Source organism: Physcomitrium patens, chromosome 18 (assembly GCF_059467195.1).
Source record: "Physcomitrium patens ecotype Gransden chromosome 18, ASM5946719v1, whole genome shotgun sequence".
NCBI lineage: Eukaryota > Viridiplantae > Streptophyta > Bryopsida > Funariales > Funariaceae > Physcomitrium > Physcomitrium patens.
Window position 1 is genome coordinate 4,958,895 of NC_143427.1, and position 72,089 is coordinate 5,030,983.

Consider the following 72,089-nt stretch of genomic DNA (forward strand, 5'->3'; position numbering starts at 1 on the left):
GTAAGTAGAAAATTTAATAATTCTAAAATGACATTAAAAATATTTATTTCTTTTTATGTAGAATCCATATATTTTTTTTCATAACGGTGAGGAAAGTCCAACTCTGTAGCAGTTGACTCTTCTATTAATATCTATCATTAAATACAAATATTCATAGCACACAACTTTATGATTTATAATTAATGTTTTAAAAAATTATTTGATAATATTAAATATATAATATAAAATTAAAAATAATATATATATATGGATTAATTAATTAATATTATTTTTTATATTTTTCAATATTAGAATTCAATTAATATATGTATCAAAAAAATAATTTTTTATTATCTAATGCTAGAATTTGTTTTAATCAAATACATCCATAAAATAGAAAGGTATCAAATATATCCATAAAATAGAAAGGTATCAAAATAACTATAGCCAAGTATAAAGTAATTAAAGAATCTTAAATCAAAATTGAAGTAAAAGAATAGCATTGATGAATCTAAGAATGATTTCAATCTTACTTCTATGTATACTAATTCACAAAAAGATTATATAGAAGGTTCTAAAAGTCTACAAGATGAATGGTCAAATATCAATATTATATAATGCTACTATTGTGGTTCATTAGAAATATCAAATTTTTGAGAAAAGCTTCTAGAACCACATGATACACTTATTTATTGAATCTATATCTAAAAAACTTCATTAATATTTTTTTAAAAGATTTTTTTTTTCTAATCTATATTTAGACTTTAACTTAATTCTACTTATTTAAATAATATAAGTAATAATAACAATAAATTTTCTTTTAAGTTTATTATAAAAGATTCATCAATTTTTATTAAATTTGATTCTATAAAAATTCAAATAAATATTTTGAATGATTTTTAAAATTAAATTTAATTAAATTTAATTAAAATTATTTAAAATATTAATAAATATATAAATATATATATATTTAGTTTTAAAATTCTTAAATTTTTTCAAAAATCAAAAGACATGAGTATTTTTTTCATAAAAATTTAAAGATAAATTCTATAACTATATAAGTCTAAAATTATCTTTTATAATCTATTTTTATTTTTTATTTTTTATTAAAATATATATAATAAATTATTTTTATATGTAATTTTTTATTAATATATATAAGTATAAATTTTAATTATGTATCATCTTTTATCTTATTTTTTAATTTTTATTTAAAATATAAATACTATCATCAAATCCACATTACATTTATGTCATTTCTTTTATCTTTTGGCCTTAATTACAATACTTACAATCAAATTCATTATTTTCTATAATTTATTTGAATGCTTCTATCTTCTATAAATAAAATTTGGTCAATTTGATTGCATGTGTATTTGAGTTGAAAAGACTTGTAATTATGGAAGATATAAAGAAGGGAGTTGTCTTTGATTATGTTGTTGCACATGTTTATACCATAGAGTTTTAAAAGAAAGGTCTAATTCATATGCACATCTTGATTTTTTTGGATATAAAAAGCAAGATTAAATGCAATGCAGATGTTGATTATATGATTTTTGTAGAATTTTTGGATAAAGACAAGGACCACAAGTTGTTTGAAGTTGTTCTACAATGCATGGTAAATGGTCTATGTAGAACAAAGAATCTTCAAGTGCCTTACATAGAAGATGGTTATTATACAAAAAAATATTTAAAGGTGTTTGTGAAAAAAATAATAATGGATGCACATGGATATCTCTAATGTCGACAAAAATAAATAATAAAAGAATATTTGAAGTTTGAAGAATAATTATTCACAATACAAATGTTGCTTCATTTTTTGCAAATTATCTTAGAAGTATAATTGTAATATAAATATTGAGGTATGTATATCTATTTGTATGACCAAGCATATCTACAAGTACATCTAGAAGAGCTATAATTGCACTATAATGCAATTTGGAAATCAATAAGATGAGATCAAACAATACTTAGATGCAAGATACATTAGAGCTTTAAAGGCTACTTAAAGGCTTTTTGGCATGCAGATTCATGAAGAAATATTAAGTGTTATTGTTTGGTTGTTCATCTTCTAAAAATACCTCAAGTGATATATGATCCAAATGACAAGGCATGTGTAATTTTAAAACATGCTAAAAGATAAATGACAACATTAACTTTTTTGAGATATATACAACAATGGAAGTGGCAAGATAATATACATACTAATTGTTTCCATAATACTTTGTTTAACATAGGATAAAGACAACATACACATTAAAAAAAAACATAAATTTGTTATTGAATTGTTATATTTTTAAAAATTCAACAACAAAAAAAATTTATTATTTGAAGCTTTTGTTAATCCATATTAGATGTCCACAATCATTTGACCTCTTAAAGACTATTGATAAAATTTTCTATCCAACATTTAAAAGTGTATGTGTACTTTTAGGATTATTTGAAGATGATAAAGAATACCAACAATGTTTAAAAGAGGCATCATGAATACAAAGTAGATATCAATTGAAGATTATATTTGTTATATTTTTACTTCATAAAAATCTAATAAATCCAATAAATCTATAAAAAAATAATAAAATAATAAAAAATAAATAAAAATATCTTAAATGATTTCAATATATATTTGTAAAAAAAACATAGAATTAGCAATCAAACAAAGGAACAAATCAAGGATTTTGGACTTATTCTATTGATTAAGATTTTGTAGAACCTCAACAAAATGCTTGTTTACTTTCTTCCAATGTCATTACTAAGAAACAACTAGAATACAATAGTCGATAAAAATCAATGTATTGCTAAAAAAAGAATATGAAATATTCAACAATTAAAAGTAAATTTGGAATAAAATTTTGAATCTTGAACAAAAGAATGTATATGATGATATTATAGTATATATAATAGAAGAAAATTGGCACCTATTTTATCTAAATAGATCTCTAAGAATTGGCAAGATACTTGTCTACGATATTTTGGCAACTAAATTTTAATTAATACAAAAGATTATCATATATATTGCATGATTAGGAATTATCACATTTCTACGTGATAGAAAAAAGATCACATATTCTATGTTCAAGATTCTATTAGACTATAATAAAGTTTTTTTTTTCTTGAATTAATAAGAATTTCAATAGTGTTGAATTTATTTGCTAATCTTTGCTTATTATTTAGGATGAATTTCTAATGTAATATTGTTATTAACTTGAGGTAGTTAATCATTCTTTTAAAGATATTTAAGATATTAATTATCCATTTGAAAGAGCTAAAATAGTCTTTGCCAAAAAAAATTACTAAATATTGCTAATAATTATGAAAAAAAAAAACTTGAGAAGAAATTGTAGTAGTATCTTTTTAACATTCAATACTTTGACTTAAGATAAAGATATATACATAAAAATAAAACATGAGGTTGATTTCAAAATTACTTGAAGCAGATAGCAAGTTTTTTAATTGGCTTCTTCAAGTATAAAATGCACATAGAGGTTGTACATAATGTTAGTACATTTGTGTTTTTATGATAGTATTATAATTGACTAATGTTTTTATTTGTCACTTATCAAATTAGAAAGAATAGAAGTTTTTTACCTAATAATATAGTTATATTTTTGAATCACACAATTGTCAATTGACAAATAATATCATTAATTGATGTTATTTATGTAAGACTGACAAAAGACAATGTAGCAAATGTTAGCTTTTTAAAAAATAGAATCATTTTATTGATATAAAATGATGGTGTAGAAGAGATTAATGAAAAGATTTTGTCCATCTTTCTTAAAGAAGAGTAAAAATATTTAAGCACCAATAAAGTTATTATCAAAGATTGCATTGATAACAATAATATTTATTTGGTTGACTTCATTAAGTTACTTAATCTATTTAGAATGGCTAGATCAAGGCTTTGTCTTAAGATTGGATTTTTGGTGATGCAACTAAGACTTATTGTCCTTTGCTAAGGACTTTGCAAAGGAACCCAATTGATATTTAAACAACTAATGGATTTTTTTCTTCAAGCAAGAATTGTTTGAGGCAAATTTTTCTAGAAACTTGGTATTGATTTTATGGATTACATTAACTTCTTCAATAAAAGAGGTTCCATTTATTCTAAAAAAAGTAATTTTTAATACATCTTGTATTTGCAATAATAATAAATAAGTCCCAAAGATGATTGGTGAAGCACGTTGATTTGAATCTACAAAGAGCTTTTTTTTCCGTAATCAACTTTATGTAGCACTTTTTCAATGTACTTCTTCCCATTCTATCAAGATTCTTCTTTTTCCAAATAAGAATTCAAATTCCATATTAAATATTATTTTTCTAAAAAAATTGATTAGTTACTTATTACTATTTTTGTATTTTATTTTATTTACTTATTTAATCATTTATCCATAATTTCAAATTTTGTCTTTAATACATCCTTAAATGCCTTAATACAATTTTATGTTTTTTATGGTTATGCCTTAATAAGTAGTTCTTTAAAAAAAATTAACTAATTTTTTTCATATAAATGTGACAATGGCAAGGGTTCAACTAGCCCACTTTGTAGCTAAAAGTTCCATTATGTATTTTATTCTTTTGTTTTTTTAAAAGAATTGTGAAAAATATTTTTTGGCTCATAAATATATCTTCCACGAAATGCTTCTTTCAAGTCAGAGTTTCCATGACAATAGCAGAGATTCAGCTAGTTCTCTTTGCATGTTGCTACATTTAAACAAAGTTTTCACTATGTTTTGTAAAGTGCTATTACCTGACCTCCACTTCATTGTGTGGTTACTCCACCACATGACTTCACCATTGAACTCTCCACCACATGACTTCACCATTGAACTCTCCACCACATGACTTCACCATTGAACTCTCCACCACTTGAATCAAAGTCAATGCCACCCCGTAATGAACAACTTGGATCGAACAATCAGGGAATCTAAACACAGTAACAATTCAGACGAAAAGGATTTTACAAAAAGTAAAAGTAAATGGCCTTGGAGGAAAAGTCAATGACGTCATTCTCCTGCCAGCGTGGACTAAAAGTCCCGCCATTCGCAGAGATCGGGCAATGACATCCACGTAGGCACTGGTGAGTCAGAATTAGCGGGAGTTAGTAGCCAATAGGTGCGCAGCCCGCCAAGTGGACGCTTCCTATTTCATCTGCAGGAAGCTACACCACAGAACAGCGCTTCCACACGCTGCCTCTCAATTGTAGCTTAATGCGCATCTCACGTTTCAATTTTGCTGTCCATCAACATATGCCTCGGTAGATTCGCACATTCGGTGCGAGGAATAGTTTCTTCGTACTGATTTCTGGCTTGGGCGATCACCTGTCAGCGCGACAAGCCGCGGAAGAATTTTGAGTATCTGGGTGGGCATATCCAGGTTGGAGAGGCTGTGAGTGAGTAATACTTCTGGGCTTTTTGGGATTACGTTTCTCTTTTCTTGGCAGTGTTCTTCGTTCATGGATGTTGGGGTGTCGTTGTGCAGAGTTTTGGGAGCCCTGCCCCGTTTCATGGATGGTTTTGACCACATGGATAGGGACAATTGGTCAAGAATCAGGGTTCTAGGTGATTGTGGGCTGTAGGGGAATTTACGATTATTGTGTGCATTGCATAAGTAACGCCATTCAGCCTCCGAAGGCTTTAAGCGCATGAAATAATCATTTTTTTTTCATAATTACTGATTTTTCTTAGATAACGAGCTAAATTAGAGTCAACGTGTATCTGGGTAGGGTGAGGAATTCGGTTATCATTTTTTAAACTAGTCTTGTGTTGAAGACGATTTGTTTCCTTGTGAAAGATTATAGCTCTCACCCAATAATCTTAACGTGTTGCTGACAGACGGAGATCCTCAATTGATAACCAGGCACGAATGTGATTCACAAGGTGTTCAGTCAACAGATCTCAGGTGACCAAGATACTGGTGGCTTATCAAGTTTCTAATCATTAAAAAGACGGCGGAGTTCGTCCTATTGAACCAGCAACATGTCGTCCTCAGATCATCCGGTAACAGGCCTTGGTAAGCATCGATCAAGTGGTGGCTTGGCATCATGATTTTTCCACCCGTTCAGCTTATAATTTGGAGGTGGCACTCAGGAAGTTGATGTCGAGTACGGTGCTTATGTAGTTACGATTTATGATAATGCAACACGTTAAGTGTAATATGCAATTGTTCTGACAGTTCAAGGTTATGACTCCAGGACCGGCAAATCGACCGCTTCCTCCCATCAAATCTGTGAAGGCTATTTTATTCGACGTGGATGGCACCTTAGCAGACTCCGATCCCCTTCATTACATTGCTTTTCGTGACATGCTGGTTGAGGTGTGCACTCGTTACGCTTGGTTGTTAGTTTTATTGAATGATGTATGTCTGATGTGATTTGCAAGCCTGTAGACTATTGTTTCGTTGTTGCTAAACACTTCTTCCACAGCAACAGGAGTATCGGCAGATTGCTAAAACAATATAGGGACACATGATCTTGAAAATTGCTTGCAAATTACGTAAGATAATATCCGTTCATATTTCTGGTCAAGAAGGATTCCTGCATCGACATGAAGTGTACAATGCTGGAAATATTTGAATGTTCTGTGCGCACATGTATGTTTGTAGAGTGGCAGGCAACGAAAGACGGGTGAAGAATGTAGAGTTAACTAGATACTTATGTTTTCCAGTTGGAGTACAACAATGGGATACCGATATCGGAGGAGTTCTTTAGCGCCTTCATCAGTGGAAAGCACAATTCTGAAATTGGTGTACTTCTTTTCCCTGACTGGGATCAACAGCGACGAGACCGATGGCTAGACGATAAAGAAGCATATTTTCGAAGGTCATCATCTTGTCTCGTCGTCGATGTTTTTTGCCCCATAATGATATTTGTATAGCAAACAACCTATCACATAATTCCGTTGTAGTCATATCATAATCATCGGGAATACTTGATAGCTTGTTGTCGTACTAACATCACTATGGTGCAAAACGCTCCACTTAAATTTTGCATCGCTGCAACATAACATTCATTACAACTCATCTTATTTGCTGAGTTGGGACGTGGATCCAAATGTATCGTTGGATTTTGTGTATCCTCAATTCCAAAATTTGTTGATCTTTTCAAACAGGCTAGCTGCTAAGGAACTTCGTGCTGTTGCCGGCCTTAAGCGATTGGCAGACTGGATTGTGGAGAAGGGTTTCCGTCGTGCTGCTGTTACAAATGCTCCTCGCCCTAATGCTGAACAGATGATTGCTGCAGTTGGTCTCACTGACTTCTTTGAACATTTGGTAATCGGAAGTGAATGCGAAAGGGCAAAACCCTTCCCTGATCCTTATTTGAAGGCACTTGAGCATTTCGGAGTTTCGGCTGAAAATGCCTTCGCTTTTGAGGTAAGTTCTTGCTCCCACAAAGTTATAAACTTTCTTGGGCTTTTACCTCAGTAACGTTTATTAAAAAAGTAATCTGATGTAAGACCCAGATATTTGTGAAAGATGTTGAAATAGCGTTAAGCTTTTATTTTCACATAGAGTAATATTTGCTTATGGCATTGCACTTTGTGTTTATATGGCTCCTCATTGTCCAAGTTTCACCCTTGTAAATCTCACTAACGTCACCAAGTTCATTCATCGGTACTATTTCTGTTATCGCAGGACTCCCCGGCAGGTTTGAGTGCAGCGGTGGCAGCTGGATTGCCAGTTGTAGGCATCACAACGGGAAATCCTGGGCCTGCTCTTCTTGCTGCAGGGGCGGCATTTCTGATTGAGGGTTATAATGACCCTGCATTGTGGAGTAAGCTGGAGAAATAGGCAATTTTTAAGCCTGTAATAAACCCTATTGCTGGGAGATGCGAGATGGTCGGTATTAAATGATTGCTATTTTTATCACATACGCACATTTCTATCATTATTTCAGTTCATTGCAATTTTGAGGAGGGAAGATTAACAAGGCCTACGTGGCATACGTCATTTCTCTATGGATGTTTTCATCTCTTCGTCTGCTGTCATATCTGAGATCCGGGGTTTAGGGTTTAAGCAAAATGTTGCAGGTTGAAGCGTCAGTCTCCGCTCTCCAGCTTGGCGTCTAGTCATTTGCCAGAATTGTATAAGCATGTCACACTTCTAAAACTGAATTGGAATCACATGTACGAAGAGCTTCAAACTGTTCGTAGCAGTACAAGGGGATGCAGTTATTTTACGAACTGTCGCTTTCTTCAGTTCGGCTAGCATTTCAAATGCTGCGAACTCCTCCTTGCCATCAGTTAGACCTACTGCGGTTTAGAGTTCGTTTTTCTTTTCGGATTCTAATCCGCCCTGCACCAACTGGGTACACGGTTTACCTTGTGGCCTTGCAATCGCGTGTGTAACTGTGGCTGACCCAAGATTTACTGTGATGATCTTTGCTTTCTGCTGTTGTGGACAACCTCAGACTGACTCGTGAGTTAAAATAGAAAACATCTGCACTGCTGTAAGGATTCCCTAGCCGTCGCGTATTGTGCATGACGCTATTACTTACAATCAGGAGCATTCGGAGTACACTATTTCGTGTGATTCCTTGAACCTGAGTTGCAAGCTTGAATGAGTATTGATTAGTGTGGATATCTCCTAATTGCAAATTACCTTTAAAAACACGCTCTTCTAACATCTCTGCATTTGCTACGAACGTAGTGCCTTCAGTTTATGCACATGATTTCGTTTTCATTAAAAAAAACTGCGAAAAAAAGAACGGATCTAGATGCCTACACTATCCATGTGTTGAAAACATCGACACATTTTCAGGACTTGTTTTTCAAAGATTTTTTCGCTATGCTGGGATCGAATCTCGGGCGAGATTAGGTCTATGGTGTGCTTTATGTTGTGATTGCTTTTCCTGTTCTAGAAAGCGGTTGTCACAAGAATCTCGATTCAGTGTCGTTTATGAACGCAATTTTCGAGGAAGAGAAGATAACTTCGGGTAGCATCTTAGATACTGATTTTGACAATGGATCTACTAAATCAAAATTGAACACCGACACAGTGGAGATTTACGGCCTTTCGTCACCAACAGGCTCAGTCGAGACATTACCAAGGCCTCAGTCACGAAGGGTTGTGGCGCTTGATAACTGCTCACTAAACTGAATGCCTTACGCTTTCTCATCTGCGAAAAAAGCTTTCATAATTATACGCAACAACCACTTCAGCAGAGCCGGGGTGAACAAGCTCTTCACCTTCACTGTGTGATTGATTGGATGCATGTGAAGACACTCTAGCTGGAGCATCGTCGGTCATACACTAACCTCACCGAATTTACTTTGGGAGAAGCTGTCTCTCTTATAAAGTCCAAATTGTAATTTCCTTGACGGAGGATGGAACCCTGTCGGAACTCCTCGTAATTCCACGTAACTCCTGATATTGATTTTTTGTCGAGAGAGCTTGATGAAGTGATGGACCGACGTCCGTCACTCACGCACGAACGCTCAGAAACCTTAAGATTATCGTTAAAGAACACGGAAGGTGAAGGGGGAGGGTCTCAGATCAATGAATATAAACGTAGGGCATCCACATTCTATCACAATCGGCAGCCCTCCGGAATCCCCATCTTTGATTTTGTCAATTATATTTCTTGAAGGGTTGTGATAGCGTGTTAAATCGTCGTTGAAGAGTGATCTGGCTATCACAATGAGTGAGTCGCCCTGGACAGATGACAATGGACCGGACATCATAGAGATTCTCAACAATCCAAACGCAAGGCGTTTTTTGACCTCAGAAAAGCTTGGACTTCTCTTCACGGTACAGTACTTTTACCTCTCTTCTTACCGTCGAATCTTGTCCAATTTTCTAGCTGAGATCGACACAAACAAATCTAAAAGAAGGAAGATCCGAAAAATGTAGTGCAATGAAGGTGGAGACGTAGCATATACCTGACTAAACGGAAGTTTGCAGAGGTGTCCAATCTATCAATTAGAAGCAGCATGGAAACACATAGCAACAGCCTGCAAGTTTCCACCAACGCCGACAGAGATATCAAAAAACGAGTGGCTCAGACATTGGACTCCAGTGACGTTTAAGGACGCTGCCACGAGGGCGTATCATCGCTACAGTCCCTTCCTTCTGGAAACTAGCACCAAATTATACTACAACATCGGCTTCAACTTGTCAAGCACGCACCCTAAAGATCGAGGGATAAGGAACTGGACGGCCCTCCCTCCTTTGAACTTCCTTCCTCCAGGCGTTGACAGAGTCATCGCTGGATCCGCTGGTAACACTTGAGCATTCATATTTTGTACATCGTTTATCATTCTGTGAAGCTGGTTCTGAGCTGATGCGGTCACTGACTGCATTGACATCAGGTCTATTGGTAATGGAGGGAGGTGAGCAACCAGGTACAAAGCCTATTATGCTTTGGGACCAACCAAAAACCCCTAACGATAAGTTCTGGGGAAACCCACAGGCAAAAGAGCAATGCGGGGGCCAGTCTATCGTGTGCATCACTAACCCTCTTACTCGTGAATACTTAGTCCTGCCACCCATCCCAAAACGAAGAATGTATGGCAAAATAGCCAAGTTTGTGTTTAGCGACACGCGACGCTGCAACTATCATCTGATCATTGCCGGTTGGGAGACGCAGAGGAAGAAAGGTAGACTCAGTGATATACTCAGCGTGGTTGTGTATTCCTCGAAGAAGAAATCCTACATTCATGCGAACTACATAGAAAACGCTAGACCGATCCCCTACTTCGAAAGTGGCCGATCAGGAATGGCTGTTATCAATTACGGCGTGTACTTTGGAGGAGTCCGGGTTCTGAAAAAGAAAAACGCCGAGGAACTTCACATACCTGCAATCTACTACTTCAATATCAGCGATTCCAGAAGACAACGCCTATGCTTCGACTTCACACTGATAAATGTAGCCTCTCGACAGGTTCAAGCTCCGAAGGTGGTGCAAGCGGGGCCGTTTCGGGTGTTCGCCGTCACGAGGTATGCACAGTTGCCCACTTTCATCATGCTCGTCGAGGTTGAATTAACAGCGTGTGGGTCACCGTCCGGGAACTACAACAAAGTGGAGAGTGGAACCATGCCCAAGGAAATGTATCAACAACTGTTTCCCTCGGCAGCAGAAGCATTGCTGCCCTACGAGGTCAGCAGTGTGGATGGTAGAATTGCAATCAAGTCTCTCAGCTCCATCAATTGGGTTGCAACATTCGACATCAATACCCACTCCTGGATGGTTTTTCAGTTTCCGCACCAGCATGAGGAGCGAGAGTTTCATTTGTGTGATGGTTGTTACGAGCCCGTCTTTGCGGCAAGGCCTTGATTCCGGATATGAAAAACGAAACAACCAGGAGTCGAAATTCATGCAAAGTTGAGTATTATAAAACTATCTGTAGTTGCAAATTAAATATAGGAAAGCAACATAATACCAAACCCACTTGGAGATATAACGCAACTGCATCAAACCGTGTATTGCGACTGAATATGGTTCAAATTTACGGTGCAGGGCAGAGGGATGCATCGAATATCGGCAAAATACTACTGTTCAGGTTGCATCAAGCAAGACATGATTAGATTGAGGTTAAATTTTGACAAAGCAATGGAAACAAATCCTTCGATCCTCCACATTTGTCCATCAAACACAAATCTGCAAATTTGTTGCTCTCGGTTGCAAATGTGTTACAAATTTGTTTTTATAAAAACACTTCGAAACAAAACTCAAACGTATAGTCAATGAGTAAATGATTGAATTATGTATATTTTGGAATAGAAAGATATAGTCATAAAACTACTCTTCTAAAACTACTCTTCTAAAACTACTCTTGTTGTACATTTTGTCTCCTTCATCCCACCACTTTGCGCTTTATTATGAATATCATATGCTGTAGCTACAATTAATATTAACTAATACTTTTATTCAAGTTTTTTTTTTTTTTGTATTATTTTCTAATTAATTTGGATCATTAAGTTTATCACCATTCAAATTTTATATAAATAATATTAGTAGTGATTTCTACCCTATTGTACTATAATTGTCTTAATATTCTTATGATTGTCTATATTCTACATTTTTTATATACATACACCACATTGTGTTTCTTACTTTTATATATTCACTTACTTTTTTTTCTTCATTTCAGCTTCTAAAAAATATATGCACATAAGTGCATGTATAATTAAAAACTATGACTATTGCACTAAAACATTATTTATGTATTCAAGTACAAATGTTGAGAATAAGAATTATAAAAATGACCCAAACTAACTAAATACACATAAAAATTTATTGTATCTAGAAATAAGTGAATAGAAAATAGAATATAAATTTTATAAATATTTTTATAGGTTTTTGAATTGCTCATTAAATTTCTTTGTGATTCATGTTTTTATTTAAATATTATTACTTGTACTTAAATATTAAAAATTGAAACCATAATATTTATTAATATATTTAAGTACATTAATTGATCTATTCTTTAGAAGATGTTAAAAGAGAAGAATGGACTAAACAAAAAAGATCAATGAATCTTATATATATTTATATATATAAATGTCACAAATATATGAAAGTTATAAAAAAGCAATTTCATTCTAAGAAAAGTAAGCATTGTGAAAACCATTCATTAGTACTTCTAATCCTTGGTTGTTAAAAAATCTTATTATTGTTAAAAACTCCTAATTAATATATATATATATATATATATAGAAATGGCATTAAATAAAGAAATTAGGATAAAAAATATACTATATATATAATTTTATATAAACTATAATTAGAATATAAAACTTTTTAAAATTATATACACATATGTATGAGTATGATTTGTAATTTCTTTTTTCTTCTTTCTTTCAACTCTCTTTCATTGCATATTGTTCCAAAATAAAAATTATAAAGACAATCCTACAAACTAAGCAAATAGTACTATAAATACCTCCTACGTCTAAAAAAATTGTATAAGTATACATGTAACCTTCATAATTGAATCTTGCCATCTATTCTCATGGTTTAATGGGCACTAATAAAGGACCAATCCATTGGTAGAAAATTGAACCTTGTGTACTTTATTTCTAAATATTTCTTTTGACCAAATTTTCAAATTTTCTCCTAAATCTAAAGAAAAAATTTCTCCTAAATATTTCTTTTTCTTAATATTTTAGCAGTTGGAATCATAATAAAACTAACACTGGATGTTTTCCCCCGTGAACTCTCTTTGATTGTTGTGCTATTTACACCATTGTACACTTTTACTCAGTGTAGAAGCCATTTTTGATTTTCTATTGATATAATTAAGTTGATAACTAATGATTTATTTTTGTTGCTTATAATGAGCAACAATGAAATAACAAATTGATGCTGATGCAGTTTGAATAGGATGATCTTGGACTGCGTCGTTTGACCTGTTGTCATTCCCATCAGATGACCACATATGCTGTTCAAGGTCATCCTGTGATGGCAGTTCAGAAACAATATTGTAGCAGAATGAAATCAAATTTTTATGCCCTGCTTTGATCCAATGGCAAGCAAAGCTTTGGAGGAAGCAAGTTATAATTTACGAGGATAGTGGTATAGGCATTCTCGTTTGACATACATAGGTGTATATATATATATATATATAGAGAGAGAGAGAGAGAGAGAGAGAGAGAGAGAGAGAGAGAGATGTATAAAGTTTGATTACATAACATACTGACACGGCTAATGACAGCAGCCATATGAGGATTATATTTGAAGTTTTGCTTAAATTGGTGTCATGAGAAGCTGCTTACCGATACAGTAATTCGTCGGAATCTGATAGTATGGGGCAGAATGAGCACTTCAACTGAAAGACGTCACCTCGAAAGTGAAAGTCGAATATGAACCCATCGGCCTTTACTGATGAAACATAACCAAGATGCACGAGTGGCACTCTTAAACCACATAGCAACTTGAACATTTTGAGATCATTAAAGAAAACCGACCTACCAGTTAGTTTTTTTTTAGGTACTTGACCATGTATGGACCCTCCAACTCATACCCTAGCTTTCTGTAGTAGTGGCGAGTACCAACGCCAGAAATAACTGCCAACTTTGTAGATCGATGCTCTGTCAATGAGATCCTCTCAGCTTCTTCCATCAGCAACGTACCATACCCCTGCACATGGAAGTTGATCCAAGTCAAGGAATGAGGTTGTTAGAGATCGATTTTACAATTCTCTTTGGATTAACTGACTATCCATGACCAAGTGAATTAAAACGCTTACATTTGATCTGAAATTATTTGAATGTATGTAACGTAATACCTGGTGTTGCAGCTTATCATTTTCTCGGCCATGGACAGGAACGGCAGTACCATAAACATGTAGCTCTCGCACTACAGAGCATCTGCCCATAAGCTCAGGGCAAGTGGTATTGCGTCCACATTTACGAAGTCGTAGCAGTCCTACCAAGATATCCTGCTCAAACGCATAAGGTCATCACCAAGGATTTAAAAACTGGGAATTAAGTCGATAGAATGAAGCAAAGACAAATTAAAGAATTTACATCATCCAAAGGTTCTAACTCTGCTCATGCTTCTGCCGAAATCTAGATAGAAAAAATTGATTTACCTGGTGAGTATCTTCATAGGACAGGAATGTTTCCCAACCCTCATTCGCAACATAATCCCGTCGGACAAGTTCCACTTCCTCAGGTTTGATCTTATGATGTATGTCCTGTCATGTCAAAAAACATTATTAGTTCATATCCTGGCCATTTGTGCGTTGGAAGATAATTCAACATGTCTTCGTCTGATAAAGTACAACTATAAAGCAGCAGTTGGTAAATCATGAGTAATAGAAATTGACCTGGATTCCTGCCTCTCGAGTCCGCACATCTCGACACTTCAAACCTAGATCGTTCATGCGTGCCAATGCCAACTCCCGCAAATTACCTTTCTCCACACCGGAAGTGACAAGCGGCATAGGAATGTCCCTTTGAATTCGATACACTCGAGTCCATGGTGGTACCAGGGCCAAAACTCGTGCTACCAAGTCTACTAGTTGCTCTGGGGGATAGTTACGGTACCTGTGATGAAAACCCATCGAAGACATGATTAGAACATTCATTGTTGAGAACGTAATTTGTATTATTTGCATTAATAATTTGTATCTATTAAGTTAAAGAGCCTTATACAATCAGAAATGCCTTGAAAAATATGTGCATCTCTTAACCAGAAAGAAAACCAAGGACCAAGATTTGCAAATAAAATCGGTTGTCTAAGATTTAAGCTCTACACAAAATAGCCACTCTACAAAAAAAAAAAAAAAAAAAAAAAAAAAAAAAAGTGTCAAACACCTAGATTTTCAATTTTGTGCTTGTCAATGTTGATGCCACCCAAAACGTCATCTCACAAACAATAGTGTGAGCTATTAACAGTCACAGTCACTATTTAACGCTACTGACACTATGTAAGCCATACAACTAGATGCAATATTCTGTGTGAAGCGTGTTCCTACCGTCCAGTCTTCCATAACTCGTAAAGGCCAGTTCCTCGAATAACTAGCGTGGGGTATAGCTTGAGACCATCAGTGCGAAATGCAGGGTTTTCAAAAAACTCTCTGAAGCTTTCCATGTCTCTCTCCATATCAACATTGGGAAGATTTGGCATCATGTGAGCAACTATCTGCATTCAGGACCACAACCCTTGTTAGTAGACCATAGTTGCAAAGCTACAGAGTTCTAATCCTCTAAACTGTTATATAGGTCTGAAATTAAGTATTTAAATGCCCAAGAAATGCAATGAACACCACACCAAGTAATACCAGCTTAAGGATCAAAGTCAGAACCTATATCTCAAGACAAAAAGGAAATAATCAAAAACAGAAAATAGCTGCATTTACTATGGTATATACTACCTTAAAACCTGCATCCTTAGCAAGTCGGAAACAGTCCTCGACGGCAGCAACTGTGTGTCCCCTGTTAGTATCCCGTGCCACGTCTTCGTAGGTGCTTTGAACACCAATTTCTAGGCGGGTGCAACCATACGTCAACATCTGACGTAAATGGGGACCAAGGCAATAATCAGGTCTCCTACACACATGTGTCTACACAATTAGATAATGGTCTTTCCTCTCTCTTCCATCAAGTTCAAAGCTTGGAAAATCCACGGGAAAGCCTAGTTTCAGACATAAAATTCTGACTAATCCAACAAAAAACGTAGTGCTTCTTGAAGAGGGAAAAATAAAAATAAAAATAAGAACCCTGGATGACTTGACTGTTGAATTCGGCAGTCAATGGTTTCAAATCAAACGATAATATAGAATACTCATCCAAAAAGTAGTTACGCACAAACAAAACCACGAGTCCTTCATCCACACCTTAGTACACCACTTAAAGACTCACAAAACGTCTAATTCTATAAGACTCGAACTTCAAGATATCATGTCATGCTCTAAGCAAAGTAAGGACCGAGATAAACACAAAGAAATAATATCAATCTCAACAACGAAAACTAGAGCATTTATGGCTTACGTTTCAATAGTGAGGCCGATGCATTTGACATTTCCATGTTCTGAATACCGTACAGCTTCGTCCACGTCATGAGAGGTGTGCCCAGACAAAGCATCGTGCAAATTGCGAATAAAATAGTCCCGGTAATCAGCAGGCAGAGACATAAACGTTCCTCCCATCAAGATAAATTCTACCTGCACAAATTCACACATGTCAATATAAAAAAATCTATAATATTAGAGGCTTTCATGGCTGCTAAACAATTAGCTTCCCACGATAGTCATGTCTATGAAGGTCATAATTCCTGCTAAAAAAGCTGAATCGATCATTTTAGGTGATGAAATCAGGAACTCAGTTCGCCAAACATTCTAAGAGAAAAAAAGATGTGAAGACAAAAAATTAACCTTATCTACACTGTGACCTAGCCTCTTCAACTGGTCGATTCGGCCTCGAGCTTGAACATAAGGATTGTACCTGTAGAACACAAATGACCAATTCAACAAGTAAAGAACCAAGCCAGAATACTATAACACGAAAGACTAAAATGCACACAATAAATGCTGGTCGTTAGAAGTACGCCCATCACGTCATAGGTAACACATTGAGAACCATCAAGCCAGTACTAATAAATTTGTAGCTGGGGTGACAGCAAGTACTCAAATCTAAGTCCACGATAGCGGTGCCCTCCACAAGCACCCTTCTCAAGTATCATGAGCGACTCTCTGTTTCCTCAGTTAATGAAACTAGATTAGGTGGACGTCATAGGAGAATAAAAATCAAAAAGCTGCAAAAGTGAAAAGGTTATAGGTTCGAATACAAATCCATACCTCGCCCGGATGGCTCGCATGCTGGTAGGTTCGTAACCAGTGTATGATTGAGTACTGTATTCAAAATCAGAGTCCGGCCCTCCAGGGCAGTAAACACAAATGTTTCCCGTCGTTGCGATGTGAGGGCATCGATGCGGCTTCGACATCACAGCTACCACCGCAATTCCTGACGCAGTTCTCACTGGCTTGGCTCGTAACCTAGAAACTACCAACACCACAACCGTAAACCCCATGCCCCCAGCTGAACTGAAACAAACCGAACCCTAAGCTGGTCTACGTTACACTTCATCAGTTGAAAAACGAAGAAAATTCGAAAACGTAACTCAAGTTACAAGAGGCGTAGGTATACAGCACCTAGGTAACACCATCTCCCTCTCTGACTCAGGTAACGCAGCAATCAGCTCGACCAGCTTCGGAGCGCGAGAGAGCCCATAGCGTCTGCACGCCTCCGACTTCAACGCATTCAGGTCCACATTCTCCCCCTTCCGACACCCCTGCACCATCGCACTCACAATCTCCGCAATACAACGAACCCGCGCTTCATCTTCATTGAGCGTCGCCACAACACCACCTCGCCCCGGAGTAGGTTTCTTCTTCTGCTGCTGCTCCGGCGCAAGCACCATGTCCATCACCGCCATGGCTGCCTCGAAATTCTGCAATATACCTCTTCTCTACAAAAAAAAATGAAAGAAAAGGAACCCGACAAACAGCCGATCGACGTAAACACGCAAGGAAGCTCATGAATCCATCGCTGCCTCCCTCGACGTCCAAGGCATTCTTCAGAATTCTACTTGGGAGGTCGAATTTCACTTCGTAAAACAGATAACCACTAAACTGGGCCCCATCGGCACACAACACAAGACTCAATGCACTGACTGTGGTTAATGATGAAACCGCTACGCATATCTCACCCCGAATTTTTTCCTCCAGCGCAACCTGTTCAAGTCCGTGAAGAAATAGAAACAATTGTCCCATTCACGTGAATAGAAGGCGGTGAACTAGTCTTCCCCGCTCAGTATCTATGCTGGTCCCTTTGTATGGATGAATGAATCGTGAATGGATGAAAACTGGCGGATATGTGGTTGATGAATGGATGCGTAAATAAATTACTAAATCAGGGGAAAAGGAAACACTTGGCATGTTATTGTATCTGCTTTTTATTAGTTGCTTTTCAAACCTCTTTGCACAAAGGGGTGATTTCTGAAGAACACAGATTTAAAAGAGCATCACTTGAAATAATATAACCTCTCTGATAGAAAAATAAGGAGTGTAATCTATACAAAATTGTTAATGTTACATCTCTAATTGATATTGCTACACTTTGTGTGGCCTCCACACAACTAAAATTGAGTAATAAGCACATTTCTATGCTTAGGGCATGTTTTGCAACCCAATATTTAACCCCAATATTATTCTATTTTGCAGCCCATTATTTAACCCCAATATTATCCTAAAAGTATGAGTTTTTTGGTTTTTCTGGTTTTTTTGGTTTTATTTTATTTTTTAAGCAAAATAAAATAAAAATATAATGAAAATGTTATGTATTAAAAAAAACAGCTCATGACCTATTTTTTTATAAAATATTCATTGCCTCCCACTCAACTACCACCCTTTCTTGAAGCAAAGAAAGGAAAAAATAAGCAAAAGGAAGAGGCATATTATTGGTTAGTTGTCTCACAGGAGATCATGTTGAGAATAGAGATATTAATTGGGGATATAGCATTAAAATTTCTCTATCTATATTGTGATGTATTTATTTTTTAGATACATATTCATTGTTTTGTTTCTACACATAGTGATTTCATTTTTTTAAAAAAAAGAAAAAAGAAAAAAGAAAAACACATGAAAGCAAATGTTATTTCTTGCATTGATAAATTAATTGTTAAATATAGTAAATATAATTGATTTTTTTTTCTTGTTATAAAAATCATGTATAACAATTTAGAAGCTATATTGGTAGTAGCTTGTTTGTATTGTTTTGAGATAATTTATTTTAAAATATGATGGTCCTTACAAAACTTCATAATATCCTTGTAAAACATAGTACAAGCAATAATTGTCATTCTCATGATAAGCCATATTAATTTTTGAAAATTAAACAATTCCAAAAGTATTATTTTTTACATGCATTTAAGACTTTTTTCTTTTGTTTTCTATTTCTATACATTCTTTTTTAAAAAAGAACCGTATATTTCTAAAATATGTCTATTAATAAGAACTGATTCTATAACTTAAATATAATATAACACTTGCAATTCTTCAAAAACAATTAATACAAATATAATACAAGACTTTGAGTTTAAAATATATACATACATGTGGTTTAAAGATTACAATAAAATACATTAATAAAACTAAATAATTTGGTTCTTTATATTAATGTTATATTATTAAAAATACTTTCAAAGACTACTTGTTATTATCAGTGTTTTTAATTAAAAAACAATTTGACATAAAAAATAAGTTATTCTTGTGCACAATTATATGATTTAAAATTTAGTGTTTTTAATTATGTAAATTAACTATTTTATGTATTAAAAAAATAACTCATTTTTAAAAAATCTATTTATAAATTATATTTTAGTTAGAAATTTATAAAATTAAAATAATTTTTCTAGAATAATAATGATAATTTATACATTTCAGTTATTTAAAGATATTTTAGATGATAATTTAGATAAGAATGTTTTTAACATAGATAGTTTAATCTTGGATGTTGATACTCAAAGTTGAAGTTCAGAAATTATGTAAATATATATGTATGTGTGTATGCATGTCTGTATATATATATATATATTTTTAATTTTTTTTCTACACTAAAATTACAAATATGTAACGTTGATAGTTCTTAAAAAAATTATAGCAATATTTTGGGAGCAAAGACAAGACAACATATCTCATTAGCATTTTTATTAAGATCTTACCCTCCTTTTTAGAATTAAAAATTGGATTTGAGATTAAATTTTAGATGAATATTATATAGATCAATGCTTTTACTAAATTGACCCATCCTTAACAAAGAATATGGTAATCATGATGAATGTGGCAGATTTTCATTGGTTGTAGATCCAATAGTAGATAAATTAATCTATAGGTCAATTTTTTTTCCATGATTGTTAAGATGGGTGGGTTGATTTAGTAAGAACATTAGGTCTATTTAACATTTTCAAAATTTTATTTGAAAAAATTTAATTAATTGTATCATTAGGTTATATTTGCAAATATGATTGTTGGTACAGTTGGATGTAAATCCTCTTTCTTACTAAAAGTTATGACTATTTTAGAACTATTGATATGACTTCTTAACAATGCAAAATTAGGATTTGACATTCCATTTGAACAAAAATTAAAAAGATTTAATTTCAGTAACATTCTCTATAGTACTCATTTTAAAATAACAAAAACTATCAATAACAAACACTAACCATGATTGTGGTTTTTTAAATATTATACTTACATATATGTCAAAAATTCACAAATCCTAATTTAAATGCTTCATCATTTAATTAAAAAATATCATTATTATTTTTTGATTTTTTATATTATAATAAATTATATTTATAAAAATAAATATATTTAAAAATACAATTAACTTAAAATATTTTTAAAATATATTTTTACCAAAATATCAAAATCCTCTGTTAAAAAATAAATCAAAAGCATTGAAAAGAATGACTACTATTTATCAGTTCTATGTGCAATTTAAATATAAGTAAAACATTTATTAGTGGTACACTATTCTAATATAATGAACTAAATTTTTTACTTGTATGAATAAACAATAGATTTTCAATTCACAAAAAATAAAAAATAACAAATAATGATCGATGAATATAATAATATAAATCACCTACCTGCATTCGAACATTTACAACATTTTCGGAATTAAATATTATAAAATAACAAAAACAAACAGTCACGTGTGTACATTTACTATTAAAAACAATAGAAACCTATATCAAGGCAATTATTTATATAATTGTTGAGAAAACATGACTGCTGATATATTCTTAGATTCCAAGTTGTGGACTGATATTAAGAATTGTAGCATGTACAGTAGAAGTATGAAATAGCAATACAAGCATTTGCCCACAACACCATTGGACTCCACTACCTAGCAAACAAAGACGAGGCAAGAGAATAATAATCTAAAGTGAAGGGGGGGGGGGTTTAAGTGGGGGCAAAGCAATTGCTCTGCCACGTCAGAATGCTGAGCTGGAGGGGCAGTGAGCATATAAAGACGTTGTCTCGTTCATGTCCATTTCTTCGCTGGCGTCGCAGAGCTTCTGCGCATCTGAGCTTGTCTAGCGACTATACTGACTGCCCTTGCTGTTCTCGCTAGCCATGACGCTGCTGCAGGTTTTATTCCTCCCCGTGCCTTAACAAATTTCTCCTCCTCCTGCTGCGACGTCGAAACGCAATCGCCCTGCGTTTTGTGGATTGAAAGAGCTGCTCCGCTCAACTTTTGCGGAACTGTCTAGGGTTAAGTATTGGTAGGAGTGCTGTGGCCAGGTCTTGTGGTGACGATAAATATTTATTGGCGCGATCGGCTCTGCGGCGCGGTGTGGCGAGCTCTTGCGTTAGGGATAGATTCCGAAGTGGCGTTGGCATTTCCTGTGGCTGTTTGAAGGCTGGTTTCTTGATTAGGGCTGTGACAATCTTCTGATTTCAGGTGATTTCAGGTGATTTCAGGTGATTTCGGCTGGTCCGTTAGCGTATTGGTATTAGGTAGTGATCAAAATCGCGACTCTGGCGATGAAGTGGAATTCGTGAAGTTCGCTTGGAGGAGATTATCGTTTTTCAGTCCTTTAAAAAAAATAACTAAAGAAAAAAGGAAAGACAACCAAAAAGAAGAGAAGAAGAAGCAGTGTTTGGGGAGGTTGCCGCTTCTTCCTGGAAGTGTTGGAAGCTTGAATTATAGTAGTCCGAGGGGTAGGTGGCATTGTTATCGATTGTGGAATTCGTGGGTACATGAGCGGCAAGTGATGCTTCCTTTTCAGCTCGGAACGGACTTGGACGTTGGCCTTTATACCTGAGTAGAGGTTAGAGGTCAATTTAGAATCGTATTTTCCGTCTATGTTATTGTTTTTCATTTATTTTTGTTTATTAATCTATCTATGAAGAAAAAGGTGACAATAATTTATAAATTGAATTTATGCAGGGAATTTTTGGTCGCTAGAAGAGGCATTAGTTTCTGTTTCTATCACAGCCGTTATATTAGTCTTGGGGTCCTAGTTTTTGAATTTTTTTTCGTCTGTTCTGATTGAATTAACGTTGTTGCATTAGTGATCTTTGAATTGTGCTTTTGTGCATAGGTGATTGCATGCGGGAAGCAAGTAGGTGTCTCATTCTAAACACTGAGCTAGGTTTGAAGAGTAGCAGGGGTTGGTTCATTAGTCCAAGAACCTTTGTTTACATACGATCACAACTTAGTCATAACAAAGAGATTATTGTTTTCTGCAACGGTTTAATATAATTATCTGACGTTTTGAATGCTATAGTATAATTTCAAATTGTACATTTTATGGAATAGAGGGTGGATGGTCGTGCGAGTGAAGGTTGGTACATTCGATCCGAGCTGGCAGGTTAACGAGTTGGAGGGTGTCGTACTAAGTCATTGGGAAATACTAGATAGATTCCATACCTTATTGTTTACTTATTATATGTCTTTTCCGAGGGCAAGCAAGATTCATGTATAAACCACAAAAAACTGATTGTGCAGAATGCACTATCTTAATAATCAAAAGAGCTATGGCGCAGCAGAGATAAAAGTATGATGGGGCTTTGCAGCCATTGTAAGAGCCGGCAATGAGCTTCAGGAATGGCGAAGCAGCGGAAACAGAAGCAGAAAGAGCAGAGACCCTCAGGTGGCTAACTTGCTCACAGTGTATAGTAACACAGTATAATTTCAGCAGTGAAGCAGACAGACGTTGATGCTCATTATGCAAAAACAAATTTAAGTGCCTAGTAATTGCAAATTTTGAGTTAAGTTATCCTCTAACTACGGTTGTTGAGTAGATATAGGGGTCATCAAATCGAATGAAGGTGTTGCTTCATCTTGCTGCACGATACTTCACCAGAAGCTTTGTGTGGTCATCGACCTAGCTGCTCAGCGGATTTATGGGTGAGCGCTCTCACTTAATATGGTTTCGAAGGACAAGTTAATGCCCTCTTGGTTCTGAGTTTAGAAGCATTAAATGCTTTTCGACATACGTTGTCATTTACTCTACTCGTGTACCTCATATGAATTTTTAGACATTAAATTGCAAGGTTTTGTACCGTGGTCTGAACTTTTGGTTTACTTCCAACTAGGGTCTTGCATAGTCACACTTTGAAATTGATTTTGACCTGATCAGGTATTTTGTCTAAGGTTCAGTGTTTAATGTAAAATAGCTGCGGTAGTCCAAATTCACATTTATCTGTTTTATCTTAATTACTTTATGATGTTCTTGAAGTCCTGAATATTGAGCAGATTTGTTTTTCAATATCAATTTGTTTGAAGATGGCCTTGGATCATTTGCTCTCAGTAAATTCATTTTCACACCTGATGCAGGCATACAGAACTAAAGGTTGCGGTAAAGCAAGGAGGAAAAGTAGGTGAAGCGATCGGGTTGCATGCTCGAGATCTGCACATTGAACAGGTTCTTGTCGACGGTGTTGAAGCTCAATTTGAGGTTCTGAACCAAAAACATTTCTCTGAGGTGAACGTTAATGATGGACCTCACCCCGCACCTTACACTAAGTCGAATCTGGAGGCAGCTGACGATGCGTATAAGAAGTACTCAGGGGATCTTTATGCGGAATCTCTGCCTGAGCTTCTTGTTTATCCTCCTCCTTCCTCGACACCAACAGGGCCGGGCCAAGTTCCTGAAATGACCCTAGAGGTGTACTTTCTTCACCACATTAAGTCCCAACATGTGTTCTCAGCATGACCATATAACTATTGGAAGACTGTGAGGCATGGAAACCCCGCATTGGTGGATGCACATATAATCTCGTCGTAGGTTTCGGTTATGCACATTTTCAAGTAACTTCATGAATTTTTTTACGAACCTTAGATTTGCAAGTTTTAGAGTTCATTCCATCATCTTTTCGGAATATATTGTTACTTATGCTCTCATAGAGCAGGTGTATTAACATATTTTGGTCCTCAATTCTACTCTCGGTTATAATTTGGCTTCATATCAATGAAGCCTCCTCGCCTTCGTCATGTGCAAAAGCCAATCAATTTCCACCTTTTGTACCAGCTTCACTGTTCAAGCACTATCAAACACAGTATTCTTACTAGAAATCGAAGTTTGTAATATTTCTATTTATCTTGACTATGCTTCTATGCTCATTGGTAGTGGAAGTGAGAATGGAACATTTTCTTTTTTTCAATTATGTATTCTACTTTTTAGTTGCGGTGTGCTCATGACATGCTTATTCAGGCTTACAATTGTGAACATCCGTGTTCATGTGTTAACTTTAGAAGTTGGAGTTTTTCTCTTTTTTACAGGTTGATGCGGGACTGGAGAACGGGTTCTCACAGTCAGGGTTTGATACTAAGTCCGAGAGCGCTAACTTGGTGGCTCCAACCAATCCTCAGTCAGAAGAGGTGACGGCTGTGATTTCTGATTGCATGGACGAACTACTTGTGCTTTGAGTGGGTGGTCAGTAATTGACTGTCAACTTCCCAGCTACTGTTTATCCATTACTCGAGTAGATTTAAAATTTCACTTAGAACAACTATCTGAAATGGTGCAGGTCAAAATTTTGCGTGTGGATTATTGGGTAGAGAAGCCACCCTCAGGAGGTCACTTTGAAGGGCATCTTTTTTACACTAATAATCAGTTGAGGCGAGCACGTTGCTGGTTTCCTTGTGTAGACTCAACCCTGCAACGATGCAGGTATTTCAGCAACTTGATTTTGATCCTCTTTAATGTCAACAGTAAATAATAGCAGTTTTGGTTTTTGGACGATTGTGATTCTGCCGTGTTAATCACCAACCGCTTTTGGTGACTAGCAAAAACAAGGATCAATTTACATTCCTCCTCGCGTTCGGCCCTCTTAGTTGTGTGCGCAATCATCGTTACCATGATTTTTGTATATATTAACTTCATGTTTTTGTTAAACATTTGCCAGTTTCGACCTTGAGTTTACAGTCCGGTCAGAGTATGTTGCAGTTAGCAATGGCAAATTGCTTCACCAGGTGCGAGCTCTGGAGTATGGTTAGAAACTCATACGTTTTGTCTTCAAAACTGCCCTTAGAAGGCAGATCACACTTTGTGTGTTTGACTAGAATACACGCTATACATACTTTACTGTGATATGATTCTTATTGTTATAGGCTCTGTGTTAATGATATCTGGTTGGCATGTTAAAGTTTGATTGGAATCATGCTTGTACATCTAGTGAATGGGTTTGTTTTAAAACAGCATGATGCTTCTGAAACTTAAAATCTGATTCAGCTTGTCATCTTGCATTTTTCATTATTCTATACTTCAATGAGTGAGCAGGTGTACAGCAACGAGGGAACTCATCTCAAGACATATGTCTACAGCCTTCCGATCCCAACTGCGGCATCCTATGTGTCTCTGGTTGTTGCACCTCTAGTGGTTCTTCCAGATCGGCATCATTCAAATGTGTCTCATTTGTGTATGCCGGGCCTGGAAGCAACGTTAAATTCGTCCATCAATACCTTTCACACTGTTTTCAGGTTCATACTAGTCTCAACCCTTCAAACTAGCCCTAAAAAGCGTACTTACGAATTTTTTGGGAATGGTTCTTAACTCCGTAAATGTGCTCACCAGATTTGGGTAAGTTTTGAGGGTCTCGTATTTCTTGTAGCGTGACCTCCCAAAACAGATGAAGTAGAAATCCATCTGGTCTATTCTTTCATTCGATGAACTGAGACTTGCATGGATCTTACTTTAGCCTGATAACATTACGACGATGAACTATTTTATCTGGAATTGTGCGTTACTTCTGAGAGCTAATATATTCGTTGCTGTTTTTACTAAACGATGAATGCACCTAACAATCGACTAATTATTTGCACAATTCCTGCAAATATGAATGGTTTCATCCATTGAATATTGACTTTTGGAATACATTCCTTGCTTTTCGCAGCTTATATGAAGAATACCTGGGAGCCCCTTTTCCATTTGGATGCTATAAACAAGTATTTCTCCCTGGTGATGCCGTCATTTCAACAAGTAGCGTTGGAGCATCCTTAGCAACATTCAGTGCGGATCTTTTGGCAGATGAACACATTATTGATCAGGTAGTGTGAGCTTCTTTGATGGACAATGCTTGTACTTGCTACTGAAAATCAGCCTCTGGCTTTCAGAACTGTTTCAAATCCTCCAACGTGGCCCCTCTTTACTTTTCCTTCCTATTTTCAACACTAATATGAATATGATATTATTCATATTGGTGTCGAGGGTTGTTAGCCACCAGTTGTGTTTCCCAGAGGTGTGGATTCTGATAGATGGTTTGGGACATGAGCTTGGGAGGGATTTTGCATGCGAATCCAGACAAGATTCAGGAGTGGCTACAACAAATCTTGTTACCTTCTGGGTTGGGATTCTGATGGACACTTACTATAAGTGTTATTGTCTCTGCGTTGATCACCTCCTGAGGGTTTATTGTATGGCGATGTCATAGGTTGTATACTTCTCACCCTTTGAAGAACTCTCAGACGGCTTTTATTGAACATGATTGTTGTTGTGAAGGCTATAAGCACACGTATCAAGCTTGCATACGCCTTGGCTCAACAGTGGTTTGGTATCTTCATAACGCCTGATTCTCCAGCGGATGGTAAGATCATAATTATATGTTTGAGAAGAGTTCATGAAATTTTTATTTAATTGTGAAAAGCTTTGCGTTCAATATCTGAGAGTTACGTCTGTTACCACTAATAGGTTGTAATTATTATGTGAATGTTCAGCAGAATGCTTAAAATTGTAGGTTTTAAGCTGTCCCCAGTTTCTTACATGTATTGTCTACAATTTAAAAAGTCCGCGTTTCATAATATCTTGCGTATCAAATAGTCTACGAAGCCTTCATCCTTGGCTATAATGTTGCTGTTTGGGAAACTTTGAAAAGTGTCATTTTGACGAATCATGTGCTGTTTCAGATTGGCTCTTGGAAGGTTTGGCTGGAATGCTCACGGATCTTTTTGTCAAGCGTTTTCTTGGAAACAATGAAGCCCGCTTTAGACGTTATAAGGTGTAGGTCTTGCTACTCTTTTCCTTGTGTAGGATAGGGTTTGACATCATTGAGCTCAAGTAATGATATGAATAGAGTTGAGACCCTTACCAATTTCGTTTGGAAGTTTACACTTTGTAGCAGCCATCTGCGTAACCTCTTGGTTATGATTGTCAAGTTTCATCTTTAGGTTCAAACTTTTTGTAATTTTTTGACAAAATAACAATCAAAGCTCTTGCAGGCAAATGAAGCCGTCTGCGTGGTAGAAGTTGAGGGAGCACCTGTCTTAAGCCCTCCAGCTGGGTTGGATATGGCCATGTGTGGCACCGAAAAGCTTGGTGTACTGGGGAAAATTAGGATCTGGAAAGCTGTACGTTTTGATTCATATGAACTTCTTAACCACGTCTCTCTTGATCAAAATGTTACTCATAAGGAAATGTTTTGTAAAACGTGATGAAAATATCTCCAATTCACGTTCTCTTTGTTGGTTCTTTTGGAAGTGCTTGATATTTCTCTCAAAAATATTCACGAATTCCTTCTTAAACTATTCTTTCATGGTTTTCGTTCTCAAATATGTCCGTTTACGGTCACTACTTGTTGATTGTGTATTTTATTGATGGCTTAGTGGGCGTAATCAACCCACTTTTACTTTGCATGGACCAGCCACTATTCTCTATCACTTGTTTACCGAGAAGGGATGTATGTGCCAATAGACACTGATTCTTAGATCGGGGTCCATGTGGAACAGACTGCAGTTGTGCAAATGTTGGAAAAGCAAATGGGTCCAGAGCCATTTCGAAAGGTATAGATAAAGTCAATTGGTATATATTTTATGATTTAACAAAACAATTTCGTTTCCTTGATTTGCTGTTTTATGTTCGAGTTCTTGTGTTTGATCTGGAACTGTGAAAATTGCAGGTTTTACAAAGAATAATCATGAGAGCACAAGATCCTAACCGCAAGAATCGAACTCTAAGCACTACTGAGGTGTTTTTCAGACATCTTATGCACGTTCACTTAGATAATATAGAAAAAGCCCCAAGTTTTTGTCTTAATCATTATGTAGATGCAATTTGTCCCATTAATACCGTGTCGTTGCCGTTTGACAGTCCCCCCACTGAATTTCCTTTATACCACCCCTTGTACACCATAGGCTCCAGTTTTACAAGCCTGCCAAGCGCCTACTGATGGTTATTATTTGGTTTGCAGTTTCGTCATTTTGCAAACAAATTGGGAAATCTGGAACGTCCGTTCTTGAAGGATTTTTTTCCTCGCTGGGTTGAATCATCAGGGTGCCCACGCTTGAGGTTAGTATTTACTGCCTTCAATCTGTTAGTCATTCCTCATGTCTTGCTGATTTAGAATCCGAGGCATTTGAGTTGGCTTTTGGACCATGTGGTGGACTTTTTTATTTTTGTGAATACAGTATTTATACTGGTGATTGTTACATTTATTAATCCTGATGCTTAATGGTATTTAGAGATACCATAGAAGATGGAAAGAGGTCTGAGTTCCAAGTTGTCTCTTTATCACGAGGTAGCCTCCTCGGGACTAGGGCATACTTGAGTTTGAGGCGTTAGTTTTATCTCAGATAAAACCCTTTGAAGTTACATGGAATTCACTTGCAATTCTGAAACAATATCTGGACAAAATAACTTCATCTCTTTAGGTTTTGATGCGCAGTGAGTTTGATATTGAGATCTTGGATATCAGGGATAGTCAACAACTATTGTAACTTTTCCTAGTTCATTAAAGTTTGAAGATAAATCATGTTCTGGGGCTACTTGTTGCTAGGATGGGATTTGTATACAGCAAGAGGCGTAACATGGTAGAGCTTGCTGTTCACCGGGAGTCCACTGCTATGCCTAAGCATGTAGGAGTTATCGGAAAAGTTGAAGCTCCAGAGTCAAAGCTCCGCCTCTCGGACATGGGGTGGCCTGGCATGATGAGCATAAGGTTGCATGAGTTAGATGGCATGTATGACCATCCAAGTTTACCCATGGCTGGTGATTGCTACCAACTTTTAGAACTTCAGTGTCATTCCAAGCTGGCTGGTCGGCGCATACAACGTCCTAAGAAAGGAGCGAAGGGTGAAGCTGTTGAGGATAATGTGGATGCTACTCCAGCTCAAAGGTGCCTGCAAACAGTGAATTCGAATTTTATTTGTAATTTCCTTTCGTCTGTTCTGTTGGCATAGTTTTTTTGCTCAATTGAGTCCAAGAAGAGTTCGTCACAGTCCTTATCTTTCTTTTCAGTCTGATGAAGGTCTTTGTTGTTTGTTACTGTGTTTTCGGCAGTTTGGAGTCCCCACTTTTATGGATACGCGGGGATCCAGAACTAGAATATTTAGCTGAGCTGAATCTACGTCAACCTGAGCCTATGTGGGTATGTGTTAATGGCTCGCGTTCAATGCAAAAACAACTTATGTCATATTTGTAGCAGTTCTGAGTTGTTTATGTGTACTTGTAACATTATTTAAAATCGCAGTTTTGCTCCACTAGTAATTCTTGATGATGGTTCTCTTCCTGCACAGATAAATCAATTGGAGAAAGATAGGGATGTTATTGGTCAAATACAAGCTGTAGCTGCATTACGTGCCTATCCTCGCACGTCCTTCGCTGTAGTCAATGCTCTTAACAATTGCCTCATTGATCCTAAGGTATGTAATGAAACGTGGTAGCTATGATTAATAAAAAAACGGCTCTAGGTGTGTGATTTTCTTCCCTTCATAATAGTTTGTACATCTCCGTTTATCTGCCATCTTACTTGAAGAAAGACAACCTATTAATTTTGTGGTACATGTCATCAAAAGTGGCTACAAGAACCCCACTTAGCTGTCATCTGATGTTGTGTGTTGGTCCTTGACGATTGGAGGTCTTCTGTCGCGTGAGAATTGAAGCAGCTGCTGCACTCGCTAGTACCGCATCAGAGGTGTAATTTCCACTTAATCCAATAAGTATCCTATGGTCAGCGAAGATCTCTTTGATTATATGTGCATGCTATGTGAACCTTGAATCTTGTGCTGCGATTATGATGTGTCCACATACCAGAAAGTTAGCAGTATTGCTATTTTCTCTCACTGAGTTTTCTCTTTTGCTCGTGTGCAGGGAACAAGCTATATGGGGTTACAGAATCTTTTAAAGTATTATAAAAGTCGTCGCTTTGATCCCGACATAGGTTTACCTAAGTGAGTATAATTTTCTGCCTCTCTGATGTAAAAATGAACTTCCATGTCCCACGAAGATCATACTAACATCATGAAAAATTCAAGGAGATTGATGGGTTGTGGGGTTTCGGGGACACAGGCCGAATGACTTTCACGATTTCTCCGAATATTTCGTTTTGGAGGTACATCCTCAATTATGTCTGGCGTCTACTACTTGATTGCATTCTGCGTTTTCCTGGTATCGGTTGGTGAATAAACGTAATGCAGTGTGAAGTAGATAATTGTGCTTGGTATCTTAAGTATTGTGATTTAAATCTTCAACTACCTCGGACTTGCAGATCTTTATCTCTGAGTGAACTAGTCGTATAAAATTCAGGTTTGCGTAGTCCTCAATCTGTAAGGACTAAATAGCACTGATGACATTTACCAATTTACAATCTTTTGCAACGTCTGAGTGAAAGACTTTTGGGCACAACCTACTGGTTGTTACTTTTATTTTTCTTCTTTTAAAGTATATACTGTATGTTGTTTATTCATTCAGGCTATTCCAGGAGCGGTAGCTGAAGTTCGTGGTAGTGACGGCAAGAGCCCGTTGGAAGCAACAGATTTCATTCTACATATTCTTAAGGTTAGTACTGAATTTATGTATGATACGACTGTTACTTAAGGTCGCATTAGATGTGATGGATCTTTTAACTCCAGTTAGAGGACCTTATAGTTGCACTATTTGCTATTTTAAGGGAATTCACGTTTTTAGGGTTATTATGTTCATAGTTATCGCAATAAAAGTATTGAACACATGAGAGTCTATTGTCTACTCATTTTGGGGTTGGTGCAGCATAATGACAACAGCGGGAATGCATATTCTGATGTATTCTGGCTAGCGTCTGTCATTGAATCCATAGGTTCACTGGAGTTCGGGAAGCAGGTGCAGTTTTACTCTCTATGCTCTCTATATACTTTTAGTTCTCTGAAAGATAGTCTGTCATTTTTGTCTGGTGCATTGTAATTGCAGTGTACTTTTCGTATACTGGTTTCACTCGACGTGTTTTCTTCCCGTCCTTATTCTTCCTGCTTCGCGATTTGTTTTAAGAAGGTTATATTTGGGCAACATTGAAATCTCATTCGAAAACTGATATTTATTGAAACAGAATTTAAGGACGTTAGCACGGATGCTTAAGCAGATTGATCGCTTCCTGCAATATGACAGGTGTGTTTGGAATTCTGTACACCTATAATCTTCCATTTCTGGTTATTGGAGATCGTAATATGTTGTCAGAGCGTGCGCTTCATTACGCACTTCACTGGATAAATTCATATCTTGAATCGCATGCTGAAGTTCATGGCTCGTCTTTCCCTAGATGCACTGTTTTACACAATATACTTTATCTTAGGCGTTTTCCATGGCTATTCCTGAAATGTATCATAGGCCAATTTGAGTTTATTCCGTAGGGCAGGGTAGACGGAACAAACTGTCCTCTGTTTGTAGCATGATATATGCCTCAAAGGCTGTTGCACTTAACATGGTGCCTAGAACAATTGCAGAGGTGTAGAATAAGAGTTTAAATCATGATGTACTCAATTTATTCTGCTCTTGCCGAGACTTCAAAAGAGGTGATCTAAATGCTCCTCGTGGTTACAGATTGATGCCAAGTTATAATGGAGTTGTGACCATAAGCTGCATCCATACTCTGGCTAAGCTTGCGATACGCTTTTCTCATGCTTTACCTACGGTAAGTTATTGCCTTTGGATCTCCTGCATAAATTGAACCTAGCTAACGTCTGGATTTTACAAGTTTTAGTTCCTCTGGTTTTATGGAGTGAGCTATTAGTGACACAAGGTGGTTTTTGCCGAATCAGGAACGAGTGAAACAACTGTTGAATCAATTCAAAGATCGTCAAAAGGTTCAGTGGCAAGTCCGAGTGGCCGCCTTAAAGGCGCTATTGGATATAGAGTTACAATCTAAAGGATTAGAAGCTGCAGTTAATCTTGCTTTACAACAAGTCCATGGTGATTTGTCGTTTGGAGGTGAAGTATTTGATTCTAACCCTTATTCTACACTTTTTCATATTATTAGTAAGCAGAAGCCTCTTCCCTTGCTTGAAAAACATGGACCTGTTTCTTTGCGACTATATTTATCGTTCTATGAGCTTGATTGTGGTAATTTAGCTGATTCCATGCATATTGTTTCTTTGTTCTTGACCTTTCAGTTTCTCACTGGTTTTAGTGGTAGGACTGCAGTTCAGAGCAAAATTATGAAGCATGTGGTTCGTATGGCTTCTATCACGGAGAAAGGCAAATGTAGAATTGGAGGAGTTACTATAGCACGCTTGCTGGCCTTGCTAGAAAGCAGTAAGGCCTTCCATAACGTTATGCTTCGGCATAGCATCTTCTCCTTTTTGCAGGTTCTTGCTGGCAGGTATGACATGCTCATACTACTCCTTGCATTTATCTTCGGCCGCGATCCTCTTTCCGTAAAAATGAGATCAGTTTGGTCCATATTGAAGAATTGCTTCACTTTGAACTCAATTTGGAGCTGTCCACCAGGTCGGCATCTTTGTATCGATCAGCTGAGTTCCTCGCGAAATTGGCACCAAATCATGTATCCCAAGACAAGAGGTTTGCAAAGACTAAAAACTTGTTCAAACTTCGGCTTCGGCCTACACAATCTCCAGCCCCTCCTGCTCCTCAGTCAGAGCCCTTGAAGCTTCGACTTATACTGCCAAGTTCTTCTAAAGATAATGCTGATCGGGCAGAGAGTGAAAGCTCTGGAGGCAAACGATTCTCGATTAAGTTAAAACTTTCGAAGTCTTCCTCTGCTCATGAAGGTGCAGGTTAGTAATCCACATGTTGGTATATGGGGTTTAGGTTTAGGTAATATTCACCAAGCACAATTTATGGTGCTATAGTGTCTTTGTTGCTTGAATGCAAAAATGATTTGTCTGGGGTATATGCGGCTAGCTGTCCTAGAACTTTTACTTTTCTGTAGTGTAGGTTCTTGCTGCTAGACTATATTAAATCGATTGGGAGAGGTAGTGAAGGACTTCCACAGTTTTTAGTATTCACCTTTGAACTTAAAGAATGATGTTGTGTCATTTTAGGTTTTAAGAATGTTAACCTCATCAGTCTTATTACGTATTTTTAGGTGACGATACGAGCCAGGCTTTGGAAGTGTCCACCGGAGCTGTGCCTATGGACCATCATGTTGCCAACTCTCCTCTCTCCGTTAAAGAGGAAGTAAATCTTCATGAGGTTATAGATTCAAATCTAGGTTTCAGTCAGCTCGAGTCATCCAGGACGCAGCCATTAGACAATCATCCAGACGAATCGCAAATTCTCGACACGCATAATATTCACGTTGGGGTGGAAGGCGACACGCAAGATACAACGGCTCAAGGCAATGAAGAAATGAAATACAGGGATGTCGAAGGTACCGAAGAATTAGTACATGAGGATACTGAAGGTGGCGGTAGTCCTAGAAGGTCCTACCATGCTAATACATATCCGGAGAGTGATTCTCGGGCAAGTACGGAACAAGAGCCTCCTTTCGATCTTTATGGGGAGGATACTCAGGATGGCATGGGAGAATCTAGAGATGATTCGAGAAAGGCACTTGGTGTATCTCGGACTATGGAATCTGATCTTCAGGGCTATAACAGTTTATCAGGAATGATAGATGCCGAAAATAGTACACAGGACGGTGGTTTTGAGGAAACAGAATCCCTAAGGCGGGTCGAGAAGCAGTCCGGGGATAAGAAGGAAAGAAAACATGATAAAAAGGACAAGAAGGACCGCAAAGACAAGAAGAAGAAAAAGAAGCATGATAAGCACAATGATCCAGAGTACCTAGAGAAGAAAAGGAAGCGGAAAGAGGAACGAGAGCAGCGACACCGCCAAGAAGGACATAAATCTTCGAAAGAGGAAAAACACCGAAAAGAAGATAGTCATGAAAAAGTTGAGGAAAAGCCTGCTTTTGATGCGCCTATGAATGATTATTCACAGTCGGAAGGTACTAAAGTTGAGAATCAAGGCGGAAATGATATTATGAAGATTAAGTTTAAGTTCAAGAAGCCAAGGACGACGACTTCTGATAGATAACCACATCTTGCTGGATTAATCAGCGTCAGCACGGGGAGAGGAAACCAGGCTCATTTTGTGTCGAGCCAACTCTGCTACATGATGTTGAGGTGGTCCTGTTGAATATTGAAGGTGCGCAATGGTGAAACTATCTCAATATGCGGAGTTCCTCTTCAAATGGAGTCGGAGCGGGTGAATCACATGTTGGAGGCTAGGATGATAACTAGCTTTGGAGTGGTGGCTATTTATCAAATGATTATCGCGCATATTGTGAATGCCTGCTAATACTGAAGTGATGGAGACATTAAATTCGACACCGGCCGAACTAGTGTGAGGTTCTAAGTTTTTAGTTTCTGAGAATGGCTTTCACCACGAGTCTGGCTTAGCACCGCCGCGTATCGATGAAATTATTGGAAGATATCACAGCAAGCTCTGGTTCAGGTGAGCTGGTCAAAGTTCTGGGATCTTCTCGAGGGCTGGCACTTTTAGTTCTTTTGTCGCCGGAAGGTACTGCTGGTAGTGTGCAGCCGTGTTACGATCTTGATCTTGACAGTCAAGATGCTGCTGGCACGATGTTTCTTTTTTTCATTTTATTTATCACCATTCATCTTCTGCACTTCAACTTGTACCACTGTGCATGCTTTGAAGACCAGTAGTGCTTGTGCACTTGCATATTGTACAGGATGATTGAATACGTCTCTTCCAGAATGAAAATAATATATGTTAATTCTGTACAAATAGATGTACTCAGGCGTCTCAACCCTGCAGAGTAGGATAGATGATGAAAATCGGACCGGGGTTGCGGGATTGTTGGCACCTGTTGTGCAGGATTGTCAACAGTGCTTGTTCGGAGCACCTTGCGATACTTCATGAAACTCAATTTAGCCAGAATTTTTTATTACCATTTTTTCTTTTACTTGTAGAGTCGCAGAGGTGGTACTTCCATGCATGTAGCCAACCCATTTCCGATAATTTAAGCATTTCAGTAAATATCCTATATTAGGGAAATAGAAATCAAGAGGATTCTAAGTGTTTTTACACAATTTGGCCCAAAAATAGAACTTATATAGATATTTCTAGTTGAAGATTCTCTTTGATCCATTTTCAATATATAAGTCAACTTAATTTTGACCAATGGTGGGTTACAAAACTATAAATCCAACTTTTACTAAACCAAGAATTGTGGCACCTAATTATATTATTAAAAAAAGTATAGTATCTAATTATGCTATTATTCTACTCCAACCAATCATTAATTGCCAACTATATCAAAACACACCTATTCCATTAGGTGTCACTTTTTTGTAATTAGAAACATTGTAAACTTAATTATTCCTTGACTTGTTTCCAACTATAGTGTGTCAATATTTGATTTTTGACCTATATGGTGGAATAAATATGTCGCTTGCCTTACAAAAATATCCCACCATATAGGTCAAAAATCAAAAAGGTGGTTGACAATGGATCAACTATCTTATAAGTATTAGTATCCAAAATGCATCTCCTTTACATTGCTTACCCTTGTTAGCAATACTACATAGTTGTAGCCAAATCCAAATTTCCAACCTTTCTAATTCTATGTTGCATTTTGAAATAAATCAAAATTTAGAATTCCAAAGAATTGGTGTGAAAGGATGGTTGAGAGATTCTTCCAAAGTAACTAAAGCACATCCATTTGTAGTAATTGTGAAACAACATGCTATACTTTCCAAAGCTTTGTATCTATAGTCTTTTAATTTCCTATTTGAAACAAGATCGGCCCAACTCAAGTGTCTAAGATCCTTCTAATCTACAACAACATAAAACCTTATCACAAGGTAGGACAAATAAGTTCAGAATAAAACTGAACAGAAGTAAACAAAATGGGACATGAAAGACAAGACTGAGCAACCAAAATTAGAACAAAACAAAACAAAACAAAAAAATACAAAATCCAATTGTATTAAGAAAAAAGATCTGAAGCCATACGTGACTAGATGCCTCAAAAGGCCCTGGCTAGTCTTATTTATACTTTGTTCTATGACCTTGGACTTTCTAGAATGTTCCTAGATGATGGATCCTATTTAGATAATCACCTTAAATTCCTTCTAGAAGGTTCTATGGTGGATCCTACCTAAATAACTACTATAAATTCTTTCTAAAATATTCCATGGTGGATCTTATTTGGTCCACTAATTTAATCCCAATTCTAGAATCTTCCATAACTTCTCAAATATGGTTCTAATTATCTATTCTTATGTCTCAATAATACAAATATCTTATCTATATCCTGTTATAATTAATTTTCCTCCATTAATGTGGAATGTCGTCATTTTGCTCAATGGTATCTCTAGATTGTCTTTTAGCAATGGATGAGGTTTTGTGTAGGTTCCTACGTTGCATTGTGGATGGAATAACCTTTCCAAAGAACTTTGTACTGAAGTTGTCGACATCCACTTCTACGGTAAAGGTAGTGATGCTCCAAAATGTTATCCACTTCATATTCTTTTTGGTCATCAATTACAATTGGTGGTGGTAGTAGTTAATGTCGATCCGGAAAGCACTTTGGCTCAATATGAAATTCTTTTAGTTGCAAAATATGGAAGATTGGATGGACCCAAATATGTGACAGAAGCTTGAGGTGGTATGCAATATCAGAAATCATTACAAAAATACGGAAAGTATTTACGGATTTGGATTGATGTACCAAGTCGTAAGTTGGTGTTGAAGAGTAATACCTAATCACCCTTCCACAAGGTCTTGTATTGTTGGTGGTTATCCATATACTGCTTCTACTGATTTGTGCAATAAAGAGGTGGTGTCGTGCCTTTTATAAGGCCATTGTAAGCCATTGTATAAATTCCTCTATTGTTGGGTTGTTGATGTTGATGGAATGATGGAGAGTTATTAATGTAATTGGATGCTGATTGATATTAAGAAAAAATGGTGAATGACTTGTTGTCATGGACATATGCATATAAGCCAATAATTACATGTATAAATAGGTAGAAGTAGTAAAAGTAGGTAAAAATAAGTTAATTCTATAATATTTACTACGAAAGCTTCTTAGAAGCTTCATAGACATTGCTTTGACTTTATAGGTGTCTTTAGTTGACTTTTTGGATTAGAAACGCGGTTAACAAGTTGGCCATGTGCCATACATATTGTTAGCTTGAAGACCAAGCTAACTATGTGGCCCACATATAGAAAAACTTGTTGTGTAAGTCAAGGCATATGTCTTACAAAGTCAACACATATTGGAGGTCCTGTAGAACATCGCCATATAGCCCCTAGTTAGATAGTATATATAGAGACAAGAGTGAAGCCTTCTTCACTCCTGTCAACTCCTTTCTTGCTTCCAGTTTAGTTTCAAGGATCTCTAATTTTCTTGGCTTTTAGCAATAGCCATTCCAGTTTCTTTCTTAATATACATATCAAGTTATTTCTATTTTGTAATCTTTTTTTGAAAGAAGTCTCACTTGTTTATTTGTTTTTATCATATTCTTGTCCTTGACAAATTGACAAGAGTATACTTACAATATCAGAGCTTTGTGTTATCTTGATTAAGAGTGGATTACCCCTTTCTCTTGATAAGACATAAGCATATTAGAAGTTACGGATTACCCTCTTCTAAATTGATATTGTCCTTAGTATTTTCTTTGTTCTCAAATCCTCTCTTCTATTTGTCTTGAGCGATATTAGACATCTTCACTTTTCTAAGTGTTATGATGGCGGAACTTGTAGAAATGAAGAGTACAATGGTACAAATGCAAGAGCAATTGAGGGAATTAATGCTTGTAATGCATCAACTAAATTTACCACCACAAGAAGCAACAAGATTAGAAAGAAGTGAAGATATAGAAATGATTGGAGCCACTTCAACATCTGCACCAAATCATGTCCTTTCTCCTATGGTAGAACATCCTTCCAGTATTAGAGAACCAAGAATTACCCTATCCAAGAAGTTTGATGGCATTAGATCAAAGTTTAGAGGATTTATCAATCAAGTACAACTTCTGATTGAACTTCAACCCCAAAGCTATCCATCTCTAGGATCGCAAGTTAGATTCATTGGTATTCTTCTTTCAAGTTCAGTATTATCTTGGTTTTCATCTTTTTTCAAATGAGGAAATCTAATATTGGATAATCTGGGGGCTTTTTTGGAGGAGTTTTGATTCATGTAAGGAGAACATGATGCAATTCGTGTTTCAACCAATAAGATCCATATTTTGCAACAAGGCAATCAATTAGTAATGTTATATGCTTCACAGTTTTGAAAACTTGCAACTTATATCAAGTGGGATGATGTTGCACTTGTTAGCCAATTTCTCTATGGATTGTAATATGAGGTAAAAAAATTAATGCTCAACTTACCTGATCCTCAAACATTGAATCAAGCAATTGACTTTGCTGTGAAATGCAATAATTATCTTTTTAAATTTTAATATGAAAATTGTATATGTGGACCTCAACGTTACTATAATTCAATGGCAATACCAACACCTCTTCAACACATACATTCAAAAGTAGAAGATATGCAAATTGATGCAGTACGTTTCAAACTTCTTACTAAGCAAGAAAAGACTCGTCGTCGTCGTCAAGAAAGATTGTGCTTATATTGTGAAGAACCTAATTACAATTCTCAACATTGTCCAAAGAAGCGATGCAACCATAAAATAAGGAGTACGACGATCAAAGAAGATTGCATGTTGGAAAACGAATTTGTCCAGCTACAATAAGGACCGTGCGGTTGGAACCTTGTACAATGCCTAGTGAAGGTCCTATCCTCTCCTCAAAACCCTCTCCATGTTTTATGATAAATGTTATTCTAGGACCTAAATATCACAAAGCTTCTGCCTTGCTAGATTTAGGAGCCTCAACATGTTTCTTAGATGAAGAATTTACTAAAAGACATAGCATATTTTTAGTGAAGAAAACTAAACCTGTTCATGTAGAAGTCATAGATGGTCGTCCATTGTCTTTAGGAGATCGTACTCATGAAATCCTTCCTATAGAAGTAGTAACTAATGGTCATAGTAGCTTTGTAATATTTAATATCATTAGATCTCTTTCTAATCCAATCATTTTAGGTTTATCATGGCTAAAAAAATATAATCCTAAAATAGATTGGACTTCTCATAGTCTTGACTTTTTTGAAAGTATAACTAAGAGTGTAGTTAATCAAGTAGAAAGTTATAAGTCTAATATAATTAAACCTATATTTGTAGGTACAAGAGCTTTTTTGCATGCTGCAAAAGAAGGATCACCTTGTGTCATTTATGCCATACCTATTTCTACTAATGGAAGACTTCAAGTGGCATTCCAAGCCAATATTAAGATTTTAAAGATGTATTTGAGAAGAAGAATGTGGATACTCTTTTGGAACATCGTTCCTATGCCTGCTCAATTGACCTTTAAGAAAGAACTTAACCGCCATTTGGACCAATCTACAATTTATCACAAAATGAGTTGGCTGAACTCAAGGAGTATATTGAAGAGAATTTGGCTAAGAACTTCATACGCTATTCCAAATCTCCAGCAGGAGCTCCAATTTTATTTGTAAAGAAAAAAGATAAATCATTGTGGATATGTATCGATTATCGAGGACTCAACAAAATCACTATCAAAATAGGTACCCACTACTTTTGATATCTGGACTCCTTGATCAATTGAATCAAGCTAAGATCTATACAAAAATAGATCTACGAGGAGTATATAATCTAATACGCATCAAAGAAAGAAATGAATGGAAGACTGTGTTTTGAACAATGTATAGAAATTTTGAATACAACGTCATGCCTTTTGGACTTACAAATGCACCAACAGCATTCCAACATTTAATGAATGATGTCTTTGAGGAGTTTTTAGATGATTTTATTATCTATTATCTAGATGACATCTTAATCTATTCTAAGAATATAAAAGAACCTGAACTTCATATTCATTGGATGTTACAAAAACTAAGAGATAAGGGACTCTATGCCAAGATAGAAAAGTGTGTATTTCACACTACTCAATTCGACTTTTTAGGATATATCATTTCAAATGATGGACATATGATGGATTCTAAGAAAGTTTAAGCTATTATAGATTCAAAGATTCTAAAAATAGTAAGAGATGTTCAATGTTTTTTGAGATTTGTCAACTACTATCAGATCTTTATCAAAGTTTTCTCTTAAGTTGCAACTCCACTTACATGTTTGACTTGTAAAGATAAACTTCAATAGAATCAAGAAGCAGAAGTAACATTTGAAGCTTTGAAGATAGCTTTTGTTTTTGCACCAATCTTGTATTGTGTCAATTTTTCTTAGCTATTTTTTTATAAAAATAGATGCATCACACTTTGCTTTAGGTGTCGTATTGTTACAAATGAAAATAGATGATAAACTTCTCCCAATAGCTTTTCATTCCAAAAAATTTTCAGTAGCCAAAATCAACTACAAGATCCACGACAAAGAACTTCTTGCAATTGTGGATTTGTTTCAAGAATGGCGCCATTATCTAGAAGGTGCTTCTAGTCTAGTGACAGTATATACGGATTACAAGAACCTTGAATATTTTATGTCAGTACGTGTTTTGAATCGTTGCCAAGCTCATTGGAATATGTCTTTGTGAAGATTTGAATTTTAGATCACTTATCGACTAAAAAAATAATAAGGTTTGTCAGATGCATTCTCTAGACGATCTTACCTTGCACCAAAAAAAGGAGATGCTACTTTTGATCAACATTTAGATAATTCTCTTGAAGCTAGAGCATCTTCATCTTCGAGCTATGAAATTAATACTAACTGTTGATTCAACTTTCATTATGCAAGTTCAGTCAAGTATGTCTTTTGATCTTCTTATTCATGATATTAAGAAAAACTTTCAAAGTCTCATGATACTTCCAAGTTTGAATTCAAGAACAATCTATTATATTTTGAGGGATGCCTATATGTTCCAGAAGGTAAAGCTCGATTACAAGTTTTTCAAGCTTATCATGACTTTTCAACAGTAAGACATTTTGGATACAATAAAACTTTGTAACTAATATCCAGGGATTTTTGATGGCACCAAATGTGGAAGGCAGTCAAAGAGTTTGTACAATCTTGTAATGTTTGCTTAAGATCAAAAACTCCTTGTCATCGACCTTATAGACTTCTTAAACCATTACTCATTTTAAATCAACTATGGTCTTTTCTTTCTATGGATTTCATCACGGATCTTTTAATCTCAAGTTCTTATGATTCTATATTTGTGCTAGTAGATCATTTTACCAAGATGATACATTTTGTACCATGTACAAAATCTATCATAGGTGAAGAAGCAGCTAAGCTCTTTCTTGACAATATCTATCACTATCATGGATTACCCAAGGATATTATATCAGATAGGAGAACTCAATTTGTATCAAGATTTTGATGGAGTCTTTTCAAGATTCTAAAAGTAGATATAAAACTATCTTCAGTATTCCATCCTCAAACTGATGGACAAATGGAGCGTGTTAATCTAGTTTTGGAGTAGTATTTAAGATATACCATTAATTACCAACAAGATGATTGGACAATGCTTTTGCCATTGACAAAGTTTGCTTATAATAACATGGTACATTGTTCTACAAAACAAATACCTTTCTTTGCCAATTATGGTTATCATCCACAATGTGATACTTTTGCCTTTTCAAAAGCTGATAATCTTGCAAAGAAAGATTTGACAATTCATTTTTCAGAGCTACATGTAATAATGAAGGCGCAATTAAAAGAAGTTGAAGAACAACAAAAGATCAATGTGAATGTCTATCAAAAGGAATAACCACCATTCTACATGGGTGACAAGATATGGTTACTTTATTGCAATATCAAGACCATCCATCTTTGTGACAAGTTGGACTATCAAAGGCTTGGACCATTTTCTATTACTGTACAAATCAATTCAGTTGCATATTATTTATACCGACCGGAGTTAATGAAAATCTATCCAATATTCTATGTGTCTCTTTTTGAACCATACAAGACAATGGACATACCAAGAAAAAAATAAGCTCCACTTCCTCCTATAGAAATGGATAATAATGAAGAATTTGAAATCAAAGAAGTCCTAGATTCAAGGCTACATCAAAATAAATTAGAATATCTTGTCCATTGGCATAGATATGATATGAGTGAACACACATGGAAGCCAGTAAAGAATCTTGTAAGTGCAACAAAGACAATGGGAGCTTTTCATCGATGACATCTATGAAAATCAAGATAAAACCTTCTTTATAAAGAAATTAGATCTAGGCAAGATAACATTCTACTTTCAATCCTTGTTTGTAGCTTCTTTGTATTTGTAACATTGAGGAGATGGAGAACCAACAACTAAGAAATTTGACTCAAGAGCCTTCGTTTGCTGACCTATTAGATAAGATAGCACGATTTTTACAACCTTCAAGATTATGCAATGAAGATGAAGATCTTCAAGAACATGTTATCCTCAAATAGATGTTGAGATACAATGCATTTGATATCATGACCTTGGAAGGGACTCCCGATGTTTGATGATTTTACTAGAAGTGAGAACAACTCCTGACGATGTTCCAAATGTTTTATTCGAAGGAAGTTATGAGGGTCTCAACAATGATCAAATAATTGGGTGGTCTTTCCACCCTAGTATGGGACACTACTGATGGTTGAGAGGTCCTATCAATCATCTTTGAAGAGAATAAAAATCAAAGTATGTGGCAAATACAATTCACCACATCTTAGACTTCTTTGATATAAGATCATTACTCCTCGTGGAACTCATTCTTAGAAGGAGGGGTAATGTCACGGACATATATTTATTGTAATTGTTCCGTAGATGATATGAATAAGTAGAAGTAAATAAAAGTAGATTAATTTCATAATATCTTCTAGAGAAGCTTCTTAGAAGCTTCATAGACGCTATATGAGTCATCAAATTGACTCATTTGTTATTTTAGGATAAAAATATGAATTTAGAATGCTTTAAATCACAATATATAGTTAGTAGTATAAATATCCTTTGAGAAATAGAAAATTAGAATGTTAGTGGTAGAGATAGAGTCTTAGTAAGACTTGGAGGTAATTATCTTTGTTGATTTAATATTTTATTCATGATTGAGTATTAAAGATTATTTATTAAGACCAATATTTATATTGGTGTTCTATCTATATGTACTATTTATAAAAACTACAAATGTTAGTAGTTAGAAGAAGCATGAGAAAGAACCTCATGTCATTTTAGTTATTGATATAAAAAATAGGATTTATAGTGGATTTAAATTGATATTTATTATTATCAAAATTCACGAAGGTAGGAAAATATAGCTTTACATGGATATTAGTATTATAGAAACATTATAGGATGTTCTAAAATTTATTTAAAATATATATAATGTTTTTTTAGGAATTTTTAGAACAATATTTAAGATCCTTGTAAAAAAGAATTTTACCACTTTGGAAGCCATTATGAAGAAAGAAAATAAGATTTGAAGGCCACATTCAGTTTTTAAGCTAATTGGGTGTTTTTAAGCACTATAGTGAAGTCAAAAATATAAAAAAATGAGTTTTACTAATAGAAAATAAGAGGACTAGCAACTAGTCTAGTGTCATGGATATATATATATATATATATATATATAGATATATATTTATCTCAATAATTTCTTATATGATTAGGTAAAAATAGATAAAATAGAATAATTTCATAAAGTCTTCTAGAAAAGCTTCTTAGAAGCTTTATAGATGCGGTTTTGACATTAGATGTATTCGTAGGTTAGAAACTTGGCCGAAAAGCTAACCATGTATTGGTAGCTTGTGGAATAAGTCAACTACGTGGCGCATACATAGATAACTTGCCTTACAAGATAAGACATGTGGCTAGTAAAGTCAATTCGTGTTGGAAGTCCTATAGGACATCGTCACATGGCTCTTAGTAAGATAGTATATATGGAGGCAAGAGTGAAGCCTTCTTCACTCTTGTCAATGCCTTTCTAGTCTTAGTCTTGTTTCAAGACTTTCTAGTTTTCTTGTTTTTGGCAATAGCCATTCTAGTTAATATTACATCACCTTTTGAGTGACTTTCTAGTTCTCTTCAGTGATAGAAGAGTGTATTGAGGATTTCTTTTCTTCGAGATTCATATCCTTGATATCTAGTCCTTATAAGAAGGAAGGTGCACATGTCCCATATGAATTGTAGCACCTTGGGTATAAGTAGGAAGATAAGACTAAGGCCTCAAGGTCTCTTTAGACAACCAATATATATTACACGTGAGCCTTGGTGACGCTCGAACCCTTGACCTATGAGCAAGTTATCCTTGAGATAAAATATTTTTACTTAACTTTTATTTATTTACTTGTTATTTTTAAACCTTCATAACTTACTCATAGTATCTCGGATTTACATGTTTCTTACATCATTGGAAAGCTTAAAAAATTAACTTCCTAAAAACATATTTTTTTACTTTTAATTTTTAATTTTTATTGGATGAAAACTCCGTGAACAGACTGTGACCGAGTTTTGGAGTGTGTATTTGCTTGTATACATTCCTTTCACTTGTTTGTGTTGTTTCTTCTTTTGTTCTTATTCATTGCATCTTCCACTTCATACTATCCACTACAAAAAAGTCTTAATTGAGGCCATCTTGTAATTTGGATAGAGGGGTGAAATTTTCACTCACATTTTGGTACATTTGCCGGGAGATGGTGCTTTTAATGGATGTGTGTGGAGGTGAAGTTGCTTGTTGTAATTGATTGTGCTTGGTTTTTTTGAGTGAGAAATTCAAGTAGCTCTTCATCATTGGTAAGTTTTCTACATCTCTTCCTTATTAAGGGAACCAAAGCATTTATATTTCTTACTTTACAAGATAGTAAAAATTTCATTGTTGAGTTGATTATTGATTTACTCTCGGATTTTCGTCAATCAGTTTTTACTTGTTGTGTGTTTGAACTTCAAACTTTTTGAGGTTGTGTATCTTTATGTGAACTTTCTAAAAAGCTATTATACGTTTTAATTGGACTAAAATTGAATTTTTAGTGGATTTTTTATTAGAAGGGCGTTCATTGCCTTGGCAGTTTTGTGTACTCCAAGTTGCTCTCAGGTTTCCATCAATCAATTTTCATGTATTGCATATTTGATAGTAAAACTTTTTGAAGTTGTGTATGTTGATGTTAGCTTTTCAAAAAGCTATTGCAAGTTTAAATTGGAATTGATAAAAATTTATAGTGAATTTTAGACTAGAAAGGGATTCATTGCCTTGGCAATTTCATGTACCTCAAGTTTAGAAAGGCATTTCTTAGTGCCTAGTAAAAATTTAATATTAAAAAATTCCGAATACAAGAACCTTTGAGTTGAAACTTTAGTGGTGCTATTGAATCAAAATTAAAATTTTGGCGATTATTGGAGTAGAGAGGACCTGCTGCCTTAAGCAGAATACAATTGAGGTAAGTGATTTCTATCTTTTCATTCATTTATATTATTTATTTTATATTATATTTGTAAACTTTGTGTTTTAAATTTTTTTTCTTAATTATATTAAACTATAACAAAAAATTCAAATTTAAATTAAAAATATAAACAAAATAAAAATAAAAATAAAAATAAAAATCTTGAAATCGATTAAAATTAAAAGTAAATAAATTAATTATTGTAATTAAAAAAAATAAAAATCTATTAAAATTAATTTTACTTTTAAACCTTCATAACTTACTCAAAGTAATTCGGATTTACATGTTTTTTACAGCATTGGAAAGCTTAAAAAATTAAATTCTTTAGAATATACTTTTTGTCTTTATTTTTTAATTTTTATTACGTGAAAAATCTATGAACAGATTGTGATCGAGTTTTGGAGTATGTATTTGCTTGTATACATTCTTTTTACTTATTTGTGTTGTTTCTTCTTATGTTCTTATTCATTGCATCTTCCACTTCGTACTATCCATTACAAGCAACTCTTAATTGAGGCTATCTTGTAATTGGGTAGATGGGTCAAATTTACACTCACACACTGCTTTGACTTTACATGTATTTTTACTTAATTAATAGGTTAGAAACTTGGTCAACAAGTTAATCACATGCTACACATGTTAGTAGCTTGCGGAACAAGCTAATTATGTGGCGCCTACATAGAAAACTTGCCTTGCAAGTTAAGATACGTGTTGTACAAAGTCAACACATTTTTGGAGGTCCAATAGAACATTGTCACGTAGCTCTTACGTAGATAATATATATAGAGGCAAAAATGAGGCCTTTTTCATTTTTGTCAAATCCTTTCTTGCTTCTAGTCTAGTTTCAAGGATCTCTAGTTTTTTTATCTTTTGGCAATAGCCATTCTAATTTCTTTCTTAATATATATTTTTAATTATTTCTATTTTTTCAACTTTCTTTGAAAAACGTTTCACTTGTTTATTTATTTTTATCAAATTCTTGTCTTTGATACCTATTTTTAATGATACAAATACTTTAAGTGATATTCCAAGCTAATATCAAGAGTTTTAAGATATATTTGAGAAGAAGAACACAGATATTCTTCTAGAACATCATCCCTATGATTGCTCAATTAACCTTAAAGTGATATTCCAAGCCAATATCAAGAATTTTAAGATGTATTTGAAAAGAAAAATGTAGATATTCTTTCAAGACATCGTCCCTATGATTGCTCAATTGACCTTCAAGAAGGAGTTTAACCGCCATTTGGACGAATCTATAGTTTATCAAAAAAATGAATTTGCTAAACTCAAAGAATATATTCAAGAGAATTTGACCAAGAATTTTATACGCCATTTCAAATTGCTAGTAGGAGCTCCAATCTTATTTGTGAAGAAAAAAGATGGATTATTGTAGATGTGTGTTGATTATCAAGAACTCAATAAGGTCACCATCAAGAATAGATACCTTCTATCTTTGATAACTGGACTTCTCGATCAATTGAATCAAGCTAAGATCTATACAAAAATAGATCTATAGGGAGCATATAATCTAGTACATATTAAAAAAAGAGATAAATAGAAGACTACATTTTGAACTAGGTATGGATATTTTGAATATAATTTCATATTGTTAGGACTTATAAATGCACTGGCAGCTTTTCAACATCTAGTGAATGATATTTTTCAAGAAATTTTGGATGATTTTGTTGTTTGCTATCTATACGACATCTTGATTTATATTAAAAACATAAATTAACATGAACTTCATGTTTGTCCTATATTACAAAAATTAAGAGATGGGAGACTCTATGTCAAGATAGAAATGTATATATTTTACACTACTCAAGTTGATTTCTTAGGATATATTATTTCAAATGATGGACTTACAATGGATCTTAAGAAAGTTCAAATAATTATAGATTGGAAGATTCCAAAAATGATAAGAGATGTCTAATGCTTTTTGAGCTTTGCCAACTATTATTGAATCTTCATTAAAGACTTCTCTTGAGTTGCAGCTCTACTTATACATTTGACTTGCAAAGTCAAACTTAAGTGGAGCAAAGAAGCTGAAGTATCTTTTGAAGCTTTAGAGTCAGCATTTATTTCTGCACCAATCTTGTAATACATCAATTTTTTTCAGGCATTTTTAATGGAATTAGATGCATCAGACTTTGCTTTGAATGCCATATTATTACAAATAGAATTAGATGATAAACTTCATGTAGTAGCTTTTTATTCGAAAAAATTTTCAACATTCGAGTTTTACCAATAAAATCCACGACAAAGAACTTCTTGCAATCGTGGATTCATTTCAAGAATGGAGTCATCATGTAGAAGGAACTTTGAATCCAATCACCATATATATAGACCATAAGAATCTTAAGTACTTATTGTCAACATGTATTTTGAATTATTGCTAAATCCATTGAAGCATGTCTTTATCAAGATTTGATTTCAAGATCATATATTGATTTAAAAAAAAAGAAGGTTTTTCAAATGCCTTTCCTAAAAATTCTTACATTGTACCAAAAAATAAAGATATATCTTTTGATCAATAAAATAATGATTCTCCTGAAGCCTGAGCATTTTCATCTGTCAAAGACATGAACTAAAAGATGATGCATAAACCAATGAAGTCTATATCAAAGAAAGTGTAATAAAATAGAATTATAGAAGTATGTATTTTAAAAAGAAACTAGAATGACTTATTACCAAAAGACAAGAAAATTTGAGCCTCTTGAAACTAGATAAGAAGCAAAAAAAGAGCTGACAAGAGAGAAGAGGGCTTCACACTTGTCTCTATATATACTATCTAATTAAGGGCTATGTGGCGATGTTCTATAGGACCTCCAATATATGTTGATTTTGTAGAACACATGCCTTGACTTACAAGGCAAGTTTTCTACATTGTCATATTATCTGGTTTTCTATTTGAGAATACATTGGGTACCTAGCTGTAGAAAGTTTAGTTTTAACTTATTGACAAAACTCTAATAAGTTTTTTAACCTTAAAAGTAGAAGAAAAATAAATACTATAATATCAAAAATATATTTTATTCATAAATCCTTTTATATTTAAGAAGGTTTGTACATAAGGCTTTTTAAAATATTTAGAAATTTTTTGACATTCTTGGCTATATCAAATCATAGCTAATCATTTGCTAGTAGATTAGGTTTTCAATAACTTTAAAAGAAATCCACAATCTCCTCTCAAAATTTCATCTTTATACAAAAATTCAACCATAGTTCCATATATCCATCTTCAACATATATATAAAGTCTTGGCTCCTAAAATACTCCTTTACTTTATATAAAATACTGAAGTTATAATAAAATTTCTTCAATATATAATATTCTTGCAAAAGATTTCTTCTTTCTAAACTTTAGAAATTCATATCTCTTGATCCAACTATTTAGATTTTTCCAAATTCACGAATATTATAGAATTCACCCCTACTCTTTATCTTATAAAAATTCAACTGTAAATTTGGTATTCTTCGTCTAACAACTTAAAAATCCTAATAGATACTTTAAAATCCTAATTTATAAACACCTAAGTACTATTTTCTTTATATCTCACAAATCCAAAATCCAAATGTCACAAAACTTATGTATAAAGTTTAATAACATAAAAATACACATTTTTAAAAATTCTTAGCTAAAATCTTATCAAATTATACAAGATATAGCTCAAAATACAACTTCTAGCAATTCAAGTCACTTACAACTCCTTAGATTCCAAATGTTGACTTCAACTTCGAATAACTCCTTTATCTTAGTTCAAAATTCATCAAATAATATACGTGAAGTATAGCCAAAAAAGTGTTTTCTTCAACACTAGTTACCAATCCTCTGTTGCTTTTTGTACACATATGTTATATCCAAAAGAGTGACAGTAGATACAAAATCAATACCCTAACTTTGAGCGCCCATATCTCTTTCATATAAACTCGAAATGACTCAAAATTTATACCAAAAAAATAATCAAAAACCGAATTTTTTTGATCATAGCCTCCAAAGCTCAAATGCCTCCAAAAGACTAATTCTAATTTCTAATATGGCCTTGGGTAGCCTCCTCGAAGCCCATTGGTCATGATTTTTGATCAATAAGAATAGAGATTTTCATCATCCATCTCCATTCATCTTTATGGATGCCCTAAACTCTCTTTTTGCTACCAAAATCCCTCTCCAACTCTTTTTTTTATAAGATTTATTCAATATATGCCTTAAACACCAAATTAAAGAACCAAAATAAGACTTCAAGGGTTACCAATGTCTAATAAAGGTGATTCTGAATATTTAAAGTTATTATCAACAAAATCAATTTCAAAAGCCACTATCAAAAGAAAATAAAGTTATACAAATTCAAATAGTAATCTTTTTTAAAAACCTCCTTTTAAAGTAGTAATTTAACCATACTCTACAACCAACTAAAATCTAGTAACATGGCTCTCACCATGTTGTTAAGTAAATTGTACATTAAATATATAATCACATTATTTTCATATGGTAGTTAAATCATAATACGATAACATGTAGACCACATAGTTAGCTTGGTCTTCAAGCTAAGAACATGTGTGGCACATGGCCAACTTGTTGATCACTTTTTTAATCCAAAAAGTCAATTATAGACACCTATAAAGTCAAAGAAGCATCTATGAAGCTTTTAAAAAGCTTTTATAGAAGATATTATAGAATTAACTTACTTTTATATACTTCTACTTACTTCTACTTATTTATAGAGATGATTATTAGCTTATATGTGTTTGTCTATGACATTATCCTTCTTTCTAGAGACGGATTCCACAAGGAGCAATCATCATATGTTGAGGAAATCTATGATGCGACAAATTATATTTGCCACATTCTCAGATCTTTGTTCTCTTTGAAGATGGTTGATAGGACCTTTTAATATCTCATACTAGGATGAAAAGACCACCCTATTATTTTATCGTTGTGTAGGCCTTCATAACTTCTTTCAAATAAAATATTTGGAACATTGTCAAGAATTGTTTCTACCTTCAATAAAAATATCAAACATTATGAGTCTCTTCAAAGGCCATGATACCAAATGCGTTGTCATATTATGTGTTGTCTTGTTTAGGAATGCATCGGATACCTAATTGTAGAAGGTGAGGTTGTATTTCATAAGTATCCAAGAAATCCCAATAGGTTTTATTTATATGAAAAGAATATAATCTAAATTTTAATTCAAAAGTACTTAAAACACTCTTCTTAGTAGTTTATATCATACATAAATCCCATTTATCTTAATACTTTCATATTTAAGCAATTTAGATTTTTCTTATAAGCTTGTATTCTAATTAGTGAGTTTTAACAAGTTGTAACATCTAATCTAACCATTCACTTGATGTAAAATTTTGCATGTAATTGTCAATGTCAGTCTTCTATATACTTGAGAATTTTCAGACTAATCCAACTTATAGATTGTGAAGAAACCTCTAAAAATTGCACTGATGTTACTCGGCCACCAACTTGAAAAGTGAAGTAAAAATCCCAGTAGTGATTTCTCTTTCTCCAACTGTTGACTTTGACTCAAAATTGATGTGTAACTTGATCTTTAAGCCCTTCAACATCATGCCAAATTTTAGCTTGATCCAACTAGTAGATCTCTAGATATCACAAAAATTCTATCCAACCTCAAATTTTCAACTTCCAAAATCCACTTGTGCTAAAAATTAGATATCTCTAAACCTCATTGTTAGATTATCACAAAATTTTGTATACACTTAGCACACTCAATAATCCAAACAATATCAAATTTTGAACTATAGATGCTACACCAATTGCACGAACTAGCCAAATTTGTTAGCCCTAATTATATTATATAAAACCCAAATCACCAATACAAACCCTGACTTTGAACAATGGTTGCTAAGTCCTTAATAACCTTCCAAAAACCACCTTTATTCTTCTAGAAAGAACTTTAAGCTAGCTCTCAAGCTCTAATCTTTTATCTTCAAATGAAATCCTATTTTGCCCTAGGCCACCGTTTCAGTAGCTAGAGGTCTGATTTTGATCCTATCTCACAAATGGTCGACCCCCTGATATTAATCTTTCCTATCTTAAGGATTTTTTAGTCCAACCCTACTATCAACTTAATCTTTGTATCAATTATATTATTTATTTACCTCTTCTAACCTAATTTTATCAATTTATGGTCTTTCTAAGATTGTAGAAGAGTCTCTAAACCTAGAAGGTAAAATTACTAACTAAACTTCAACCTACTAACTATTAAGATAAGAAAATATCCTAAGAGGCTTTTATTAAAGCCATTTTTAGATACCTCAAATTATAATTAAACTAAGATAATTAGATATTAATTAGAAATTCATTTTTTTTTATAATTTTATTATATAGTCATATTACATCACAACAACGTTGTGTATTTCACCATCTATTCGAAGAAAAATATGTCATTTTTTAGGATCTTCATCTCAATTATGTCGTCTTGAAGGTTGTGACAATTGTAATGTCTTATCTAACAAGTCAATAAATGAAGGCTCTTTTGTCGAATCTGCTAGTTCATGGTTCTCTATGTCCTTAGCATCACACCTATAAAGAAGCTACAAACAAAAATTGAGAGTACAATGTTATCTTACCTAGATCTTATTTTTTTATATAGAAAAGGTTTTCATCTTGATTTTGATAGATGTCATCGATTAAAAGCCTCTACTACCTTTGCTGCATTTGCAAGATTCTTTACTAGCTCCTATATGCATTCACTAATATCATATCTATGCCGATGGACAAGATATTCAAATTTATTTTGGTGTCGCTTTGAATCTAGGACTTCTTCAACTTCAAATTCTTCATTATTGTTTCCTTCTATATGAAGAGGTGGACCTTATCTTTTTCTTGGTATGTCCATTATCTTGTATGGTTCAAGTAGAGATACATGAAATACTCGAAGCTTTTATTGACTCCAGTAGGTGTAAATAATATGCAATTGGATTGATTTGTGTAGAAATAGGAAATGGTTCAAATCTACAATAATCCAACTTGTGACAAAGACGAGTGGTCTTGATATTGTGATGAAGTAACCATACCTTGTCACCCATATAGAATGGTGGTTATTCCTTTTGATAGACATCCACATTAAACTTTTATTATTCTTGAGCTTCTTTTAAGTGCGCCTTCATTGTTGCATATAGCTCTGACAAATGATTTGTCAAATCTTCTGTTGCAAGATTATTAGCTTTTAAAAAGTCAAAATTATCAAGTCACGGATAATAACTATAATTGACAAAAAAAGATGTTTTTTTTGTACAAAAATATACTGTGTTATTATAAGCAAACTCTACTAATGACAAAAGAGTTGTCCAATCATCTTATTGGTAGTTGATGGTATATCTTAAATACTACTCCAAAACTTCATTATTACGCTCCATTTGTCCATTAGTTTGAGGATGGAATATCAAAGATAGTTTTATATCTAATTTTAGATTTTTGAAAAGATTTTGTCAAAAGCTTGATACAAATTGAATTCCCTTATTTGATATAATATCCTCGGATAATCCATAATAGTGATAAATGATGTCAAGAAAGAGTTTAGTTGTTTCTTCAAATGTGATAGATTTTGTACATGGTACAAAATGAGCCATCTTGGTAAAACAATATACTATCACAAATATAGAGTCATAAGAACCTGAGATTGAAAGATTTGTAATAAAATCCATAGAAATAAAAGACTATGGTTGTTGTAGAATAGATCATGGTTGAAGAAGTCAATAAGGTCAATAACGAGGAGTTTTTGATCTTGAAAAAATGTCACATAAGTAAACAAAGCCTTTTACACCTTTTCACATTTGTGGCCACCAAAAATCTCTAGATATAAGCTCTAACATCTTGTTGTATCCAAAATGTCCTACTGCTAGAAAGTCATAACATGCTTGAAGAACACATGATTGTGCTTCTCCTTTTGAAAGATATAATCGACCTTTAAAATAAAGTAGGTTGTTTTTGAACTCAAACTTAGAAGTATCTTGAGACTAAAAAGAAAGATTCTTCATATTATAAATAAGAAGATTAAAAGATATACTTGTTTGGATTTTTTTCACAAGACTCAAATTAAGAATCAATGATAATTTCACTATTCAAAGATAAAATACTCGAGCTCAAGAGAATTTTTTTTTGCATATCAAAAGATGCATCTTCTTCTTTCGGTGCAAAATAAACATATTCAGAAAGAGCATTTGAAAAACCTTATTTTTTTTAAAATTGATATGTGATCTTGAAATCAAATCTTGATAAAGACATGCTTCAATGGGCTTGGCGACAATTCAAAACACATGCTGACATGAAGTACTTAAGATTCTTATGGTCCATATATATGGTGATTAGATTCAAAGTGCCTTTTACATGATGATGCCATTCTTGAAATGAATCCACAATTGTAAGAAGTTCTTTGTCGTGGATTTTATAGTTAATCTTGACTATTGAAATTTTTTTGGAATGATAAGCTATTGAGTGAAGTTTAGCATCTATTTCCATTTGTGATAATACGATGCCCAAAGCAAAGTCTGATGCATCTAAATCCATAAAAAATGCCTTAGAAAAGTCAATGCATTATAAGATTGGTCCAAAAATAAAAATTCATTCCAAAGCTTCAAAAGATGCTTCAACTTCTTTGTTCCACTCAAGTTTGTCTTTGCAAGTCAAATGTATAAGTAGAGCTGTAACTCAAGAGAAGTCTTTAATGAAGATTCAATAATAGTTGGCAATGCTCAAAAAAGCATTAGACATCTTTTACCATTTTTGGAATATTCCAATCTATAATTATTTGAACTTTCTTAAGATCCATTATAAGTCTATCATTTGAAATGATGTATCCTAAGAAATCAACTTTAGTAGTGTAAAATATACACATTTCTATCTTAGCATAGAGTCTCACATCTCTTAATTTTTGTAATATAGGACAAACATGAAGTTCATATTAATATGTATTCTTAATATAAATCAAGATGTCGTCCAGATAACAAACAACAAAATCGTCCAAAAATTCTTGAAAAATATCATTCACTAGATGTTGAAAAGCTGTCGATGCATTTATAAGTCTTAAAGACATGATGTTATATTAAAAATGTCCATACCTAATTCGAAATACAGTCTTCCATTCATCTCCTTCTTTAATACATACTAGATTATATACTCACCGTAGATCTATTTTTATATAGATTTTACTTTCATTCAATTGATTGAGAAGTTCTAGATATCAAAGATAGAGGATACCTATTCTTAATAGAGAACTTTTTGAGTCCTTGATAATCAACACACATCTATAATGATCCATCTTTTTCCTTCACAAATAAGATTGGAGCTCCTACTAGCAATTTGAAATGGCATATGAAATTCTTGGCTAAATTATCTTCAATATATTCCTTGAATTCAGCTAATTTATTTTGTGATAAACTATAAATTGGTCAAAATGGCGGTTGTGCTCCTTCTTGAAGGTCAATTGAGTAGTTGTAGGGATGATTTTTTAGAAGAATATCTATATTCTTTTTCTCAAATACATCTTAAAATTCTTAATATTGTCTTGAAATATCACTTGAAATATTTATATTATTAAAAATAGGTGTGGCATAAATGACACAAGATGATCCTTCTTTTATACCATGCAAGAAAGCTCTTGCATCTACAAACAGAGATATCATTGTGTTATACTTCTGACTTTCTACTAGATTAATTTCACTCTTAATTATACTTTTAGAAAAGTCAAGAGTACAAGAAATTCAATCTATGTAAGGATTATACTTTTCTAACCATGATAAACCTAAAATGATTACATTATAGAGAGATCTAATAATATTAAAGATTAAACAACTACTATGACCATTTATTACTACATCTATAGGAAGTATTGCATGAGTAATATCTCAAAAAGACAATGGATGACCATCTATGATTTCTACATGAACATGTTTGGTTTTTTGTATTAACAATATTTTATGACTTTTAACAAATTCTACATCTAAGAAACAAGCTGAGGCTCTTAAATCTATTGAGGCAAAGGCTTTATAATTATTAGGTCCTAAATGCATATCTATTATAAAATAAGAAGAGGATTTTGACAAGAAGATAGGACCTTTATTAGAAATTGTACAAGATTCCAACCACATGGTCTTTATTATAACTAGACAAATTTGTTTTCCAACACATTATCTTCTTTGACAGATGTGCTCATGATTTTGTGGTTTTATCGCTTCTTTGAATAATGTTGAGCAATATATTTATATTCTCCATAATATAAGCATAATCCTTTTTGATGGCAACAAGACTTTTTTTGCTCGATAAGAAGTTTAAAATGTACCACATTAGTTCGCGTATCCTCTACTTCTAAATATATGTGTTGAGGAGATGTTGATATTGCCATCAAATTATAGTAATGTTAAGGCCTATTTGTGCAACTCTTAAATTAAAATTCAAAAGGTTGATTGTCGCATTTCACAACAAAGTCAATTGCTTGATTCAATGTTTGAAGATCAGGTAAGTTGAGCATCAATTTCTTTACTTCATATTATAATTTATAGAAAAATTGGCTAATAAGTGTAGCATCATCCTACTTGATATTAATTACAAGTTGTCAAAACTATGAAGCATATAACATTATAGATTGATTTTCTTGTCACAAAATATGGATCTTGTTGGTTGCAACATGAGTTGCATCATGTTCTCCATAAATGGACCAAAATTTTGCCAAAAATATGTCTAAATTATCCAATATTAGATCTTATTGTTCAAAAAAAGATAAAAACCATGATAATGCTGAATCAAAAAGAAGTATACCAATAAATCTAACTTGTGATCTTAGAGTTAGATAGCTTTGAGGTTGAAGTTCAATCACAAGTTATACTTGATTGATAAATCTTCAAAACTTACATCTTATACCATTAAACTTCTTAGATAAGGCAACTTTTAGTTCTCTAACACTTGAAGGATGTTCCACCATGGATGAAGGAACATGATTTGGTGTAGATGTTGAGGCAGCTCTAATCATCTTTATATCCTCACTTCCTCCCATTCTTATTGATCCTTATGGTAGTAAGCTAAGTTGATGCATCGCAAGCATCAACTCCCTCAGTTGCTCTTACATTTTTACTATTGCATTCTTCATTTCAACAAGCTTTGCCATAATAACTCTCAATAAAATATCTAATACTACTCAAGATAAGTAGAAAAAAAGACTTGAGGATAAAAAAAATACTAAGAACTATATCAGTTTAGAAGAGGATAATCCGCAACTTCTAATATGCTTATGTCTTATCATGAGAAAGGGATAATCTACTCTTAATCAAGTTAAGAAAAAAATCTAATATTATAAGTGTACTCTTGTCAACCTATCAAGTATATGATTTGGAAGATGATGCATAAACCAATAAAATCTGTGTCAAAGAAAAAGTGATAAAATAAAAATAATGAAGTACATACATTAAAAAGAAACTAGAATGGCTTATTGCGAAAAGACAAGGGAACTTGAGACTATTGAAACTAGACTAGAAGCAAGAAAGGAATTGATAAGAGTAAAGAAGGCTTCACTCTTGTCTCTATATATATTATTTAACTAGGGACTATGTGACAATATTCTATAGGACCTTCGATGTGTGTTGACTTTGTAAGATATATGCCTTGATTTATATGACAAGTTTTTTTACGTATGGGCTATATAGTTAGCTTGGTTTTTAAGCTAACATGTGTGACACATGGCCAACTTGTTGACCACTTTTCTAACCCAATAAATCAATTAAAGACACCTATAAAGTCAAAGTAGCATCTATGAAGCTTCTAGGAAGCTTTTATAGAATATCTTATAGGATTAACTTACTTTTACATACTTCTATTTACTTCTACTTCTTTATACAAGTAATTATTAGCTTACATGTATATGTACGTGACATACTCTTTGAGTAATGAAATAAATATTAACAATTGAATAAACCCTTGTAAAATAAATCCAATCAAGTATGTCATCAGATCTTCTTATTTACAATATCAAGAATCCTTCTTTTAAGTCCCAAGATACTTCTAAGTTTGACTTCAAAAACAACCTATTCTATTTTGAAGGTCGATTATATGTTCTTAAAGGAAAAGTATGATTACATATTTTTCAAGCACGTCACGACTTTCAAGCAACACAATATTTTGGATACAACAAGATGTTGGAGCTTATATCTAGAGATTTTTGGTGGCCACAAATGTGGAAGGGTGTGAAAGACTTTGTTCAATCATTCGACATTTGTTCAAGATCAAAAATTCTTTGTCATCGACCTTACAGACTTCTTCAACCATTATCCAATCTAGAACAACCATGGTCCTTTGTTTCTATGGATTTCATCATGGATCTTCTAATCTTAAGTTCTTATGATTCTATACTTGTGATAATAAATCATTTTACCAAGTTGGCTCATTTTGTACCATGTACAATATATATCACAGATGAAGAAACAGCTAAACTCTTTCTTGACAATATCTATCACTATCATGGATTATCAAAGGATATTATATCAAATAAGGAAACTCAGTTTGTATTAAGATTTTGGCGAACTCTTTTCAAAATTCTAAAAGTGGATATAAAACTATCTTCAACATTTCAGCTTCAAACTGATGGACAAACAAAGTATGTTAATTAAATTTTTGAGCAGTATTTAAGATGTACTGTCAAGGACAAAGACTCGATGAGGGAAAATATACACCAAAAGGCTATCTCGATATAATAAGTCAAAATATAAACAAGTAGGTATATTAAAAGGAAACTGGAATGGCTATTGCCACAAGACAAGAAACTAAAGACTCTTGAACCTGGACTAGAAGCAAGAAAGGAGTTGACAAGAGTGAAGAAGCCTTCACTCTTGTCTCTATATATACTATCTAACTAGGGGCTACGTGGCGACGTTCTATAGGACCTCCAATATGTGTTGACTTTGTAGGACACATGCCTTGACTTACAAGGCAAGTTTTTCTACGTGTGGACCACATAGTTAGCTTGATCTTCAAGCTAACAACATGTGTGGCACATGGCCAACTTGTTGACCACGTTTCTAATCCAAAAAGTCAATTAAAGACACCTATGAAGTCAAAGCAGCGTCTAGGAAGTTTCTAGGAAGCTTTTATATTAAATATTATAGAATTAACTTACTTTTATCTACTTTTACTTACTTCTACCTATTTCTATATGTAATTATTAGCTTACATGATTATGGCCGTGACATTACCCCCCCTTCTAGAGACGAGTTCCACGAGGAACGGTCATCATATGTTGAGGAAATCTATGATGCGACGAATTGTATTCGCCACATACTCTGATCTCTGTTCTCTTCGAAGATGATTGATAGGGCCTCTCAACCATCGGTAGTGTCCCATACCAGGGCGAGAAGACCACCCAGTTATTTGATCATTGTTGAGGCCTTCGTAACTTCCTTCGAATAGAATATTTAGAACACCATCAGGAGTTGTTCCTACCTCTAGCAAAATCACCAAACATCGGGAGTCCCTTCCCAAATCGTGATACCAAACGCGTTGTATCTCATCATCTATTCGAGGAAGAACATGTCGTTCTTGAAGATCTTCATCTCGATTGCATCGTCTTGAAGGTTGTGACAATCGTAATGTCTCGTCCGACAGGTCAACAAACGAAGGTTCTTGAGTTGAATCCGCTGGTTGTTGGCTCTCCATCTAATTAGCATCACAAATGTAAAGAAGTTACAAACAAGGATAGGAAATTGAATGTTATCTTGCCTCAATCTTGTCTCTTTTATAAGAGAGATTTTCATCTTGGTTTCGATGGATATTGTTGATGAAAAACTTTGACTTTAGCTGATGCATTTGCTAGATTCCTGGATGGCTCCCATGTGCATTCACTAATATCATATCCGCGCCAATGAACAAGATATTCCAGCTTATTTCGGTGCCGCCTTGAGTCTAATATCTCTTCCACCTCAAATTCTTCATTATTATCTACTTCTATAGGAGGCGGTGGCATTTGTCTTCTTCCTTGTATATCCACTGTCTTATATGGTTCAAGAAGAGACACGTGGAATACAGGATGGATCTTCATTGACTCCGGTAGATGTAACCGATATGCAACTGGGTTGATCTGTTCAGAAACAGAAAAGGGGCCAAGCCTACGATAGTCCAACTTGTCACAAGGTCGAGTAGTCTTGATATTGCGACGAAGTAGCCATACCTTATCACCCACATTGAGTTGTGGTTGCTCCTTACGATATAGATCTACGTTTATCTTTTGTCGTTCTTGAGCTTCCTTCAATTGCGTCTTCATTATTGCATGTAACTCTGACAACCGATTTGCCATATCTTCTGCTGCAGGATTATCAACTTTTGAAAAATCAAAAGTATCAAGTCGTGGATGATAGCCATAATTCGCAAAGAAAGGTGTTTGTTGCGTGGAAGAATGTACCGTATTATTATAAACAAACTTTGCCAATGGCAGAAGGGTTGTCCAATCATCTTGTTGGTAGTTGATAGTACACCTTAAATATTGCTCCAAGACTTGGTTTACGCGCTCTGTTTGTCCATCAGTTTGAGGATAGAAAGCCGAAGATAGTTTTATGTCCACTTTTAAAATCTTGAAAAGGGTCCTCCAAAATCTTGACACAAATTGAGTTCCCCTATCCGATATGATATCTTTAGGTAATCCATGATAGCGATAGATATTATCAATGAAAAGCTTAGCTGTTTCTTCACCTGTGATAGATTTTGTACATGGCACAAAATGTGCCATCTTGGTGAAACGATCTACTATCACAAATATAGAATCATAAGATCTTGAACTTGGAAGATCTGTGATGAAATCCATAGAAACAGAAGACCATGGTTATTCTGCTATAGGCAATGGCTGAAGAAGTCCGTAAGGTCGATGACGAGGAATTTTTGATCTTGAACAAATATCACATGATTGTACAAAGTCTTTGACTGACTTCCACATTTGTGGCCACCAAAAATCTCTTGATATGAGTTTCAAAGTCTTATTATATCCAAAGTGCCCTGCTGCTGGAAAGTCATGACGTGCTTGAAGAACACGTAAACGTGCTTCTCCTTCTGGAACATATAGGCGTCCTTCAAAATATAATAGATTATTCTTGAACTCGAACTTAGAAGGATCATGAGACTTGGAAGAATTATTCTCGATATCATAAACAAGAGGGTCTGAGGACTTACTGGACTGGATTTGCTTGAGAAAAGTTGAATCAACAGTCAATGTTGATTTCATTGCTCGGAGATGAAATTGCTCCGGTTTCAAGAGGACCGTTCTTTGTTGCTCAAAAGCTGCATCTCCTTCTTTTGGTGCAAAATAAGAACGTCTAGATAGGGCATCGGATAAACCTTGTTGTTTTCCTGGCCAATAAGTGATAATGAACTCGAATCTTGACAAAGACATACTCCAACGAGCTTGACGACGATTCAACATGCGTGCTGACATGAAATACTCGAGGTTCTTGTGATCTGTATACACAGTGACTGGACTAGAAGCGCCTTCTAGATAATGACGCCATTCTTGAAAGGAATCCACGATCGCAAGAAGTTCTTTATTGTGGATCTCATAATTGATCTCGACTGCTGAGAATTTTCTTGAATGAAAAGCTATTGGATGAAGTTTTTCATCTGTTCCCATTTGTGATAAAACTGCACCCAAGGCAAAATCTGATGCATCTGTTTCCACAAAAAATGCCTTGAAAAAGTCAACACGATATAAGACTAGTGCAGAAACAAACGATGTCTTCAAGGCTTCAAATGCTGCTTCCGCTTCTTGATTCCATTGAAATTTATCTTTACTAGTCAAGCGTGTAAGTGGAGCTGCAACTCGTGAGAAATCTTTGATGAAGATCCGATAGTAATTGGCAAATCCCAAGAAACATTGGACATCTCTTACTGTCCTTGGAATCTTCCAATCCATGATTGTTTGGACTTTCTTAGAATCCATCATGAGACCATCATTTGAAATGATGTATCCTAAAAAGTCAACTTGAGTAGTGTGAAATACACACTTTTCCATCTTGGCGTACAATCTTGCATCTCTAAGTTTTTGTAATACTTGACGAACATGTATTTCATGTTCTTCGTCGTTCTTCGAATAGATCAGGATATCGTCTAGATAGCAGACGACAAAATTGTCTAAGAATTCACGAAATACATCATTCATGAGATGTTGAAAAGCAGCTGGTGCATTCGTGAGTCCAAAGGGCATGACATTATATTCGAAATGTCCATACCTGGTTCGAAACGCAGTCTTCCATTCATCTCCTTCTTTGATCCGTACTAGATTATTTGCTCCTCTTAGATCTATTTTTGTACAGATCTTAGCTTGATTTAAATGGTCAAGGAGTCCTGATATCAAAGGTAATGGATACCTGTTCTTGATTGTGATCTTGTTGAGTCCTCGATAATCAACACACATTCGTAAAGATCCATCTTTTTTCTTTACGAATAGAATTGGAGCTCCTGCTGGAGATTTTGAATGGCGTATGAAATTCTTCACTAAATTCTCGTCAATATATGTCTTGAGTTCAGCCATCTCATCTTGCGATAAACTGTAAATTGGTCCAAATGGTGGCTGAGTTCCTTCTTTGAGGTCGATTGAACAATCATATGGACGATGCTCAGGAAGAATATCTGCATTCTTTTTCTCAAAAACGTCTTGATACTCCTGATATTGACTTGGAATGCCACTTGAAGTCTTTACGTTTTCAGAAATAGGTGCAGCATAAATAGCAAAAGTTGATCCTTCTTTTGCTGCGTGTATAAATGCTTTTGCACCTATCAGTGCGGGTTTTACTATACTAGACTTATAATTTTTTACTTGGTTAGTAGAACTATTAATAACGCTCTAGGAAAAGTCAAGTTTACGCGAATTCCAATCTATTCGAGGGTTATATTTTTCTAGCCAGGATAAACCTAAAATAACTGGATTGGACGGGGATTTAATTATGTTAAAAGCTATGTAGCTATCATGACCGTCTATTGTTACTTTTATAGGATGAGTTTCACGAGTGACATCTCCAGAAGACAAGGGACGACCATCTATGACTTCTACATGTACTGGTTTAGGTTTCTGTATAAAGGATATTTTACGACTTTTAACAAATTGTCCATCTAAAAAACATGCTGAGGCTCCCGAATCTAATAAAGCAGAGGCTTTGTAATTCTTAGGTCCTAAATATAAGTCTATTATAAAACAAGGAGAGGGTTTTGAGGAGAGGATAGGACCTTCATTAGGAATTGTACAAGGTTCCAGTTGCACGGTCCCTATTGTAGCTGGACGAATCCGTTTTCCGACATGTTGTCTTCTTTGACCGTCGTACCCCTCATTTTATAGTTGCGTCATTTCTTTGGACAATGTTGAGCAGTGTGCTTAGGTTCTCCGCAATATAAACATAATCCTTCTTGACGACCACGAATCTTTTCTTGCTCAGTTAGGGGTTTAAAACGTACCGCGTCAATTTGCATGTCTTCTACTTCTGAATGTACGTTTGGCAAAGATGTTGATGTTGCCATTGAGTAATAACGTTGAGGTTCCCGTGAATGATTCTCGGATCAAAATTTGAAAAGTCGATTATCACATTTTACCGTAAAATCGATTGCTTGACTCAAAGTTTGAGGATCAGGTAAGTTGAGCATCAATTTCTTTACTTCGTATTGCAATCCATAAAGAAATTGACTGATGAGTGCAGCATCATCCCACTTGATGTCAATTGCAAGTTGTCGAAATTGTGAAGCATATACTGTTACTGAGCGATTTTCTTGTCGCAGAATTTGGATCTTATTTGTTACAACACGAGTTGCATCGTGTTCACCATACATAGATCGAAACTCTGCCAAAAAAGCTTCCAAATTGTCCAATATTGGATTTCATTGTTCAAGAAAAGACGAAAACCACGATAATGCAGAACCAGAAAGTAGAGTGCCAATAAACCTGACTTGTGATCCTGGAGTTGGATAGCTTTGCGGTTGAAGTTCAATTGCCAATTGTACTTGATTGATGAACTCTTGAAACTTTGATCTCGTACCATCAAATTTCTCAGGTAAGGCAATTCTTGGTTCTCTAGTGCTTATAGGGTGTTGTACAATTAGAGAAGGAACGTGATTTGTTGTAGATATTGAAGCAGCTCCGATCATCTCTATATCTCCACTTTCTGCTATTCTTGTTCTTTCCTGTGTTGGTGAATTGAGTTGATGCATCGCAAGCATTAACTCCCTCATTTGCTCTTGCATTTGTGCCATTGCACTCTTCATTTCAACAAGCTCTGCCATAATGACACTAAGAAGAAAAATTTGTTTGATATTGCTCAAGACAAAAAAAAAGAAAGACTTGATAACAAAGAAGATACTAAGAACAATATCAGTTTAGAAGTGGGTAATCCGCAAACTTCTAATATGCTTATGTCTTGTCAAGAGAAAGGGGTAATCCACTCTTACTCAAGAAAAAACAAAGCTCTGATATTGTAAGTGTACTCTTGTCAATCCGTCAAGGACAAAGACTCGATGAGGGAAAATATACACCAAAAGGCTATCTCGATATAATAAGTCAAAATATAAACAAGTAGGTATATTAAAAGGAAACTGGAATGGCTATTGCCACAAGACAAGAAACTAAAGACTCTTGAACCTGGACTAGAAGCAAGAAAGGAGTTGACAAGAGTGAAGAAGCCTTCACTCTTGTCTCTATATATACTATCTAACTAGGGGCTACGTGGCGACGTTCTATAGGACCTCCAATATGTGTTGACTTTATAGGACACATGCCTTGACTTACAAGGCAAGTTTTTCTACGTGTGGACCACATAGTTAGCTTGATCTTCAAGCTAACAACATGTGTGGCACATGGCCAACTTGTTGACCACGTTTCTAATCCAAAAAGTCAATTAAAGACACCTATGAAGTCAAAGCAGCGTCTAGGAAGTTTCTAGGAAGCTTTTATATTAAATATTATAGAATTAACTTACTTTTATCTACTTTTACTTACTTCTACCTATTTTTATATGTAATTATTAGCTTACATGATTATGGCCGTGACATGTACCATCAACTACGAATAAGATGATTGGACAATTCTTTTGCCTTTGGCAAAGTTTACTTATAATAAAATAATATATTCTTCTACAAAACAAACACCTTTCTTTGCTAATTTTTATTATCATCTATGACTTGATATTTTTAACTTTTCAGAAGCTCGTAATCTTATGGTAGAAGATTTGGCAAATCATTTATCAAAGTTACATACAACATTGAAGGTGCAGTTAAAAGAAGCTTAAGAATAACAAATGATCAATGCGAATGTCTATCAAAAAGAACAATTAACATTTCACGTGGGTGACAAAGTATGGTTACTTTGTTGTAATATTAAGACTATTCATCTTTGTGATAAGTTGGACTATTGTAGGCTTAATCCATTTCCTATTTCTACACAAATCAATCCAGTTGCATATCATTTATACTTGTCGAAGTCAATGAAAATCCTCCAGTATTCCATGTGTCTCTTCTTGAACCATACAAGATAGTAGGTATATCAAGAAGAAGACAAGTGTCACATCTTCCTATAGAAGTAGATAATAATAAAGAATTTGAAGTAGAAGAAGTCTTAGACTCAAGGCGGTGCCAAAATAAGTTTGAATATCTTATTCATTGGCACAAATATAATATTTGTGAATACACATAGAAGTCAACAAAGAATCTTGTAAATGCAACAAAGTAGGTGGATACTTTTCATCGATGACATCCATCAAAATGAAGATGAAGACCTTCTCTATAAAAGAAACAAGTTCTAAGTAAGATAACATTCTACTTTCAATCTTTATTTGTAGATTCTTTATATTTGTGACGCTAAAGAGATGGAAAATTAACAACCAATGGATTCGACTAAAGAGCCTATGTTTATAGATCTGTTGGACGAGATATTATAATTGTCACAAACTTTAAGATGACACAATCAAGATGAAGATCATCAAGAATGACATGTTCTCATTCGAATAGATGGCAAGATACAATATGTTTGGTATCACGATTTTGGAAGAAACTCCTAGTGTTTGGTGATTTTATTAGAAGTAGAAACAACTCCTAACAATATTCCAAATGTTTTATTTGAAAGAAGTTATGAAGGCCTCAACAATGATCAAATAATAAGGTAGTCTTTCTACTCTAGTATAAGACACTATCAATGGCTGAGAAGGCCTATCAACTATCTTTGAAAAGAACAAAGATCAAAGTATGTGGCAAATATAATTTGGCACATCTTTGATTTTCTCAACATATAAAGATTGCTCCTCATGGAACTTGTCTCTAGAATGAGGGATAATATCATGGACATACACATGTAAATCAATAATTATATATATGATTTAAATAATAGTCGATAAAAGTAGGTCAATTCCATAATATCTTCTATAGAAGCTTCATAGATGCTACTTTGACTTTATAGGTATTTTTAATTTATTTTTTAGATTAGAAATATGGTCAATAAGTTAGCCATGTATTATATATGTTGATAGCTGAAAGAACAAGCTAACTATGTGGTCCACATATAGAAAACTTGTCTTGTAAGTTAAGGCATGTGTTGTATAAACTCAACACATATTAGAAGTCCTATAGAACATCGCCTTATAGCTTTTAATTAGATAGTATGTATATAGATTAGAATGAAGCCCTCTTCACTCTTGTCAACTCCTTTCTTGCTTCTAGTCTAGTTTTAAGAGTCTCAAGTTTTCTTGTCTTTTGGCAATAAGCCTTTCCAGTTTCTTTTTAATATATGTACTTCTTTATTTCTATTTTGTCACTTTTTCTTCAACATGGATTTCACTGGTTTATACATTATCTTTTAGTTCATGTCTTTGACAAGCTTTTAGAAAGCTTTTCTAGACAGTATTATAAAAATAATCCATTTTTATCTACTTTTATCTACTTCTATCTAATTATATAAGTATTTATTAGAGTATCTATGTATATCCGTGGCACTTAGTAGCAAAAATATTTGAACTTAAGTATTGTGCATTAATTGGAGATATTTATAAATATCACATTTTAGAACATGCACTTGTAAGAGTGCATACAATTAAATTTCAAAAGCAAGATCTTTTGTACAAGCATTTTTTTTTTTTTTTGAATAAAACAAGAAAGTAAAATATTTAATCAATGTATATAAGATTGTTTGTATAAAGTTTTCTATTAAAAAAAAAGATCTATTGTTATTTGAGATAACTAATACTTAGATGGTTCATAGTCTATATGAACCTCAAGATATGAAAGTTCCATATATGAAGAATATAATATATCAAAAGAAATATTTAAAAAAATATTAAGAAATAACACCAATGGATAGTAATGGTTATTTCCAATATCATAGAAAGAATGATAAAAGAACTTTCAATGTTAGCAATCATATTGTAGATAATTGAAATATTATTCTATACAATCCTACTCTTAACAAAAAATATAATTGTCATATCAACATTGATACTTGGGCTTTAATTTATATTATATATATATATATATATATATATATATATATATATATATATATATATATATATATATATATATATATATAAAGCATGATTGTGTAACAAAAAAAATTAGAAATGAAGAGATGATGTTAAGCAATATATTCATGAATGGTATATTAAAACTCTACAAGTAGCATGGCATTTGTTTGGAATGAAAATGCATGAAGAAGTTCTAAATGTGGTTTGATTGGCATTGCATCTTTTTAAAATAAATGAAGTAATTCATGATTTGAATTATCATACTGCAAAAGTCTTAGCTCATAAAAAGTAGCAAAAAATAATTTTAATAATAATTTTTAAAATATGTGAATCTATAGAGATTGCTTGATAATACAAATATCAAGAATTTCTATATCATTTTGTGTAGAAAAAGATCTCAAAGAAGTGGACAATAAGACAAACGTGGATTTAGAATTGAAAGATTATATTTTATTAATCCTATTATAGAAGATTTTTTATTCTTTTGGCTTATTTTAATGATAGTACATAGACCATATTTATTTTAAGATTTGTGTTCTGTAAATAAAATGCTTCAACCAAATTTTAAGAATACATGCTTAAAAATGAAATTATTAAAAGATGACAAAGAGTGGAATTAATAATTGAAAGAAGTCTCCAAAATAAAAATTTATAAGGAATTAAAAGCATTACTAAATTTTTGCTCTATCTTAATGAAGATTTATTTTGCAATATTACAAAAAAAATATACCATATGCGTATGTACTAGGAAGGACAATTCTTATTATTTATGATGAAATACCAATACAACATTGTCATTATATTGAAACAATTGATAGAACTCTCTAAGACATAAATATTACTAACAAGTTATTTGGTAAAATTACTATATTCTTTAGTAGAGATTTTGGTAAATTTTTTTTTGTTGTTGTTAAAGGTTTAAAAAAAGAAATTGTTGATGCTTTTTTGTAATGGTCAAAGATTTGATCTAATATTAAAGTGTACAAATTGACCAAAATTATGCATCTAGAAGGTGTATTTGATGAAAATTGATTACTTTCTAAAGAGCTCTTGAAAGCATATATTATACAAGACTATTACTTTTGAAATTTTTTTTATGATATAATAATTTTATGTAATTTATCTAAAAAAATTTCTATTTACAAATTAAAAATGGATCAAGAATTATAGATCATTTTAAGAATAAAGTGATTCTTTTAGAATATATGAAAGTAGTTTCAATATCAAATGGCTTAATTTAAAGTATTTATTTAGGATTGAATGAAGATGAGATACTTGAAAATGAATAATTCACTAATAAGTCTATTTTTCCTATACAAAATTATGATATTAATGATCTAAATAAGTATACAATGGAGAGATATTTTATATTTTATTTATTTATTTTAGTACAAATGTAGCAATTATAAAAGATGGTACAAATAATATTAATTATTATCTGATTCAGTTTTTGAATAGCTTACATCTATGTAATTTTCTATCATTTAGCTTAGAGCTAAAGGTCAAATGTCTTATTATGTTATTGCAAAACATTCATCTGCATCAAAGACTTTGTAATTAATCAAGCATAATTATTATATAACTTACTAATTAAATTATTGAAGGAAGAGTTTTTATTTTAAGACTATAAGGAATAATTGGCTTTTCTTTGAAAAATAACATTACGTCCATTATTTGTATAATTCTTTTTTAAATTTTAGTGAAGGAAATTTCCAATAAAAATAAGATTTCTAATAACCATTAACAAATCTCAAGGACATATGTTGAAGAATGTAGGAATAAATCTTAGAACCTTGTTATTTGTATATAGATAGTTATATATTGTCATTTCATAATATACTTCTTCAAATATGATCAAGATCCCATATCTTAAAAATTATAAAGATAAAAATTCTATCATAAATATATTATATTTAAAACATTTTTAACTTAGCTATCTTTTTTTATAACAAATAAATATTATATTTGTCAATTATAATAAAGAAACAAAAATTATTCTATTTTTATAAATATATATATATATATATATATATATTCTTTTCTTTTCTTTTCTTTTTGATCAATATTTCTTTAGAATTGGTCAATTTATGACTTAGCAAGTGCAAATTAAAGTTTTAAATCTTTTTTGTGGCCAATGGCATGGATTTCTACTCTAATATTTTAAAATATATATAATTTAGTATATAAAGCTATAAATATTTATTAGTTTATTTATTAATTTTGATTTGTAGAATGAAAAATTTTGAAAAAATTAAGTGTTTTGTTGTAGCAAATCATTGTAAAAAGTTATTTAAACATGATTAATAGGATATATAGATGTAAGTTTTTTTTTTTTTTTTTTTAATTGTGGTAACATATTGTGAAAGCATTGTGGCTTAATAGTTTAGTTAATTGAACTCTATTCATATTATTATATAATTACTTTGTAATCTTAAGTAATATGATTTTATTAGAATTTTAAAATTATTTTCAATCAATGCAATAATTGTTATAAAATAAACCTAATTATAAGAATTTTATTTCCAGCTTTAATGTGGAATTTTCTATTTTCAACTTCATATGTGTAAATATGCACATATTTATGATTGTGTGTATAAAGTAATAAATAATTTTTAAGCTATATATGCTCATTTTTAGTTAAATAGGCACTATGTAATCTTAAGCAATGTGGTTTTATTGGAATTTTAAAAGTATTGTCAACCAAAGAAACAATTGTTGAAAAAAAAATTGATTGTAAGAATTTTATTTTTAGCTTTTATTTTTCTTTCTTTGAGCTTTCTTTTGTTTTATTTGAAATTATAGGACTAATACTCTATAATAAATTGTTTCAATTTATCTTTGTATTTTGTTATATTTTCCATGATATTGTTAAAAAATTGCTCTTCAATTAACTTTGATAAGTGTTAAAGCTAGACCATTGACAATAGTATAAGTTCAACCAAAAATATGGAATGAGCTTCTTAAAAAATATAATAAAAAATCTTGAATATGTGAAATCTTCATCCTTATCAAATTCCAATAAAACCGTAATCTTCAAGTGTTTGAAGAAGGTTATATAGTATGTATAAAATAAAAATGAATCTATACAGCTTAATTAATTAAATTATAATTCTCAAATGCTTTAATAATATGTTATAACAATACAAAAATAAAGATCTTACATCTATATATTCCTACTTATCATTTTTGAATATATTTTTATAATGACTTGCTACAAAAATAATCTCAATTTTTTCAAAAAACAATAATTTGAAAACTAAAATAAATAAATAAACTAACAAATATTTAAAATTCAATTTTTTTAATATTTTATTAAAAATATCAACTAAAAATTATTTATTATTTTATATATAAAAATAGATATAAGAATATATTTATACATATGAATTTGAATATGAAAAATTTCACATAAAAGTTAATAATAAAATTCTTATAATTAGGTTTTTTTACAAGAATTGTTGCTCTAGTTAAAAATACTTTTTAAATTCCAATAAGATCTTATTGTTTAAGATTATATAATACGTATAGAATAAAAATGAGTGCATATAGCTTAATTAATCAATTTATGATATTATAGTGCTTTAACAATATGCTATAATAATATAAAAATAAAGATCTTACATCTATGTATTCTTAGTGGTTGTGTTTAAACATCTTTTTATAATGACTTACTACAACAAAATGCATATCTTTTTCAAAACATCATATTTTTTAATCTAAAACGAGTAAATAAATTAAAAAAAAATTATTACTTTATTTACTAAAAATTATTGACTAAAAATTATTTATTGCTTTATACACACAAACATATTTACACATATAAAGTTGAATATAGAAAAATTAAAGATCTTACATCTATATATCCCTATTGATCATGTTTAAATATCTTTTTACAATGACTTAATTTTGTTACTAAACCCTCTACATGTGCATTGTACTGATATGTACATTGAGTTAGTGTTGTCTTTATAATGAAAATAAGACACAAGTGCTAGAATTATTAATTTATACTGCAAATCAAACCTTTGGAAGAACCTTTGATGTCCAAAATTACTATATTAATCAATTTGAAATCACTTCAAAGATGCCCTATGAGAAGATGAAGGTAAAAAATTAAAGATTGCATGAAATCTACTATAATTGCAAAAACAATATTACTTTTTATAGCCTTGATTGAAAAGCTTCCAACCTCCATGCCCAATGATCTTATAATGCTACTCTTGACAAACTATAGTATCAACATGCAAATGATTGATCAAAAGTTGAGTTGTTGCTTCACTTATAATGAAAAAAAAAATGAATTATACAACCAATGGTTTTTGTCTCTTTTGGTTTATTTTGTTGGTTTGTCTCTCCTCAATTGTTTTATATAAGAAATATATATACACACACACACACACATAAATATATATATATATATATATATAAAGAATATAAAATATTTTGTATAGTAAAATAAAATAAAAATATATAAATAAATTTATTTCCTTCAATTCATTTTTTAATGTTTTCTTTGCCTATTTTTATCTATTTATTTAA

The 72,089-nt window shown here is 33.5% G+C and overlaps 4 protein-coding genes across 22 annotated transcripts; 3 read left to right on the top strand and 1 right to left on the bottom strand.

Annotated features, from left to right (window-relative positions):
- The first annotated feature begins 5,139 nt into the window (after positions 1-5,139).
- On the top strand, positions 5,140-7,847 carry LOC112294992 (2-deoxyglucose-6-phosphatase). Of its 5 annotated transcripts, none has more exons than XM_024546040.3 (6): positions 5,140-5,375; positions 5,814-5,991; positions 6,173-6,294; positions 6,645-6,799; positions 7,089-7,350; positions 7,612-7,847. In XM_024546040.3, exons 2-6 carry the CDS (start codon positions 5,958-5,960, stop codon positions 7,765-7,767), a joined length of 729 nt encoding a protein of 242 aa, XP_024401808.1. In that variant the 5' UTR covers positions 5,140-5,375; positions 5,814-5,957; the 3' UTR covers positions 7,768-7,847. The 5 variants fall into 5 exon arrangements, with proteins under 5 accessions (XP_024401808.1, XP_024401807.1, XP_024401809.1 ...); XM_024546039.3 differs by having other exon boundaries at positions 5,145-5,371; XM_024546041.3 differs by having other exon boundaries at positions 5,145-5,367.
- Positions 7,848-8,112: 265 nt separating this feature from the next.
- On the top strand, positions 8,113-11,853 carry LOC112294991 (uncharacterized). 5 transcript variants are annotated; one of them, XM_073540557.2, is made up of 5 exons: positions 8,113-9,726; positions 9,880-10,195; positions 10,287-10,914; positions 11,174-11,298; positions 11,435-11,853. In XM_073540557.2, exons 1-5 carry the CDS (start codon positions 9,616-9,618, stop codon positions 11,500-11,502), a joined length of 1,248 nt encoding a protein of 415 aa, XP_073396658.1. In that variant the 5' UTR covers positions 8,113-9,615; the 3' UTR covers positions 11,503-11,853. The 5 variants fall into 5 exon arrangements, with proteins under 5 accessions (XP_073396658.1, XP_073396659.1, XP_024401805.1 ...); XM_073540558.2 differs by having other exon boundaries at positions 11,440-11,853; XM_024546037.3 differs by having other exon boundaries at positions 10,287-11,298.
- A 1,914-nt stretch (positions 11,854-13,767) lies between these two features.
- Positions 13,768-18,205, bottom strand: LOC112295639 (elongator complex protein 3). 2 transcript variants are annotated; one of them, XM_024547478.2, is made up of 10 exons: positions 17,574-18,205; positions 17,220-17,417; positions 16,797-16,866; positions 16,414-16,586; positions 15,798-15,972; positions 15,399-15,565; positions 14,748-14,967; positions 14,511-14,615; positions 14,205-14,357; positions 13,768-14,056 (listed from the first exon to the last, which is right to left on the bottom strand). In XM_024547478.2, exons 1-10 carry the CDS (start codon positions 17,855-17,857, stop codon positions 13,892-13,894), a joined length of 1,710 nt encoding a protein of 569 aa, XP_024403246.1. In that variant the 5' UTR covers positions 17,858-18,205; the 3' UTR covers positions 13,768-13,891. The 2 variants fall into 2 exon arrangements, with proteins under 2 accessions (XP_024403246.1, XP_024403247.1); XM_024547479.1 differs by having other exon boundaries at positions 17,220-17,424; positions 17,574-17,716.
- Positions 18,206-21,481: 3,276 nt separating this feature from the next.
- Positions 21,482-35,270, top strand: LOC112295265 (transcription initiation factor TFIID subunit 2). Of its 10 annotated transcripts, XM_090244186.1 has the most exons (31): positions 21,482-21,578; positions 21,902-22,261; positions 22,535-22,555; positions 22,942-23,086; positions 23,238-23,343; positions 23,773-24,103; positions 24,718-24,816; positions 24,966-25,108; positions 25,344-25,410; positions 25,718-25,917; positions 26,331-26,484; positions 26,936-27,020; positions 27,340-27,431; positions 27,652-27,780; positions 28,159-28,212; positions 28,329-28,397; positions 28,620-28,717; positions 29,205-29,543; positions 29,708-29,795; positions 29,944-30,069; positions 30,285-30,341; positions 30,518-30,597; positions 30,716-30,758; positions 31,118-31,204; positions 31,415-31,504; positions 31,728-31,786; positions 32,219-32,309; positions 32,437-32,605; positions 32,819-32,996; positions 33,125-33,411; positions 33,723-35,270. In XM_090244186.1, the coding sequence occupies exons 4-31, from the start codon at positions 23,041-23,043 to the stop codon at positions 34,673-34,675; spliced, it is 4,320 nt and encodes a 1,439-aa protein (XP_090100312.1). In that variant the 5' UTR covers positions 21,482-21,578; positions 21,902-22,261; positions 22,535-22,555; positions 22,942-23,040; the 3' UTR covers positions 34,676-35,270. The 10 variants fall into 10 exon arrangements, with proteins under 10 accessions (XP_090100312.1, XP_090100313.1, XP_024402353.1 ...); XM_090244187.1 differs by lacking the exon at positions 22,535-22,555 and having other exon boundaries at positions 21,902-22,151; XM_024546585.2 differs by lacking the exons at positions 21,902-22,261; positions 22,535-22,555 and having other exon boundaries at positions 21,483-21,578.
- Positions 35,271-72,089: the final 36,819 nt, after the last annotated feature.

What these genes read in the sequence shown, in the direction of transcription:
- LOC112294991 (XM_024546036.3), top strand. Translation starts at nt 9,616, where the DNA reads ATGAGTGAGTCGCCCTGGACAGATGACAATGGACCGGACATCATAGAG. An exon ending in AGCTTGGACTTCTCTTCACG is followed by an intron (nt 9,727 to 9,879) that starts GTACAGTACTTT and finishes GGAAGTTTGCAG; the next exon opens with AGGTGTCCAATCTATCAATT. An exon ending in AGTCATCGCTGGATCCGCTG is followed by an intron (nt 10,196 to 10,286) that starts GTAACACTTGAG and finishes CATTGACATCAG; the next exon opens with GTCTATTGGTAATGGAGGGA.
- LOC112295639 (XM_024547478.2), bottom strand. Translation starts at nt 17,857, where the DNA reads ATGGCGGTGATGGACATGGTGCTTGCGCCGGAGCAGCAGCAGAAGAAG. An exon ending in TAGGTCACAGTGTAGATAAG is followed by an intron (nt 16,587 to 16,796) that starts GTTAATTTTTTG and finishes GAATTTGTGCAG; the next exon opens with GTAGAATTTATCTTGATGGG. An exon ending in GAGTTATGGAAGACTGGACG is followed by an intron (nt 14,968 to 15,398) that starts GTAGGAACACGC and finishes TTTTCATCACAG; the next exon opens with GTACCGTAACTATCCCCCAG.
- LOC112294992 (XM_024546040.3), top strand. Translation starts at nt 5,958, where the DNA reads ATGTCGTCCTCAGATCATCCGGTAACAGGCCTTG. An exon ending in TCATCCGGTAACAGGCCTTG is followed by an intron (nt 5,992 to 6,172) that starts GTAAGCATCGAT and finishes TTATGACTCCAG; the next exon opens with GACCGGCAAATCGACCGCTT. An exon ending in AAAGAAGCATATTTTCGAAG is followed by an intron (nt 6,800 to 7,088) that starts GTCATCATCTTG and finishes CTTTTCAAACAG; the next exon opens with GCTAGCTGCTAAGGAACTTC.
- LOC112295265 (XM_090244186.1), top strand. Translation starts at nt 23,041, where the DNA reads ATGGCGAAGCAGCGGAAACAGAAGCAGAAAGAGCAGAGACCCTCAG. An exon ending in ATGGCAAATTGCTTCACCAG is followed by an intron (nt 25,411 to 25,717) that starts GTGCGAGCTCTG and finishes ATGAGTGAGCAG; the next exon opens with GTGTACAGCAACGAGGGAAC. An exon ending in CTCTGCTCATGAAGGTGCAG is followed by an intron (nt 33,412 to 33,722) that starts GTTAGTAATCCA and finishes ACGTATTTTTAG; the next exon opens with GTGACGATACGAGCCAGGCT.